Here is a 72089-nt window from a genome sequence, read left to right on the forward strand (position 1 = left end):
ATTCTAGAAAGCATGGCAGCAGGAGAATCTAGAAAGACAGTGAATTGGTGCCTCCTGCCTTTCCTAGACATACAGCTCCTCCTGAGCTTTATCTCACTCCTCTCAGCCTAGCATCCACTCGGGCAGTGAACTGGCAAAACTGCACACACACGTTGCACACATTGCACATCAGTGCGGTATGTCCACCCTCTGGGCCAAATGGGAGCCTGGGAGGCAGAGGCAGCAGAAGGTAGTTCCAGTGCAAGGATCTGAAGCAGCCAGATTCTGGGAATAGCTTGATCCCCTGAGATCCCTAAACCTCTGTAGGGAAAGTTGACAAAGTTGACATTGGCCAGTCTCACCAGGCCCAGAGAAGCTGATGAGGAGCTGTGAGGGTGGACTGAAGGCTCACCCTGAGGCTGGGAAAGCCATAGAGAGCCTCCCTCCTCCTCCACCCTGCCTCATGCCATGATAGGGAGTTGATGACTTCTCACTGCAGCCCAGCCGGTTTTCAGGGCCAGATCACCACACCTTCTGTTTCTCAGACAATCTCACCCTACCCTCAATCCCAGTTAAGGTATCCCAGCCACTGAACTCCAGTGATCAGCAAAGAAAAATAGCCAGATGCTAAGGGGGCTCGACAATTAGAGAGAGGAAAAAAAAGCAAGGATTAACAGGTCCCTCATGAAATAAAGCTGACTGGAACAGGCAGAGGGCAACGTATTAAAAAAATGAAAAAGTAAATTATCAAAAGAGTACTTAAAGGGATTCAAATTCAGCACATAACAAAAGACTTCCTAGAAAACATCCATTAATTTTTTTTTTAAGTCAGCAGATGAATTTAAGGAAACGATGATCACTGATGATACTCAAATTCAATGGCCTGGAAGATCAAAAGGATAAAATAAGTAAATTCTCAAGAAAAAAAATACAAAGGTCTAGTAATCTTGAGGAAACAGATAAGAATTAGACCCAGGAAACCAGCACTAGAAGAAAAAGAAAAGAAAAAAAGTGAAGAGATGGAGAAGCAGCAAAAGCTAAAAAGAAAAAAAAAAAAAAAAACCATTTTAGGTTGAAAATGCCTAACAAACTTCAGGCAATATTATTGAAAGAAGAGAGACATTTATCCATACTTTGGCAAAACTTCAAACTTCAAGCACAAAGAGAAAATCTTGAAAAGCTCTGGGTTGAAAGGACAATTATTTTCGAAGAAAAAGATAATTCTACAAACTTGGAAAATCCTCATCCTAATGCTAGTAAAACAGAAATACAAAGAAAATAATTACATATTTCTATCAGAAATATAAGAAAATGGTAAATTTATGTGAAATTTTATGCAGCCAATAAAAACAATCATTAAAATGATTCTATAGTTACATGGAAAAGCAGAGATGTAAGGAAAAACAACACATTATAAAGTAAAATAGCAAATTATAGACTGTTATACAGTATAATTAAAACTATTTTTAAATGGTCATGAAAAAGAATAAACAAAGATGACAGTAGTTGGGTTAGAGTCGTTAGAGGAATAAGCAAGATAACTATAGTTGGGTTAGTGTTGCTAATGGAATTATAGGTTTTATTCCCTGTTTCATACGTTCTGAAATGTAATATTTTAGTAATAATTTTTTGAGTTAATGCTTTATATAAAGTTCAGCTTTTGTAAACAAAAAAAGGAGTTATATTTTTAATAAGTAACATGAAGAAGTCACAGCTATAATCTGTAAATGCTGAAGGAAAGTTCACACATAGCACATGCCTTGCAGCTAAGCCAGATGATCCAAGGCTCTAGGATCAATATGCCAAGATCAAAATCAAATTTTAAGCTTGATATTGCTTGGGGGAAGGGTTTGCCCTAAGACTTAGATGGTTAAATTATCTATTAGAAGAAATAAGAGAAGTCTCAATTTCCTTATTTGCCTGTACGTTTACACTGATTCAAACCAAAGTTTTAGGGTAAAATCTTGTCTCTTTGAAGACATTTCCTCCGGTTCATCCATACTTATTAGGCTCCTCAGTCTATAGAGTGGGAGAAATAAACACAGCCCCTGACAGTTGAGAGCCGGCTGGCACTAGCAGTTAGATCTTGGTATTGCTATTATAGAAAACAACGCTAGACAAGGCCATTCTATCACTGTAATAAAGTGAGACAGAAATACATTCACCCCACAGTCATGTCTGAGCACAGACAAAAATAAGGCCACTGTGAAAACTACCAAAATAACCAAATATTTATCTCAGCTTATGAGAGAGACTATAGTTTCTTAATAATCACAGCTTTAATCACCCTTTATTCTTCCTGCCTTCTTGATAAAAATTCAGATACCCAATCAGAATTGGCCCAGTTCCTGATAGCACCGTATCCGGAGCAACACATGCTTCCTTGAACTCTCTCCAAAATCATCTAACACCAGCTCAAATATCATAATGTAAACCTCTCACACCTTCTCTCTGTGCCTTCCACCCATGTGTCCCCTTGATATGCAGTCTCCCTCAGTGCAACAAGCCAAGAAAAACCCAACTCAGTTTGACTTCAGGTGCATTCCTGGTGGTCTTTGGCTTTAGAGCACTGTCAAATGGAATCACATCTTCACTCCTGGCTCTTTTTCTTATCTTTCTTTTGAGACAGAGTTTCGCTCTTTAGCCCAGGCTAGAGTACAATGGCGTGATCTCAGCTTACCACAAGCTCCGTCCCCCAAGTTCAAGTGATTCTCTTGCTTCAGCCTCCCAAGTAGCTGGGATTACAGGCATGAACCACCATGCCCAGCTACTTTTTGTATTATTAGTAGAGACAGGGTTTCGCCATGTTGATCAGGCTGGTTTTGAACTCCTGACCTCAGGGGATCCACCCGCCTTGGCTTCCCAAAGTGCTGGGATTACAGGCATGAGCCACCGCGGCCGGCCTATTCCTGGCTTTTGTTGCCTTTAGTATAAGCAATCAAAACTTACTTGGCAACCCAGAATTCTGTTTGTAGGCTCTTGCCATTGCTAAATTCATTGCTCATTTAAAAGAAGCAATGATAAACTGCCTGCAGCGTATGCAATCCCTTTCTTCCTCTAAGACCTTGAAAATCTAAGCCCTTGGATTAACTGAGGACTTACTATAGCCTAACTGAACTAAACTTTGGTATAATGCTGTGAGAGCATTCAAAAAACCTCATCGCTTGGCCACTGTGAAGATGCTGAAAATGCCATTCATTACATAAAGCAGTTTTAGAACTCTCAGGAGAAATGTACTTCTTTCAATAATATCAGGAACAGTTTTACTTCTGAGCAATCAGTTTGTTTCCATTTTATATACAGTGTGAATTGTATAACTGTAAAGTTTCCATTTTTAAGTTGGGTTCTTGAAAAGTGAGCCAAATCTGTAGCAAGATGAGCCTGCTCTCCAATGTTTGTTTCATTCCTGGCTCTCTTTAGTATTTCTCTGTCGTTGTTTTCCTTTCTCCCCACTGCCAAATTTATGTTATCTTGCTTCATTTTATGTACCTGTGTAAGCCTAAATATACCTTTAAAAAAAAAATTGGAAAGTCTATGAAGAAAGAAAACTCAAGCCTGAAGTGGTGTGGTACCAATTAGAAAGCAGGGTACCTGTCTAGAAGGTGGTGAGAATAGTGGAGAAGCAATCGAAATCTAGGCTTTGGGGGCTGGGTGGATAAGGGACCACATCAGGACACTGGAGGAGCGGAACTTAGCAGTGTATAGGGGAGGTGCAGTGAGCAAGACAAGAAGGAACCTTGTCTGATGGTCATGTAAAGTTCATGCCAGAGAGATAAGCCTTGGAATGCACAAGAGGAGAGGAAGATTGGAGAGAACCTAGAAAACAAGGAGCAGGAGTCTAGGCTTGATGTAGGTCATATCTGTGCTTTCTGTGTGTCTAACAAACACAATTGCCCTTGACCCCACATTCAGGAGTCAGCAATGCAGGTGGCAGAAAGGATCCCATATTAGTATAATATGGGGTACCACATATTATAACGAAGTACCACAGACTAGCTGGCTTACACAGCAGAAATTTATTTCTTCACAGTTCTGCAGGCTAAAAATTCAGAATCAAGGTACCAGCAGAGTTGGTTTCTTTTCAGGTCTCTCTCCTTTGTTTGTAGATGGCCGTCTTCTCCCTATGTTTACATATGGTCTTCCTTCTCTGTGTGTCTGTGTCCTAATCTCTTCTTATAAGGACACCAGTCATAGATTGGATTTGAGTTCACCCAAATGACCTCATTTACCTTAATGACTTCTTTAAAGGCTCTCTCCAAATATAGTCACAGTCTGAGGTATTAGGGGTTAGGACTTCAGCACATGAATTTTGAAGGTACACAGTTCATCCCATGACAGGGACCTGTAGTAGTTTCTGGAGAGGGCACAAAGCAGATGGCAGCTAATATCCAACGAGAGTCCACATGGAAAATGTAATTTGTTTCTGTGAGATGCAGCACCTCCTGATGGAAGGAAGTTGGGAGAAACGAGCATTTTGAAGAAGCACTATCCACTTATTTTGCTCCCCCTGAAAATCAGCTAGGGCTCATCTTTTCCAAACACCTCCAATCAACAGCAGCAAGGGAGAAGGGTGAACTTTGGGCATAATGAAGATGACAAAAGAATTTTACTGGCAATGACTATGATGAAAACTGTGAACAATTTATGATTTTATCCTCAGTACAATGAGTGATAAAGGACAGGCACACAGTGACTCACAATAGCCATGTCAATTCCATCGTCACTAAGGCAGAGGTAAGAACACACACAGTGGGACTGGGAATAGTATTCTGACCTTACCTTCACTCTTTTCCATAGGCGTCACACTATCTGGCTGGCATGTCCAATTCCCTCCTCTCTGTTCTAATTACTTATCCCAAGAAGTTCATAGACTTTGCTAACATACCATCTCAATATCTTTAACTGGGAATGCATCAGTTGAATTCTATAAAAGCAGGCTTTGCTTATTTTCAATATTCCCTGTTAAAAAAAAAATAAAATTGCTGGCTGTTTCTGACATGTTCCCAGTTAAACTTATGCTATCCTGTATGCCGCTGAGCCTCTCTTCCTCTCTAACCTGAGTTTCAGATTGGTTGCAGCATCTGTGTGTGCTTCATAGAAACAGAATTCTCTCCAAGGAAAAAAACCATCATTTCCGGTAAAATCACCAAACTCCTGCCTGCTATGTCAATGGAAGGAAATGTTACATCCTTTATAACAGGATGAATTACTTCCTGTTGTGGGTCCAATGAAAAATGAATCGTTGGTTAGGAAGAAACACAGGGCCCATGACATTTTCAGTGCTACCTATTATCTTCTTTCCAATAATAACTCCTGATAATAGTCACTTCAATATTGAGTTTGCTAGATTAGCAAGTAAATTCCCTTCTTGCCTTTACTGCAATCCTTTCAAGTTGACTTTTGCTTTTCTGTGCTACCCCATCCATACAACATTTCACGAGTTGACTGCTATCCCTGAAGTTTATACCCGCTGCAAGTTTAGTTGACTGAGGTTGCCCCCAATTATTATTCTAAATGGATCTCTTTTTTCATAAGATAAAAACATTATTTGAATAATAGTGGTTGTCAGATCCAACTTGAGAAGGCTTAAGCTTGAGAAGGAGAAAATAATTGGAAGCTGTTGAGTAAAAGGTTGAAAGTAAGACAATTCTGGTTGTGGCATTCAAGGCAGATGAGTTTAAGAAAGGACTGAGGAGAGGAGGATGGGTTGGGGGGCATTCACAGCAACCCAATCCTGAGGTGACACTTCAAGGGCTTGAATTCCCCAAAGCTATGAGAAATGAAGGACCCTAGAAACAAGGAATCTTAGAGAGTGGCCACAGTAAAAGGAGAAAAGAAAATAGGTCAGCCAAAAGGACAAGAAAATGGCCACTGAGAAAGATGGCATCACCAAAGTTTTGAGGCAGAAAACTTTTAAGACCTTATAATCCAAACTGCTTTAATGTTATTTAATTTTATTTATTTTTGAGGTGGAGTCTCGTTCTGTCACTCAGGCTGCAGTGCAATGGTGCAATCTCAGCTCACTGCAACCTCTGCCTCCCAGGCACAAGCGATTCTCCTGCCTCAGCCTCCCAAGTAGCTGGGATTACAAGTGTGACTCATCACTCCCAGCTAATTTTTGTATTTTAGTAGAGATGGGGTTTCACCATATTGGTCAGGCTGGCCTCAAACTCCTGACCTCAAGTGACCTGCCCTCCTCGGCCTCCCAAAGCGCTGGGATTACAGGCATGAGCCACCACACCTAGCCCAAAATTGCTTTAATTTTAAATGCGAATTCATGCTTCAGAGTTGAATTCAATGTTACAAAATCTTTGGTCCCGAACTCCACACCCCCCTGCTAGGAGGGACATCGGAATACACTAGCAAGGTCATGGAGGATAAGATAGTCTCCACAGAAGCTATTTGCCTCCAAATATCTTTCTTTGAACAACTCTGTAACTCGATTAGCTTTCAGGCCTATCCCCATTTTGATACTGATGGGGTGAACAGCTGTGATGTATGTTGTCATTGAAACTGCTCAGCATTACCACCTGCCTCCCTCCACTGAGTTGGTGGCACTGATTTAGTGACACTGCCCTTGTTGGTGGGAACAAACAACTGCCAGAAGTCTGAGGAAATAAAAGTCCATAACTTTGCCCATCCAGAGGAGAATGGGTAAAGCCAGGACACATACTAAAGTATTTTCCCCCGACATTCTCCCTTCATCCCTTACTAAGAAATAAATATCTGGCTTCTGGCTTGACCTTTTTTTTTAGAGCCCACTATGTAAGGTCAGATTGGGCAATGAGTGTTGAAAGATGAAAGGAGGCTGGCGAACAGGCAGACTGAGGAAGCCCACACGGCCTGCCTTAAATTCTAGTCCTGTCACTTTCCAGCTGCACCTCGGGCCATTATTTAACTTCTCCGAGATTGAGTTTCCTCATCCGTATACACACACACACACACACACACACACACACACACACACAAGATGATAATGCTTCCTTTGCAAGTTATAAAGAAAAATATATAATTTTGACAACATAGGAAATGCTTTAGAAACAGCAGCTTCTACTGCCATTAAGAGAAAACATATTTCTTGACCATATTCTTTGTGCCAGGCAATGGCCAAGCACTGTTGACATAAATTTCCTCATATAATCCCCATATCTGCTTTATGCAATAGATACTATTAACCTGGTTCAGACAGGTACAACTATTAGCCCAAAAGTAATTGGCTCGTATGGGCTGGCCTCAGCTGTCACCCCTAGACCTGTTTTTCTCCAAGGTTTCTTCTAGCAGATGACAAGTTTGTCCATCTTTCAAAGGCCCAGGCTGGGACATTTTTCAAGGAGCACTGTGATTTCCCTAGACTTGTATGACTTTGCTGTGAACTTGGGTCGTGTAAAGTTGTTACTTTGGAGATAGTTTGGTCACTACACTTACTCAGCTGTACCTCAAAGGGAACTGGATGTGTGTTTTCATCAGGTTCACTTATCCTCACTCTCTGACAAGTGAAATGCTACTTTCAAGTTGTTTTGTTGAGAACTCTGAGAGCTCTTTGCCCTTGAATCAGGGCAGAATGGGCACCAGTATTTTAAGCTACACATTGGTCCATAGATAGATAGGTAGATAGATAATTAGTCAGGCTTGTCCAGATAAAAAGGATCAAGTGTGTGTGTGTATGTGTGTGTGCACACACATATACATAGGAATATCTATTATGAGGAATTGGCTTATGTGGTTTTGACGACCAAGTCCCATGATCTGCTGTTGCAAGCTGGAGACTCAGGAAAGCCAGTGGTGTCATATTCTAGTTGAGTCCAAAGGCCTGAGAACCCAGAAGCTGATAAGTAAATCCCAATCCAAGGGCAAGAGAAGACCGACGTGACAGCTCAAACAGGCACACAGGAAGAAAGAGAGACACATTCCTCCTTCCTCTACTATTCAAGCCCTCAATGGATTGGATGATACCCACCCACACTAGGGAGGGCAATTTACTCAGTTCACTGATTCAAATGCTCACCTCACCTGGAAACACCCTCACAGATACACCCAGGAACAATGTTTATTCTAGGCTCCCCTGGTGCAGTCAAGTTGACAGATAATACTAACCATCACAATAGATATAGAGATAGATGTATGCATCGATAAGGATATGTGTGTGCGTGTGTGTATACACATATATGTATATATGTGTGTAATCACTGGAACCCTTTATGTTGCACATACACGTGTGTGTGCATGTGTGTATCTGTGTGTCTGTGTCTTTGTTTGCTAGTTAAGATTTTTCTTTTTGAAGGCTGGGTGCTGTGGCTTACTGTAATTCTAGCACTTTGGGAGGCTGAGGTGGGCGGATTACTTGGGTTCAGGAGTTTGAGACCAGCCTGGGCATCATGGCGAAACCCCATCTCTACCAAAAATACGAAAATTAGCTGGGCGTGGTGGTGCATGCCTGTGGTCCCAGCTACTTGGGAGGCTGAGGTGAGGTGGAAGGATCACTTGAGCCTGCGAGGCAGAGGTTGCAGTGAGCTGAGATTGCACCATTGCACTCCAGCCTGGGTGACGAGTGAAACCCTATCTGGAAGAAAAAAAAAAAAAAAAAAAGATTTTTCTGTTTCAGCACCAGACTCATAAGCTACACTTTGGGATCCTTTCCCAAGTCAGAAGGTTCCCTGGCCCCTCATAATTTCTTTGCACCACTATTAATATACCCTTGTAATTGCCATCAGAAATGTCTTCCTGAGTTCTGTATTCTGAAGCCAACTATTCATTTTCCTCTATGAAGCTATCTAGCTTTTCTGACCAAAATACAGCTGAGACCTTGCCTCCTCTGTTTGAAATGGAAAAAGAAATTGCAATTAGTGTACTAGATTTACAAAAATAAATTTTAAGCCTAAAGAAGTCAAGTTTGGAACTTTGGCTTCTGGTGTTAGAGCCCTCATTCACATCACCACATTCTGCTGCTTCCCAGTAATGCCAGCTAAGTATCATTAGAAACAACAATGATCAGAAAGTAGAATAGAGGCTACCAAGGCGGGTGGGGAGGGAGTAATGGGAAATTATTGTCTAATGAGTCTAGAGTTTCTGTTTAGGATAATTAAAAATTTTTGAAATAGTAGTAATGATTATACTACATCATAGATGTATCTAATGCCACTGAATTGTACAGTTAAAAATGATTAAATGTTATGTTTTTCATTGTTGTTGTTCAAAAGGTTCAAGCAATTCTCCTGCCTCAGTCCCCCGAGTAGCTGGGATTACCAGCACATACCACCACGCCAGCTAATTTTTGTATTTTTAATAGAGACGGAGTTTCACTATGTTGGCCAGGCTGGTCTCCAACTCCTGACCTCAAGCGATCCACCTGCCTCGGCCTCCCAAAGTGCTGGGATTACAGGCATGAGCCACCGCACATGGCCAAATGTTATATGTTATGCTTACATTATGTGTATTTTACCACAATAAAAAATACACCAAAAAAATAGTAATTACTACTTGTTTTGCAATTCATTTAACTTATTAAAGCATTGGTTTCTCCATCAGTAAAAAGGGTGACAATAACACGTACGCTCGAAAATTGTTGTGATAATTAAACTCTAATACATCAAAAGCACCTCGCTTGGTACTTTGGGGTGGTTATACAGCCTATATCACCCCTTCATCTGATGGCTTCCATTTCCTCAACCCACCAGCCAGGGGTGGGCTTTCAGCAGCTGTGTTTTAATTTGCCTAATATGGCCTGTATAACTGTACTGTTTGGCACAGAGCCCATTGTGGTGCTCAGCCTATGTTCATTAACTTTCCTTTGCCCAATGCTAATACAAGTTGAGTACCCCAAATTCAAAAATCAAAACTCCGAAATGTTCCAAAATTTGAAACTGTTTGAGCACTGACATGATGCTCCAAGGAAATACTCATTTCAGATTTGGGATTTGCAGATTTGGGATGCTCAACTTGTAGTATAATGCAAATATTCCAAAATCTGAAAAAAATTCAAAACTCAAAATACTTCTGCTCCTAAGCATTTCAGTTAGGGGATACTCAACCTGTATCTCCATTTATTTATACTTACTGGGCTTGGCTAGCAGAGTTGGGAAATGTGTTTGCTAATGGGAAGCTTCTCTGTTATTTAAAAGTGGTAGCACACTATCTGAAAATCCCTAACACTTAATAGGTGCATAATGAATGTTTGTTCAACTAAATTGGATTGAATAGATGATAGACCACAAGGGAACCAGAGAAAAATGAGGATGTATTACTCAGAGACAGTTCTTGATGCATGTATCAGGGACTCTCAATCCATAGGGGATATAAACAGTATTTGTTGTTGATGAGGCAACTATGTTTGTGGTACACTTGATTACATTCCAGATTTAGGCTATTTTTTAAAAGCTTTTTTATGTGCAGTTTTACTACCTTGAACAACTGGAGCCAATGGAAAATTGGTGTTTGGGGGATCATCTGTAATGAAGAAAATTGCAGTAATAGGTACAAAAAGCAGATTCAAAGGCCACAAGTTACTTAATCCCCAGTTTAGGTGATGTAAATTAAAATCTGAAAAATGGAAATAGGCATTGATTGGGCTCACCTTTTATTTCTAAGGTTGCATAGAGTCTATTATAGGAATGATCATTATAATTATGTAATTTAACTAACACTGCTTTTAAATTCAGAGCAAGGAACATAAAACTTTATTCCATAAATTACAACTTCTAGAGAGAGAAAATAATTTCATTTTATATTTTCATAGGTTAAGTGAAGAAGACGGGGTTGAGTGAAAGCAGAAAAGGGAATAATAAGGCAAGAGAGAAAGACAAGAGAAAAACCAGGCAACGGTAGGTCAGATAGAGGTCCAAGGAAAAGAAGAAACCCACATAAGGAGACATAAATAGAAAAAGAAAGAAGTGCATAGTAGACATAGAAGGACAACCCAAAACTCTCAGTTGGTTCTGAGGTAAGTGAATGAAACAGATTGGACTTCCAGCAAACCAGGAAATGTGGGAGCGATCATCTGATTGACCTAGCTTGGGTTAGATGTCTTCACATGGCCCAATCAGCTATAGTCATACAGGCCATATTAGGCAAATTAAAACACAGCTGCTGAAAGCCCACCCTTGGCTGTTGGGTTGAGGGGATGGAAGCCATCAGATGAAGGGGTGATAATAGGCTGTATAACCACCCCCAAAATACCAAATATGTCCCATCCTTCCCTGAAACCTTTTAGTTCCCTTCTGGTGAACCAGTCCAATGGTTCTCATACTATAGCCAACGCAAAGTTACCTCAAGGGTATTAAGACACAGTTTCCTGGGTCCCAGGATTTTTTTTTTTTTTTTTTTGAGACAGGCTGGGGTGCAGTGGTGCAATCACGGCTCACTGCAGCCTTGACCTGCTTGGCTCAAGCGATCCTCCTGCCTCAGAAGTGAGCAAGAAAGACAGAAACCCACAGAAACATGGAGAACCACTGAGAGACTAATAATGAAGGAGTCAGGCCTACTCTTCCCAACGATTATGCTACCACTTCTGACACTTGGCTGGGAAGAGAGATGAGAATGAGACAGAACAAGCAGGCCAGAGGTCCTTGAGCAATGAAGTGGGTCCTAGCCCATCAGTGAGAAATAAATGAGAGAGAGATGACACTTTCAATCATTAACCTTTCCACATATATAGCAAATATGGTCCAAGAATTATTCCAGAGTCAGTTCAACTCACAGCAACTTTCTCTCCTTTGGGAGAAATTAGGAAGAGGTTTGAGAGAACGGCAGATAGAACCTTGAAACAAAATTTTTGTTAGTACTCCCCAAACACCATGCTACATGTGTTACATGAAGTGAAAAGTGACCTGATGGCATGTAATGATGCTAAAGAGACAGTAAAAATTAGGTATGGAAGTCTATTTGATAAGGTTAAAAACCCTGGGCTATATCCTGTAGGTCAGTGCTGCTTGCTGTTGTGGTCCATGAGGATGCAAATTCTCTAGCCCCATCCTGGACTGCTAACTTAGAATTTCAGATTTGAGACTGGGTGTGGTGGTTCACGGCTGTAATCCCAGCACTTTGGGAGTCCAAGGAGGGAAGATTGAGCCCAGGAGTTCAAGGCCAGCCTGGGCAACATAGCAAGATCCCAACTTTACAAAAATTAAAAACAAATTAGCCAGATATAGTGGCACATGTCTGTAGTCCTAGCAACATGGGAGGCTGAGACAGGAGGATTGCTTGAGCCCAGGAATTCAAGGTTGCCATGAACTATGATTACACACTGGACTCCAGCCTGTTGACAGCATGAGACTCCATTTCTAAATTTAAAAAAAAAAAAAAAGGAATGAAAGAAAGAGAAAAAAATATTTTGCTTTTTTTAATTTTTAATTTTATTTTATTTTTTATTCTTGTTCTCCTTTGTCACCAGGTGAATGTATCCACATCATTGCGGAGGTAAGATTTCAGTATTTCTGGGCACCCTGGGCTTTATACTATCATACTACCGTCAAAAACTCACCTTATTTTTGACAGAGGCCATTTCATATGGGGAAAAACCTGGGCCCAATAATCCACTCCCAACCCTGCCACTTCATGGCCCTTGTCTTCCATTCTCACATGCCAAATGAGAATTTCAAACACTGACCTCATAGGACTGTCGTAAGGCTTAAATGAGAAAATAGCTTCGAAAAGTGCTTTTGGCAATTATGAGACTTCAGCCCTCTTTGCTAAGCTTCTATTCTTATCAAAGAAGGCTAAGCCTGGGTCTCAGTGTTCAGCACAAAACTTGCTAGCTGGGTGCTCTTTCTTGGTGGAGCGCTTATTCTTATCTTGATGACCCTCTCCCAATGAAATGCTGTTGAATTTGGAACCCGGCAATTCTCAGCTCCTGTTCAGATTGCTTTCTTCCATGTAGCAATAGTCATTTGTTGTATCTTCAACCACCAACATGAAATAGGAAAAACTGATCTGTGACTACTTAGCTCAAAATTTATTAACTAAACATCCCTGCCTTCTGGAATCTTATATGGCAAGTGGAATCCACCCATGATGACATCATGTTACCAACTATATAATGAGACCTTCCTACAGTTGACCCACTGATATTAAATAAATACTGGGGTGGACCAGTGGGGATACCACTAATACATCCTCCTGGATTCATAGCCATTTTGCAAAGCATATTTCAACAATCTCCTTTGTTGCCTTCTACAGCTCCCAAGCCGCTACATTATGCATTGTCACGTAGTACTTTACGAAGTTATATGCACCAATATGTATCCCGGAGTCTTTTTTACAGAGCAACATTGAGGCACATCAGCTCAACTAAATAGATTCTCCTATCAAGACTGACTCGTCTCACAGTAGCTGCCACTTTACACTCCAGGACAAACTGAGAAGGTGGAAGCTGGCTTCAGATCGGATGGAAACTATCTTTTGTTATGTACAAGACACTCATATCCTTGTCTTATCATAACTTCAAAACAACCAAGCAATTTGGGCATTGTTAAATCCTTTTATCAGATGAGGAAACTAAAGACAGAGAGGTTAAGCCACTTGTACTTGGCCACACAGTTAATGTCAGAAACCAGAATCCAAATGCACAGGTTTTGCTGGTTAAGAAGTAATCTGTCAAAACAGCAACAAAGTGAGACCTCCACCTTTACAAAAAAATATAAAAAATTAGCCAGGTGTAGGGTACACCCGCCTGTGGTCCAAGCTACTCAGGATGCTGAGGTGAGAGCATCATTTGAGCCTGGGACGTTGAGGCTGGGGTGGGCCATGATCGTGCCACTGCACTCCAATCTGAATGACAGAGCAAGACTCTGTCTCACAAAAAAGTAACCTGCCAAAACAGGTATGTGGTCACATCTTTTATTTTATGTTTAATCGCATCACAGTCAACACACTTACTTGCATTCCTAAGTCACAAGTGTGGCTATGTTCCCTATCTTTCATCAGCTCTTAGGAAACACAATATATTCCAAGCCTTCACTAACAACTTTCCTCATGTTCCATGACCCCCAAAGATCTTGAAGATAAAACACGTCAAAGGTTATTCTCTTTCTTTCTTGGCACTGGGCAGGGACCTTGTTCAGGCGCAGCCTAACCCAGCAGTACTTGCCACCCATAGCACAAAAAAAGCAGATGAACAGAGAACTGAGCACTGAGATTTTATCATGGAAACATGATGTTCTCATGTTGTTCTCAAACATCAATCATAGAGCTATACCTGGGGGGCATGAATTGAAAGGATAAGTCAAATAACCTCCTCAAATCTTTCACGTCTGCTCTCATGAAATGGTTGACAAAGAATGACATCGATTAAAGTGATTTAAAACTGGCGTGCTGCAATTGTCCTATAAACTATTCTGAAAACTGGTTTTCATGAAAATGGAGAGAAGGTAATGGAAAATGGAGGCGAACAGGACCTGGGACAGAAGCATTCCAAAAACCTGGTTAGTCCCCAAAACTCATCAGTCTGATTACCATATGCTTCAGTTCATCCCCATCTTCAAGCCATGAGTCCCATATTTAGCAGTGAGTTAGCATCCTCCCGGGAGCTTTTAAAAATGCAGATGATCAGATCCAAAGAATAAGGCTCCTTGAGGAGTGGGTCTAGGAATTGGTATTTAACTTTCACTTATAATTAGTTTATTCCAATGCAGCCAGTCACTCCAGGAACCAACTCTCTTAACAGACAATGGCACATGAGGCAATTTATGATAAGGAAAAAAAAAAAAAAAAAAAAAAAACAGTCCTCTGCAATTTAAATCGGAGTTCCTTGCAGTCTGAAATGCTTCTGGATGGTCAGAAGGCTGGTCTTCCGCAGAGGAGCAGAGTGAGCTCCTTAGTACGCTTCACCTCTTCCACCAAGTCCCACAAGCCCCTTGTTTATCTTTGACATCTTTTCTGTGTAAGGAAATGCTAATCGTTTTGTAGTGTAACATTCCCATCTGTATTCTGGACCATGGAGGAGGCAACACCCTGCTGCCAGACAAAACTTTCACTTTGCCATGAAGACACTTGCATACAAAGAAGAGGGTTCCCTGAGCTGCTCGAAGCTTCTCTTTTTGTTCACATGTGGGTGCCACAGCTGAGGCTCAAACTCAACAATAAAAGATCAACAATAAAAGAAGGACAGAGAGCAATTTAATTCACGTCTAATTCCCAAAGCTAAGTTGTTGCTTAAGTAAGCAGAGGCTTCTGGCTGGCTCCTCTTTGTGAAATCGTCATATCAAATAATGTGTGCAGAGCACTTTATTTTCCAAATCGTTTTTCTTTTCATTACTATCTCATCTAAGCATCAGAATAACCCAGAGAAGTAGGTATTATGTCCTCCACTTAACCTGAAGAGACTGAGGCTTGGACAAGTTAAATGACCTACCCAAGGTCACACAGAAAGGAAATGAAAAAGACAGATTTAGAGCCAGGTCTTTTGACTTCCAAGTCTTCTCATGCAATTGTCCTGCATTTCTAAGGACCTAACAAATATTGCTGAATGAATAAATGAACTGGTAGATGGATAGATGGATTATCTTTTATGAAACAAACACAGTGGTAAAAATTCAAATTAACTTTAATATACACTATTGGATATAATCAAGGAAGATGTCAAAACTTAAATAAAACCTCTGGAAATGAACTACCAAACAGAAACCCCAAGTGTGAATTTGCTAGCTGGTCTTATCACGTTAAGACTCTGAAACCACATAGCCTGAGTTTGAATCCCAGATCTACTACTTACTAGCTTTGCCACCAAGAGCAAGTTACTTAACTGTGTTCACACTCAGTTTCTTTGTCCACAAAAGGCAAGTAATAATAATAAATGTTCTAACTTACAGAGTTGATTGAGGATTGTAAAAATTAAACATATTTAATGGATTTAGAATTGTGCCTGGCACACAATAAGATATCATACATTTCTTTGACATTCATGAAAATCGTTCCTCATATATAACCCACTCTCAATTGTCTATGTGTGGATTATTCACTTGGTTTTAGGTTTTAGTTGGGCTGGTTTGGTACTCTTCACATACGAAGATCTATTACCTCAACAGTTAACTGCCCTTGGGAAAAGAGAAGGAACTTACAATTGCAGAGCAACTACCACGTGCCAGGCACCAGGCCAGATACTTTTTATACACCATCTTACTTAATTCTCATACCACCACCACCAAGCAGCTATTATCATCCCCATTTTACAGATGAAAAAAATCTAAGGCTCAGATTTAAATAAACCCTATCTGGTAAGTGATAAAGGGAAGATTATATTAAGCCTTTCTCTCCCCTGATCTCTTGCTCTTTCAGACTGTCTCTTGTTCAATATGGATATGAATATGATCCTTACTAAATTCAAACTATATTAGCTGCATGCGTTGGTGTGCACCTGTAGTCCCAGCTACTGAGAGGCTGAGGTGGGACGACTGCTTGAGCCCAGGAGTTCAAGGCTTCAGTGAGCTATGATGATGTCACTATACTCCAGCCTGAGTGACAGAGAGAGAAACCCCAACTCTAAAAAAAAAAAATACAAATAAATAAAATTCAAACTACAACTACATGCCTTCCACACTAATCATGCAATATATCACACCTAGCTCCAGCCCCAGGGGCAAATCCTGATGACCTGTAGGAACCACTTCTTGGGAGATCAAAGGGCACAGGAAGATCAACCACTCTGTTGAGCCACCATCAAACCAATGCTTTCCCTCAGCAGCAAAAGTGTGTCCTGTGTGCAACATCCAAAGTACTGGAATAATGACGTGTACCTTAGAAGGTAGTTGTGCTGACTGTAATTAATTGCTCTCACCACACAGCAAGCACCCAGTAGCTACCGGCTATAAAAGGCAGTTCAGGACAATGTTTAAGAGCATTAACTCGGGGCTGGTGGCTCACACAATGAACTTGTGGTGGCTCATGCCTGTAATCCTGACACTTTGGAAGGGTAAGACAGGAGGATCACTTGAGTCTAGGAGTTCAAGAACAGCCTGGGCAAAATGGCAGGACCCCATCTCTATGAAAAGAAAAAAAATTAGCCAAGTTTGGTAGTATGCACCTGTAATCCCATCCACCCAGGAGGCTGAGACAGGAGGATAGTTTGAGCCAGAAAGTCAAGGCTGCAATGAGTCAAGTTCATGCCACTGCACTCCAGCCTGGGCAACAGAGATCCTGTCTAAAAATAAATAAGTAAGTAAGTAAGTAAGTAAATAAGTAAGTATGAACTTGGAAGCCAGATTGTCTGTATTCAAATCCTGACTATGTCACTTAGTAGTAGGGAGACCCTGGACAAGTTATTTAGTTTTTCTGTGCCACAGTTGCTCAACTATAATTGAGGATAACAATAGTATACCTGAAAGGGTGTTGTAAGGATTAAATGAACTAATATAAATGAAGCCATAGAACAGTGCCTGGGGAAAAGTAACTGCTATATGACTGTTGGTTTTTATTATTAATATTAAGAAAATGTAGAGCTGAAGAAAAATGGGTTGGTGAAATGTGGAAAAGTAGGCATCTACATATATTATTGGTTGGATTTTACATCCATGACATGTTTCAGAGGGTGATTTGAAAATATCCAGCAATATTTTATTAATAAATGTGTGTGCACCTTCTGATTTGTCAGTTCCATACAGAAATATAAACTGTAGTTTATGTAGTTATGTAGCAGTATGAGTGTGTGTGTGTGTGTATGTGCTGAGAGACGCAACCAGGAGTTAGAAATAACTCCCTTAACCTAATACGGATATCCATCGGAAACCTATAAAATAGTATTCTTAAACTGAAAAATATTAGAAAATCCCCTTAAAATCAAGAACAGAACAAGGATACCCACTATCATTTCTTCTAGTCGATATTATACCAAAGACTAAGCCATCTGCATGGAGAAGAAAAATAAATAAGGATTGGAGAGAAAGACTCAAAGTTGTCATTAAGTACATATAAGATGATTATCTACATAAAACTCAATAGAATCTATTGAAATGTATTATTACTCAAATTGAGAAGAGAGCTAAATAAGGTAGCTAGGTAGGAGAATAATGTAAAAACTTTAATTTCATTTATATATAACAGAAAACATAATTTTTAAAAAGATATATTAATTATATACTAGTCTGTAAAAAATTATCCCAAAATTTAGTAACTTAAAACAACAAACATCTCACAGAGATCAAGCAAGCCTCAGTTCTCTCCATGTGGACCTCTCTGGAGGGCTGCTTGATTATCCTCGTGACATAGCACTGCCTTCTTGCACAAAGGGTGATCTGAGAAAGAGAAAGAAGAAAGCCAAAACCACAGTACATTTTGTGAGTCATTTTTAAATTACTTCTGCTTTGTTTCATTCCTTAGCAGAGGCAAGTCACTAAGTTTATCCCACATCTAACAGGAGGAGAATTAAGCCCTTTTTTTTTTTTTTTTTTTTTTTTTCCCTGCCAGGGACTGAAAGAAGGAAGCACCACCTTTTAAAAGGAAGAATTTCAAAGAATGTGTGAACATATTTAAAAACCATCAGGAATGTCATATCCAAAACCAGAAAAATTTTAAGTTACTTAGAAATAAATCTAATGAAAGATGTTTAAAACCTTAAAGAGAAAAATTTTTAAACTTTAGTGAAAGACATTAAAGAAGACCTAAATAAATGCAGAGACACATGATAAGTAGTCTTAATAGCAATTCTTCCAAATTAATATAATAATTCAATTTAATTCTAATCTGAGGCCCCAACAGTTTTTAAAAAAATTGTTTGGGACTTGAAAAGTAGATTCTGGGCTGAGTGCAGTGGCTCACACCTGTAATCCCAGCACTTTGGGAGGCTGAGGAGGACAGATTACTTGAGGCCAGGAATTTGAGACCAGCCTGGCCAACTACTGGTCTCTACTAAAAATACAAAAACTAGCCAGGTGTGGTGGTATGCACCTGCAGTCCCAGCTACTGGGGAGACTGAGGTGGGAGGATGACTTGAGCCCAGGAGGCGGAGGTTGCAGTGAGCAGGGATTGCGCCACTGCACTCCAGCCTGTATGACAGAGCAAGACTCTGTCTCAAAAAGTAGAAAATAGATTCTGAAGCTTTTATGGAAATAATTCAAAGGTCCAAGAATAGAAAACAAACTCTTGAATGAGAAACAGTACAAGATTGAAGAACATGTCCCACAGATACCAAGACTTCTTATAAAGCTTGGTATCAATGGCTGTTAAAACAGTGTGGGATTGCTTCAGCAATAGACAAACCAAGTAATGGCAAGGAGAGGACCAGACACAGATCAACTACAGAAATTTGATATATGCTAGAAATAATATCGTAAATTACTTGGGGATGAGTATACTATTTAATAAATACTACTCAGACAACTGGTTATCCATGGAAGTAAAAAGTAAAATTGTATCCATATCTCAGGCCATCTCTTCAGATCAATGGATTCTAGATAAATTTTAAACTTAAATGTAATGGAAAATTATAAAAGTTCCCAAAGAAAATAAAAGGATATGTCTTTGTGACCTTATGGGAGGGCTTCCTAAGCAGATACAAAAAGTGCTAGCCATAAAAATGATTGATACATTTAACTACATATTACTCAATATTGTCCTAAAGTTATGAGCAAATTCAAAAGACTAGAAAATAAAATAATCTACATAAACATTTTAAAGGTAGAGATAAAACTCTAGATTGATGTGATTTTATTTCCAGAAGCCCTAAAAACTCTAGTTAAAAAAGAAAAATGTCTAGAATTAATAAGAAATTCGATAAGATGGCTAAATGCAAGATAAATATACAATGATAAATAACTTTTCTTAATGCTATCAGTAAAACCTAAGAAATGGAAATGGGCAGCTGGGTGCGGTGGCTCACACCTGTAATCCCAACACTTTGGGAGACCGAGGCAGGTGGATCACTTGAGGTCAGGAGTTTGAGACCAGCCTGGCCAACAATGTGAAACCCCACCTCTACTAAAAATACAAAAACTAGCCAAGCATGGTGGCAAGTGCCTATAATCCCAGCTGCTTGGGAGGCTGAGGCAGGAGAAACGCTTGAACTCGGGAGGTGGAGGTTGCAGTGAGCTGAGATCTTGCCACTGCACTCCAGTCTGGGCAACAGAGTGAGACCCTGTCTCAAAAGAAAAGAAATGGAAATGGGAGATGTTTCATTTACAAAGACAAAGGGAGTAAAATATTTCAGGAGAAATTTAACAAGGTAGGCTTAGGACTTTTATAAATAAGTCTGTCAAATCTTGCCAAAAGTCATAAAATAAGATCTGACCAAATGGAAAGACAAACTATTCTGGAAAGTTTCTCTACATTCATATTTGAGTAAAAATTTTAAACAGGGGAATGGCCTTGTTCTATTTGCAGAATAATTCAGAATGAATGTGAGCTGGCATCTGCATTCAGCCATTCTACAAATATTTACCACTTACTAAGTGCCAGCCTCTGGACTATACATAAATTATAATCTAGAGTTGGTCTGTGTTCCCAAAAACCTGATAATTGAGTAGTAATGGAAGATACGGTTTAAAAAATCACAAAACATAAGGGTTGATGGAAGAGACCTTATATGTTACCTATGCTCATGCCAATATTTCACAGATGTAGAAACTGAGCCCAGAAAGAACATGTGTTTTATTGAAGTTCACATAGCTAGTAGCTGAGCTGGGACTACAACTCAGTTCTTGTGACTTCCACAGCATATCATTCTGCCTCTCAATTACAATATGAAGAGTTTAAACTATTCTTCTCAGCATAGTCTAATCTAGTACTTAAAGAGATTTTACCGCACAATTAGGACACACGAGTAGTGGGATCAGGCTCGAGAAATAAACTAAGCATTGTCATGGTGCACATACTCTATTAATATTTTGTTAGATAACAAATAAGGTGCATACAAACAAGAGACTACCAGACAGCTATTAAAAAGATGATGGAAAACTAAACATAGATCTACACATGGAAAAATGACTGCTACATATCATTGAGTGAATAAAGGTTGTAGAATGTTACATTTATCCATATTCCATAGAAGTAAAATTTATATAAATACATGTGTGTTATCAGGGAATACTATGCAGCCATAAAAAATGAGTTCACGTCCTTTGTAGGGACATGGATGAGCTGGAAACCATCATCCTTAGCAAACTAACACAGGAACAGAAAACCAAACACCACATGTTCTTACTCATAAGTGGGAGTTGAACAGTGAGAACACATGGACACAGGGAGGGGAACATCATACACTGTGGCCTGTCAGGGAGTCAGGAGGACAAGGGAGAGAGAGCATTAGAACAAATACCTAATGCATGAGGGGCTTAAAACCTAGATGACGGGTTGATAGGTGCAGCAAACCACCATGGCACATGTATACCTATGTAACAAACCCACATGTCCAGCACATGTATCCCAGAACTTAAAGAAAAAAATGTGTTAGACATAATATATATGTGTGTGTGTGTGTGTGTGTGTGTACATACACATGTATATGGATAGAGAGAGACAGCAAGACACAGAGATCGCTGGATGAATGTTCCTGATGATGTGAACAGTATATAGTTATTTTGAGTTGTAAGATTTGAGGTGGAATTTATTTTTTCTTTGTACATTTCTCTACTATTAATTTTTTCTTATATTTATCAGGTATCTTTATTAAAGCAACAAAATTTAAAACACAGGCTGACCTGAATAACCCCAGGTATCAGAAGCATGACCAACCAGTGGGTTGAAACAAATGTTCATATTAGGATGTAGATTGGATATAGAAATTACAGCAGAACTTAATCATCCAGAAAAAGAAATAAGGGAAAGAATTTGTATTTAGGACCAAATGCACCTTTCTAAAGTTTACAAATATTCTGGGATTTGTCTGTATGTAAGTATGCACCACAATACAAGAGATTCAGAGTTTATATTTACACACAAGGTGGCAGTTAGTCTTCGCTGGCATATCAACACCCAGTCCCAAACATCTAGAGCCCCAACCATACTATAAAACAATACTATGAATACTGGAAAGTATAGTAATCACCTTCCCAAACTCCCTTGTAACTCAGATCTAGCCAATCAGATATAAGTAAAAGTTGCTGGGTGGGGCTTCCTTAAACAATATCCTTTTAAAAGGGGCCTCTTACTCCTTTTTTTAAAATTATTAGTTTGTTGTTGTGTTTGTTTTTTGCGGTTTTAGAGACAGGGGCTCTCTGTGTCACCTAGGCCACAGTGCAGTGGTACAGTGATAACTCACTGCAGCCTCAAACTACTGGGCTCAAGTGATCCTCTCGTCTCAGCCTCCGAAAGTGCTGGGATTATAGGCCTGGGCCACCATGACTGCCCTCTTTTTTTTTTTAACAGCCTGAAATATAGACTTAATTTCTGGAGGTTCAAAAGTCATCTTGCAATCATGAGGACCAAAGATATGTATTAAAGATGGCAGGATCCTGGATCCTTGATGACATCCTTAGCACCTCCACCAGCCCTGGACTGCCAATCTTTGGGCATCTTGTCATAGGAGAGAAATAATGCCTACATGTTGAAGCTGTATTTAGTATTCTTTCAGTTACAGGCAGCCTAACATAATTCTAAAAGGTAGATGCAATAAAACCTCCTTAAATTGACTTTACCTGGTCATAGTTTGCGCTGTTCTAACACAAGCAGGAGCTACAATTGACGGTTGCCAAATTAATTTTAGAAGAAATCAAGAGTGAAATTATGGGGACAAGGAAAATCATTAACTTTCTCAAAAAAAAAAAAAAAAAAAAGCTATTTATTAATCGCAAGCCCTGTAGTAGTACCCAGCACAGAGTTACATACTAATAGTTGCTATGTCAATTATAATAATTTTTATTTATTCCATAAACTCTTTCAGGCAATTACTTGCTAATCTATTTCCAGTTTGATCTTCAGTCCAAAACACTGACTTTTCTCATGGAATTCTCTGAAATCAGCTGCACTGCTTGAAAATTTAATCCACATCAACATAAAAACAATATGACAACAAATTATTTAAATATATTATTTATGCTTTTCAGTGTGTGTAACTCACACACACATTCATCACTTAAGGTCTAACTCTTCTGTTCTGACTTTATGAATAGCCCCTGCAATGCAAAGATCTATTTTAGAAAGCTATGTGGAAAGTATTTATCTACACTATGTAATTTTTCCATGACCGATAACTGTTGACCTGTACAAAAACAAACAAACAAACAAACAAACAAAAAAAACAGCTTTTGGAGTAAAACTGCATAGAAAATTTGTATAATATAATTGAGTCATCATTAATCATTTGCAATCCTTTTCCTTCATCACATTTATTAATCCTTAAAAGATTCAGAGAATGATTCTGTTCCAATGTTCTACACATACCATCTGTTCAAGCACATTCCTTATATTCTTACTAGGTTTTCACAGATGCCACTTTTGAAATCGGCAAATCTCCTCAGGAGCATCATCTGGCTCCTGTCACCCCTACTCCAGGGAGCCCTCATCATTGCAGTAATTCCAACGTCAGAGCAGATGTTCCATAATCTCCGGCATATTTCCCTTCCTTGGTAGAGCTTTTGAATGCAAATTTGGAGGTGAAAAAAAGTCCTTTGAGTGAAAGCATTATCTGCAAATGCTTTCTCTCTGCATCAAATACAGCACTCAGGCATCTTATTTCTGCTCTTCCGGAGGCATGGTCAGAGAGAACCTCACTGCTCATAGCAGAGGAAGCAGAAACACACCAAGACCCAGAGACCAAGAGAGAACACAAGGAAACTGAAGGAGGTTAGATGCAAAGCAGTGTCAAATTATACAAGACTAAACTTTTAAAGGTCAATGGGGCTGTGCCCCAACAGAAAATAAGCAAAGTTCTGGGTTGGACAGAAGATAACATATTGTTTAGGAAAGGTATGTGACATTCAATTGAGACTATGTAGGCAACAGAAAATGGGGAGCAGAAATCTTCCACAAAATTAGATCTGTGAAGGCAATTAGTTTGGATAACTGATCTCAGCTCTTTTTTAAATGCCAGGATCTGATATTTAAATTACTCAAAAACATTCCCCCTAAATCTATAACTTGCTTGTTCTGCATAGATACAACTTCAAAGTGGAAAATGCATTCAAGAAAGCAGAAACAATATCAAGTTAGAAGAAACGGGCACTAACCTGGAGTTAGAAAGGATTCTAGAGTAGAGTGAGTTAGGTGCTACTAACTTACCTATCTGTGAGATTTGGGCCTAGTCGCCTGACCTATCTGACACCTCAGTTTCCTTATTCCTAAAGTGAGCAGTGGAACTAGGTAACCCTGGGTCACTGCCAGCTTGAAAATAGCACAACGCTGTGCAGGCAGTACAAACACGTACACCTCTTTCATGTTGAATTAGCCTGCATCCACTTCCAAGATGGCAAAACAGATGGCAAGATCTGTTGCATCAGCTGGGGCAAAAAGAACAAAAAGAACCATGTTGAAAGACAGTCCATATATGTTTAGGAGGAGCAATAAATAAAGACAAGTAATAAAAGTCAAGATTTTCTAAGTGAGGGGCATATCAATAGGGGCTTCATGTTCAGTTACCACAGTCCAGAGAAGAGAAAGGTGCCCAGAGAGGCAGATACATGTGTCCCAGATCCAGATCCAGCAGGCTGAAAACCCACATCTTTAAGTCTCAGGTTCTTTATCTTTTGAAAAGAGAATTAAAGTGGATGGGTGTGCTTTGGGAAAATGGATGCACCCTCCAGATTTAAGCTTGATTACATGACATTGATAAAAAGAATGCTTAGTTACAGGCTCCTCTTCTCCCATCATTTACTCTTCCTTTTTCTAAACTCACAGACAACTTTAATTTAGTCAGCAAGAATTTCAACCGAATAGGACACTCTGCAATCAATTGCTGCTCCCATTCGTTCCACATCTCACCTATGGTGAGACAGGCAAATGTAAAGAGGAGTTGAAAAAATAATTCAATTACTAGAAGAAATTTACCAGACTTAACAGAGGCTTTGGGTGGGGGGAGGGGTGGTGGGAAAGACCTACTCTTTTTTCCTTTATTGAGAGTGGGGAGATTGTTGTGCTTTTTAGAATAATTTATTTTTGTTTGACTATCAATTATCCAGCTATTTATTTCAACTTCCCATTTTACAATTACAATCTTAGTCATTTACTTTCAAAGGCCCTAAAGGAAATGCAATTTCCCAAGTAAATGCCAAAGTTCCCTTCTGTCTCCCTCTCTCCCTCTGCCTTTCAGAACTAGGTCTGAGTAAATTTGCAAAGTTGTTTGTTTTCAGTACTCTTGCTATTCCTACCATTTGCCTTAGTTCGACTCTTTTAATATTACTCTCCCCAAGCCATCCTGAATCCATACCGCAATGCCCCCATCCCAAGCCTGCTCTCTACTTGCTCATGCTTCTCAATCCTGTCCCATCATCCTATTCATTTTATCAAAATTCTTTCCTCCCTGTCACATTCCTTTTTAGTCTCAGAAGTAGCAGGCCAGGTTATGCTGGCAAATTCAGTTGATTAAGAAGTTTAAGAACCCTGTGTATTTAAAAGAGATGAATCTGGACGCAGTTGATAGCTTAACACTGCCCTGTCCAACATGGTAGCCACTAGCCACATGTGACTGTTCAAATTTAAATATAAATTAATTAAGGCAGGTGCGGGCGCTCATGCCTGTAGTCCCAGCATTCTGGGAGGCCAAAGCGGGTAGATCGCTACAGCTCAAGAGTTTAGATCAGCCTGGACAACATGGTGAAATCTAATCTCTACAAAAACAAAAACATTAGCCAGGCGTGGTGGCCGCACCTATAGTCCTGGCTCCTTGGGAGGGTGAGGTGGGAAGATGGCTTGAGTTCAGCAGGTGGAGGTTGCAGTGAGTTAAGATCGTGCCCTGCATTCCAGCATGGGTGACAGAGCCAGATCCTGTCTCTCTCTCTCTCTAAATTAATTGTATTAATATACATATTGATTTAATTAATATGTATTAATTAAAATTAAATCGAATTTAAAATTCCATTCCTCTGTGGCACTTGCCATGTTTGAAGCCATAAGAACATTACCATCCACATAGAAAATTCTATCAGTCAATGCTGCCTTCACATAAAGGAATTAATGTTAATGATGGACTAAGAATGTAACCATTATTTCTGTGCTAAGAAACTCTACAGGTAATAAAAATGAACTTATTTGTGTGTTATAGGTGTAGAGTCAGGAATTGAGGTATAGGAGGTGGCTAGATGAGGGAGAGATGACTGTCTTTTGAGGAGTACTTTTTATATGCCAAGGTTTGGGAATAGACCAGGGAAAAATAAAGTAGAGAAGTATTCTCTTTTTATATTAGCAGATGTTCCAATAACCCATTTTATAGATGCAAAAACAGAGCCTAAAAGAGGCTAAGTAATTTGCCCAAACTTTGTAACTAGAATACAAAATCAAGTCTGTTTGCATTCCAGTGTTCTTTTACTGTACTATGCTGCCTGTAAATCTCTGTCAACAAGGAAAATCTCTATAAATCCCAGCCACTGTTCCCCAAAGTTATTTGTTGTCTTTCCTTCAAAGTGGGGACTGGGGCTATGTCAATGCAGAGTAATATTCTTTAACTTTTTATGTTAAGATAATGGTAGATCCACATGCTTGTAAGAAGGTTGTAAGAAGTCATATGGTAAGTTTTTGCATATCTTTTTAATACTTTTTTTTTAACTCTGCTACCATACTAGACCCCCTTCTTAGTGCTGGGACCACAGAGACAAGATCATCCTTTCCCTTAAAGACTTCAGAGGAGATGAGGAACATATAAATAAATCATTAATGTAGAGTTAGTTAAAGCAAAAATATAATGCAACTTCCACCTATCAATTAACAAATAATAATAATAATAATAATAATAATGACATTCTGGCCAAGCTATTGTAAAACAGACAGTTGTATCTGTTTTCTCATCTGTAAAATAGGATTAATAATAGCAGCTATACTATAGGATTGGTGTAAACATTAACATAACAGTATCTGGACATTCTATTTACTATTTAATATTGTATCAATTGTTGGCATTCTGGTTTCTATTTTTAAATTTTTCTACAATGCACTTATGTAACTTTTAGAGAAAAAAGATGAATCACTCTTAGTTAAAACAAGTGTCTCATGTCGTAAGCTAGTGGTATATCCTATCTTAAAAGAATACACTGAGATGGCACAGCTGATTCACCTTGGAGAAACACAGCAATGTCAGAGAAGAATCACGGAAAGAGAAAGACAATGTCTGAGCTGACTTTTGGAAGCCAAAGATTTAAGAAGAAGGTTGGAAGAGAATTCAAGACAAATTTGATAATTCAGGATTATCAGGCAAAGACTTAGAATCTTAGTAATTTAAAGGCAAGAAGGGGACATGAAGGTCATCCAGTCCTACTTTCCACCCTGTGCAGGTCTCCCTTGCAGTCCGCTCGACTGATTCTTAAATGCATTCAGAAAGAGGGTGCTTTCCCATGGAATACTATGTAGCCATAAAAAGGAATAAGACTATGTTCTTTGCAGGGATATGGTTGAAGTTGAAAACCATCATCCTCAGCAAACTAAGACAGGAATAGGAAACCAAACATCACATGTTCTCACTCATAATTGGGAGCTGAATAATGAGAACACATAGACACAGGGAGGGGAACGACACACACCATGGTCAGTCGGAATGAGGGGTGAGGGGAGGGAGAGCATTAGGACAAATAACTAATGCATGCGGGGCTTAAAACTTAGATGACAGGTTGATAGGTGCAGCAAAGCACCATGGTGCATGTATACCTATGTAATAATCCTACATGCTCTGCACTTGTATCCTGGAACTTAAAGTAAAATAAAATTTATAAAAAAGAAAGAAGGTGCTTTCCACATTATGAATCAACCATTGTTGGGGACAGTTTTATTAGAAACTGTGTCTACATATGTGTATACTCATCTAATGTTACACTTACATGCGTATACATCAGGGCAAAATCCAAGCAACTACTCATACCAGGGGTGTAACAGTCACTTAAGTGTGGTCTACCAAGGTAATATTCCTCAATCTACTGTATGAATGTGGTGTCTGTGCTTAGCTTCTAGATGCCATACAAACATTACTATCTCCATAGTTTTTAAGTGCAAAAGCCTTGAGAGTGTTGCAAGTTTGGATAAGTAGTAGTATATGGGTTGGGTGCGGTGGCTCACGCCTGTAATTCCAGCATTTTGGGAGACCAAGGTGGGTGGATCATCTGAGGTCAGGAGTTCGGGACCAGCCCGGCCAACATGGTAAAACCCCATCTCTACTAAAAATACAAACATTAGCTGGGCATGCTGGTGAGTGCCTGTAATCACAGCTACTTGGGAAGCTGAGGCAGAAGAATTGCTTGAACCCAGGAGGCAGAGGTTGCAGTGAGCCAAGATCATGCCACTGCACTCCAGCCTGGGCAACACAGTGAGACTCTGTCTCAAAAAAAAAAAAAAAAAAAAAAAGTAGTATATTATTTCAATTGAAAAAGAAGAAGATAAAAATATGAAAATGGTGATATTTTTACTTTTTTTTTTTTTTTTTTTTTGAGACAGAGTACAGCAGCGTGATCTCAGCTCACTGCAACCTGTCTCCCAGGTTCAAGCAATTCTTCTGTGTCAGCCTTCTGAGTAGCTGGGATTACAGGCACCCGCCAGCACACCCAGCCTGGCTAACTTTTGTATTTTTAGTAGCGATAGGGTTTCATCGTATTGTCAGGCTGGTCTCAAACTCCTTACCTCAAGTGATCCACCTACCTGGGCCTCCCAAAGTGCTAGGATTACAGGCATGAGCCACCGCACCCAGCCTTTACTTTTCATAATAGTATAATTGGTTCTGAAGAGAAAAGGTGAATTTATACAACATGCAAAATCTATTATGGCAGTACTCAGCACAATATAAAGAAAAGATAGACTTAGAAAGCAGGTAAGTGTGTGGCTAGCAAAACAACATCAATATTGTATACCAAAAAGGGAATGCTAGAAATACATTTAGGAACTTAAAGGCTAAGCCTGGTAAGAAGCTTTACCATAAGCTTGTAGGTCTGAGGCCTATTGCAGGCTAAACAACATCGATGAATTCTATGCTAGCAGATGCAGACCTCGTAATGTTACCCATCTCAACAACTTTGAAGCATAGTTAAAACTCAACTAAGTGACAAAGACAGTACCACAAATCAGTGAGGAAATAATGGATTATGCAATTAATGTGTTGAAACATCTGGATAAAAGCTTGGAAAATAAAGTTAGGCCCCTACTTCACTCTTTACATCAAAATTAATTTCTGATGTTAAAAACAATAAAAAGAAAATTTTAATTACAGAGAGCTGAAGCCTTTTCTAATAATACACAACACCCAGAAGTCATAAAATAAAGATTTTTACATGGGAAAAATATCAAAGGAAAAACTGAAAAAAAATTTGCAATCCATATCACAAGTAAAGGGTCTTTTTTCATAATATATTAAGCTCTCCTACAAATCAATAAGAAAAATGTAAACAATTCAATGGAAAATATAGGCAAAGTAGATGAACAGTTCCCAGAAAAAGAAATAGCTTTTAATCACATGAAAAAGTGTTCAATCACATTTTTAAGAAATACAAATTAACCCACACATCATTTTCACTTATGAAATTGTAAAGTTCAAAAAGTGTGATAAGACATTTTCAACCATTGATGGTGAAGTGTAAATTGGTAAAACTTTTATGGAGAGAAATTTGGCACTACTAATCAAAATTACAAATGTACAATGTTTGACCTAGTAATCTCACCTCTCAGAATTTATCCTTCATGTATCTTGAACATGTATAAAGTGTTATACATAAAAGGTATTTGTTGCATAATTGTCTATAAAAGCAAAGGTAGAAACATCCTGAATGTCTGTTATTAGGAAATTGCTCAGTGGCTATTTTTAAAATAAGGTAGATTTTTGTGTTCAAATATGAAAACATCTTTTATACGGTCAACTGGAAAAGGCAAAGTATATAGCATTCTATGATTTCTATTAATAATGAAGAGGTATTGACATGATGGATGCTTGTATATGTTTAGAATATTTCTGGAAAGATAGCCAAAAGGTAGTAATAGTGGTTGCTTCCTTGAGGTACACCTGATGGCTTGAAATTATGGTTGGGAAAGACATAAACTTTCTACTGTAATATGGCTTTCTACCTTAAAAAATTTTTTTACCATGAATTTGTATTAGCTATGCAAAATACATTGAATCAAAAAACCTATTCCCTGCTCAAAGCAAATCCCTCCCGCTTCTCTGCTCCCCAGTATTTTTTACTGCATCTTTTGTTATCCTTGCATGTTTATATCCCCAGGAGTTCTTTGAGTGCTACAACTGTGTGTCCATTGTGTTTGCATATCCAGCATTTGCACGGTGCCTTAATCACGAAAAGGGACTTTTTTTAAGTGATGTTTTGAAGGATGAAGAAGACCGTTTTTTTGAGTGGAAGTCAGGCTCCCTTTAAATATGACCGAATACAGTTGAGCAGGGTTGCGAGGCCCTAAAGCATCTTCCTACTACTCCTGGAATTCAAGGTAGAATTCTTGAAACATCCCTATTCTTTAAGAGAAAGGGATGAGACAAAAAGGAAAGAGAGAGAATCTGAAGCTGACTTAAAGATCTGACTGGACTTCAGAGCAGTGTCCCAGGGAGAAACCATTTGGAAAAAAAAAATGTGATCACGTGAATGGACAAGAAGGAGATGGCTTTAGATCTTATATGCTCTAAACAAAGAGTTATGCTGAGAGGGAAACTGACTTGTCATGAAGTCAGCTTTGCTCTGTTGCTATTTGTCATCCCTGCTAATGGTGAGTTTACCTAGAGCAGAGGCCACCGTCTGAACCACGAAGCTGAAGACACAGGCATCTGTATTCTAAAGCTAATTCAGTTGATTTCATCTCAGCACACATACATTGAGCACTTCCTAAGAGCAAGGTTGACTGACATTTTTATTAGCAATAATCGCTGCCTTCTTCTGATTCTTTAGAGATTTAAGACCACATAATCGTCCTCTACGTCACAGGGTCAAGGGAGTGGGGGGAGGAAATGGGCTAAGAGGTTCTAAATCCCTCCTAACACTTGCTTCTTCCCAATCAGCAAGATTAGAGCAGTCAACAGCTGACTGCGTTCAGACCCTGCAGGCTGGGCTGGCCTGTCCAGGACCTGAGGAGGGGCAGCTCCGGTGGCAATGTCTGGGCCCCTAGGTGTGCTGGTCCAGGCTGGCCTCTCTAAGACAGTGCAGGCCACGTGATCCATCCTCCTAGAGGCAGTGAGCAGGTTAGGGCCCCTACGACAGCCAGGAGGAAAAAGCAAGGAGTCCACTTTCCGCAGCCATGCTGAAACAGAGCGAGAGGAGACGGTCCTGGAGCTACAAGCCCTGGAACACCACGGAGAATGAGGGCAGCCAACCCCGCAGGAGCATTTGCTCCCTGGGGGCCCGTTCTGGCTCCCAGGCCAGCATCCAAGGCTGGATAGAGGGCAACTATAACTACTACATCGAGGAAGACGAAGATGGGGAGGAGGAAGACCAGTGTAAGGATGACCTGGCAGAGGAGGACCAGCGGGCAGAGGAGCTCACCACCGCCAAGCCTGAAGGCCCCAGCGACCTTCCGGCCCTGTTGTCCACGCTGAATGTGAATGTGGGCGGCCACAGCTACCAACTGGACTACTGCGAGCTGGTCAGCTTCCCCAAGACGCGCCTAGGTCGTCTGGCCACCTCCACCAGCCGCAGCCGCCAGCTAAGCCTGTGCGACGACTACGAGGAGCAGACGGACGAATACTTCTTCGACCGCGACCCGGCCGTCTTCCAGCTGGTCTACAATTTCTACTTGTCCGGGGTGCTGCTGGTGCTCGACGAGCTGTGTCCACGCTGCTTCCTGGAGGAGCTGGGCTACTGGGGTGTGCGGCTCAAGTACACGCCGCGCTGCTGCCGCATTTGCTTCGAGGAGCGGCGCGACGAGCTGAGCGAACAGCTCAAGATCCAGCGTGAGTTGCGCGCCCAGGCGCAGGTGGAGGAGGCAGAGGAGCTCTTCCGCGACATGCGCTTCTACGGGCCGCAGCGGCGCCGCCTCTGGAACCTCATGGAGAAGCCATTCTCCTCGGTGGCCGCCAAGGCCATCGGGGTGGCCTCCAGCATCTTCGTGCTCGTCTCCGTGGTAGCGCTGGTGCTCAACACCGTCGAGGAGATGCAGCAGCACTCGGAGCAGGACGAGGGCGGCCCAGACCTGCGGTCCATCCTGGAGCACGTGGAGATGCTGTGCATAGGCTTCTTCACACTGGAGTACCTGCTGCGCCTCGCCTCCACACCCGACCTGAGGCGCTTCGCGCGCAGCGCCCTCAACCTGGTGGACCTGGTGGCCATCCTGCCGCTCTACCTTCAGCTGCTGCTCGAGTGCTTCACCGGCGAGAACCACCAACGCGGCCAGACGGTGGGCAGCGTGGGTAAGGTGGGTCAGGTGTTGCGCGTCATGCGCCTCATGCGCATCTTCCGCATCCTGAAGCTGGCGCGCCACTCCACCGGGCTGCGCGCCTTCGGCTTCACGCTGCGCCAGTGCTACCAGCAGGTGGGCTGCCTGCTGCTCTTCATCGCCATGGGCATCTTCACTTTCTCCGCAGCCGTCTACTCTGTGGAGCACGATGTGCCCAGCACCAACTTCACCACCATCCCCCACTCCTGGTGGTGGGCCGCGGTGAGTACCTTGGCTCTGGGCTTTCCCATCCAGCGAGCTGCTCCTCCCTTCCCTGGTTGTCAGCCACCAGGCTCTGGCTTCTGATCCTCTTCTTCCTCCTCACCCCCAATTGCTGCATACAGTTAACAAAACGGCAGTGGATGTCAAAGTGTTGGAAAGACCATCTCAGAGTTGCAGTAAGTAACTGAATTTGACTTAGTCGTAGAAATCTCCAAATCTACATTTAGTCTTTAAACCTTTGAAAGACAGATTTTAAGAAGATTCGTCATTGTTACTGTTATTTACCATTTATTGAACATCCACTGTCCTAAATGGTTTACAAAGCTTACCTCATTTTGGCATCACAGCCTTGTGAGATGGTTATGACCACCATTTTTGTTTAAGGGGACAAGCAGAAATGGCTTCAGTTTTTGAAAGAAACTGTAGATTTATGCAGAGAAGAAGGTGAGACTTGGCTGAACCATGTCGATCCTAACTGAAACCCCACCGCCTCTGGTTCCAGTTAAATCTGAGTGTGGAAAGAAGCATCTCAAACTGAAACTTGCTCTAACTTCCCTAAAGTTCTTTCAGGACCCAGTATTATTGCCCCATCTTAGTTAGTGAAATTGAAGTACAGAGAGTTTGAGTGTGGACACACAACTAGAGGTGGCAAAGCCAGAACTGAAACTCAGGCCTGTCCAACCGCAAAATCCATGCCTTTCCCACACCCAAGCACTGTCTCTTTCAAGTTTTAGTTCTTTTGCATGCATTGCTGAATTTGTACAGTTAGTATAATAGTTATTTTTTGTCATTGTTTTCTTTGGCTTTTGCCTTTTTATAACTTGTCCTATTTACTCAAATATCTGTATTTTGAGCTATGGCAGCTGAATCCCTGGAAATAAATGTTAATCAGGTCTTCTGAGATCAATGAATAAGTTGGCATATATGAAGGAAAGAATTGAATGTATAGTTTCCTTTTTAAAAGTAGATTGTAATACCTTTAAAGACATTAAGCAAATATAGCCAGTTTTCCTGTGTCAGAAGGTAGATATTTTCAATATTAACATTGTATATGTCATAACCCACAGTCTGGTATGCACTTCTGAGACACACAAGCCCAAGGCCACTGACAGTGCAATGTAGCTTGACATAAGATTTAGAAAACCTGATTCTAGGCCTGGCGCGGTGGCTCACACCTGTAATCCCAGCACTTTGGGAGGCCGAGGGGGGCGGATCACCCCATCAAGAGTTCCAGACCAGCCTGACCAACATGGAGAAACCCCATCTCTACTAAAAATACAAAAAAATTAGCCGGGTGTAGTGGGGCATGGCTGTAATCCCAGCTACTTCAGAGGCTGAGGCAGGAGAATCGCTTGAACCTGGGAGGCGGAGGTTGCAGTGAGCTGAGATTGCGCCATTGCACTCCAGCCTGGGCAACAGGAGCGAAACTCCGTCTTAAAACACATACACACACACACACACACACACACACACGGAAAACCTGATTCTAGTCCCAGATCTGCCAATAATTAACCATGACCCTGAATAATTAACTGTGAAACCTCAATCCCTCACTTGCTGTTCTGCTTTGTCACCTCTAAAAGGGGAGGTTGGAAATGTAAAAGTATGCAGTTCAGTGAGTCTTCCTTCCCTTGAAAGCAGGGAGCTCATATGTATAGAGGATATGTGAGCTTTCTTCAGTGGCAGGATGACACGAGGCTCTTCTGAATGAGCTAGCCAAATTCTGCTTCTCTGATCATATTCCAAGTGATGAAAGGTCATCCCCATAGTAGATAAACCATGTGTACAGATGAGGCTCATGGTCGATGATTTGTCCCCAGCAAATGACATTTACTTTGGAGGTGACTAAAGCAGGAAAGCAGAAGAGTAAATCCACACGCTGATGATATGATACAGCACCTGAGAGTCAAATTTCTATTCATCTAAACATCTTTACAGGCTAGTGCATGTAGGCACTGTACCTAGTACCCTCTCTGATACTGCAGTTGTAACCCACAAAAGGTTTTTCAACCTTTTGTATATTAACAAATACTTTGATAAAAGTTACGTTACTTTCAAAGGGATATGGCTAGAGAAAAAATTTTAATTAAAATAAAATAAAGAATAATGTTACTCACGTTGTATTTTTACCAGTAAATTTTCTTTGAACTGAATACCGATTGATCTCACTTAAATTTCTGATCTGTTTAATGTACAATGAAGTCTAAACCTTTTGAATTATCCCTTACGTTAAGTGGCATTATTTAACTCAAAATCAATGTTTTTTATAAGTTTTACAAAAATTGAATCACCAGTTTTTATCAATAATAAATGTTACCAACTATTGCTCTTATCTGTATGAATTTCCTTTTGAAGCTATTATCTCTATCAGCCACTATTTTCACAGGCCAAATTCTGCACTTTCCAACCATCCCATTTATGAACCTTACCATTTACCAATGGTCTTTGTTCATTTTATTCTGAAAATTATTTATACCAGTAAAATTTGTTATACATTAGATAAAAGACTGATCATTTGTATTTATTTCCAAACTAATCTATGAAAAACAATGGGAGCAATTGCCCTTGAATACTCTAAGACCACTCTGTTCCCCAGGACTGCTATGTTATTAATCCAGTTCTTCTCTACACTTATAACTATACTGCATAATACAGACTAAAGGTTCATATTCTCAGTAGAGCAAAGAGAAAAGAACACTTTGAAATGATGTGGACAAAATGTTTTGTTTCCAATATGTAGATGCAAAGTGAAAAGAAACAAAATACTAGGACCAATTTGTCATGTAACCCACAAAAATTCACCTCATTCATTCATTGAACAATAAGTTTTTGAGCACCTCCAATGTGCCCAGTAGTATTCTAAACACTAGGGATACAGGGTAGGAGAAGAAAAAACAATGAAGTTTTTTTTCTCTTGCGGAGCTTACATTCTAATGGAGAATGACAGATAATAAATAATTTCAGGTATTGGTATAGCTTGTGTGGGATAACAGGATTGAGAGTGGTTAAGGCGGTAGAGTCTGTCTTTAGTGGGATAGTCAGAGAAGCCCTATTGGAGAAGATGACATTGAGATAAAGTTTGAAAGATGAAGAGACTCATCCAAATGCACCTGACTAAACAGATATGACAATCTGAGAAGACAATTCCTAAAAGTAATTGATCTAGTGGTTTCTAAGCATTTTATTGATCATGCATCTTATTTTTAAAAATTTGGGACACATACCCATGATAAATGTGTATTTATTTATAAACAAATTAGAAGTTATTTATTGCTATAATAACGATGCATCACAAACCATCCTGAAACTCAATGGCTTAAAACATCAAGCATTTATTTAGCTCATGAATGTAAAAGTCAGCATTTACTTTGATTTCAACTAGAAGGTTCTTCTCTTTCATGAGGCTATCGTTACTCATTCACATGCCTGATGGTCAGCTGGCATGAAGAGAGAGACTAGTCCACTAGCAGACCTCTGCATTCCTCTAGCAGACCCCAGCAGCCACAAGTCCATGGCTGTGGCAAAGAATAAGGGAGAGAATGCAAGCCCCATCACGCAAACACTTCATAAGCTTCTGTTCATGGCATTTGCTCAGTCCATTGGCCAGAGTAAGTCACATGGCCAAGCTGCAAGTCAAAGAGCAGGGCAGCTTAGCCCACCCACTATAGGAAGGCACTGCAAAGTTATATGGCAAACAGCTTGGATACAGAAAGATGTAAAGAATTAGTTCCAATAATGCAATCTTTCTCCTGCAGTAATATATAACTGCTCAAATATATTATACATATCAGAAAACATATACTCACAAATTGAAACTTTAAAGATGAGATAAAGAAAAATAGAACTGGCATTTTATTTCACCATTCTGGGGCTGTATCCTTTGTGAAATATTCATCCCACATTACAGAGAGTTTCTCTTATCCATTGTTTTATGTATTTTTCGTACTTTCAGACAACGCCAAATCTGACTTGCTTTTAATAACCTTTCTTCTCTCTATGCCAAGGATCCTGCAAAACTTTCTCTGTAACTCAAGTCAGGGATTTAAGAAAAATACAGTAATTTTCATTATTGTGAATTCTCCTGCAGCTGCAAAACAAATCCCTCCTGGACACTTATGTCTACAAATGTTCATGTATCAGGATGTAAGATAGACCTGTCTTTTTCATCTGTCAAATGGAAGTTATTTGCGAGCACTAATGTAATAGGAAACATATGTAAACTGCTAGCCTGTAGTAAGTCTGCAATAAATAGAAGCTACCATACCTGACTAGTTGATAGTCTTTATCACATGGAAGCAATAACCTTTGCTTCCACATTCATTTGGGAAGAAAATAAAACAGAAATGATTCTTTTTCTACTGAGGAAAAGAAAGAGCCTATAAAACATACAAAAAGGTCAGCTGTTCCCTCACGGGAGAACTTCTGAGAGTCCAGATAAACAGGCCCACGCCTAAAGCAGCTCCAGCCATCTTGGGGCTCTCTGGATCGCCTGGGGGTAGGAAATGCAAGGCACAGCTAAACAAGAACAATGGGCTCTATGATGAAGCTGTAATCATTGGCCTCCTCTGTGGGTAGGGTTTTTTCTTTTTCTTTTTTTTTTAGCCTCAACATATTACCACATTTTTTTTTTCTTTTTTTTGCGGGGGAGGGGGGGGCGAGGGGTGTGGTAGGGGGCGGGTATGTTTTTAAGTAGAAAAGAATAAGTAGATTTTGAATGAACCATTTTCCTTCTGAGTTTTCCAGGGCAAGTTAAAGCTGTAGAAACCAAATAGGAAACTATGGCATGAACTCATTCCTTCAAAAACTAACTTCTCAAAAAGAAAATTTATCTCTAGTTGAGGCACCAGATAATTTTGTCCCAGAGACCTTGTTCCCATCTTTGTTTTCCTAAAGTATGCTTTCATTACCTTGCCAATAGGTGGCACTTACAAGATCACTGAAATTGTTTTATTTTTGTTCATTGATTGCTTTGAGGAAACCCATCTGAAAAATAAATTAGGTTGCAGTCAGGAAAACGGATACCAAGGTGAATATTTCAAACAGGGAATTTAATACAGGGAAATAGACAGTTGTTAGAAGACTAGAAGAAAAAAAAAAAAAAAAAGACTGGAAAAGCAGAAAGAGAAAACTGAGATAATCCAGAGATTGGTAACTGCAGGGAATAGCTATTGGCCCTAGAACTGGGAGAATAAATGGGAAAAGGTATTGCTACCAGAAGCTGAGTCCAGAGGAAGGGCCTCTGTGTAGCTGTTGCAGGGACTCCTAAATTGGCACAATGAGGCTGATGCCAGGAATGCCAAAAAATGCCTGAACCATAGCTATTGGCTGCAATTGGAGGAATGACAGCAGAAACCAGAGGCAGGATTAGAGACCCTTATGTCCTCGTACCATCTTCCAGTCTCTTATAGGCAGAATATAATTAGAAGACAGTGGGCAAGAGAATCTGGGAAATGTAGTTTGCAGACTCCCAGTTCTGGAATTGTAGAATAAAATACAGAAGGGTATCAGGCTTGGGACTAAGAGACAACATATAAATATCTGGCACAGAAAGTAGTAGAGTTCTAGCTCCTTCAGAAATAGCACAGGAGCTATAGACAGGGTAAAGGCTCTTAGGCATTGTTACTACTTTTGATCTTATGGAGTCCCAATTTTGGAGTGGTCTCCTTTTATGTGTTTAAAGTATGTTCCTTATGTTAGCCAATATGACATGAGTGGAACATGACAGAATTGTTGAGGGCAGGGAGAAATGCAAGGAAGCTGAGGATGTGGAGAGCATCATTATTGTGCACCTTTCTGTGGATAGATTAATAGATCTCAAACTTACATTTGTGGTTTTGCTTTAGCTGTGCACACCTACCCCTTACTGTACCATTTACAAACATGTCAGAACTGTAATATACAGATGAGGGTGGTTGTTCTCTTGAAGGTAGTCACCCATGGCCTTGTTCTAACAGTGCTTCCACTGATCAAGACATTCTTTGAATTCCATGAGGAATTACCTTCAGAGTTTGTGACACATCCACTTGCTTCTTTGTAATGTTGCTAAATCTTTATCTTTTTAAGGCTAGATTCAATATTTTAAAATAGTTAAGACACTTTATCGTTTAAGATTGACACTTAGAGTAAACCATCAAGGTGAATATGACTGCTTGCTGCCACTGAATCCACTGTGCAGATTATAATTCAAAAGGGGAATTCCAAACATACTTGTAACAATAGCATGAGTAAGCACAGCCTTTGAAGCTGAATCCTTTGAAGGACAACATGTATTGAGGCTTATAATAATTTTATCCAAAAAAGGTCCATCTTCACCACCTCTAATTCCTTTGGAAAACAGAGTGTTATTTTGAAAAATAAGTTTTATTCCCTAGGATCATAAATTCCTGAATGCATGTACTAGTGGGTGCCAAGATTTATTCTATTCCTTGTTCATTATGAGGGAAACAAACTTGCCTTGTTAAATGAGAAATCCAAGTATTCTGAAGTTTTAGAGAAAAATTTGATGCTTATCCTCATAATATTTGGCAGGCCAGGATTTGCTGTTAAGTGAGTAAACTGCCAGGGGAAGGTCACGTTCTGGCTTTGGGACCCAAAGCTAAGGACAATATGTACGTTTACAGCAGAATGGTTAGGTTTCCAGTTTGCAGAGAGTTGCTGAGCTAGCCAGGTTTCTTCAGGATATTAAGATGGATCGTGGAAATTTTGGTCACATTTCCAAACCCAACTCCTGCTAATGTGACAACTCATTCTGTGAGGTCACTTGGGTCAGTCTGGGGCCTTCAGCTTTTAATTCCCATCTAGGGAGAAACGGCTTGGCCTATGGAATGTGGAGAAAATGTTCCCCAAAGCCAAGGAATCCTGAGTTCCTCCTGGAGCCAAGGGGCAAGAAACAGATCACTTGTTGAGTCAAATTATTCACAAAATAGACAACACATAAATTAACTGTACATTTTGAACAAATTATTGGGGACCGGTCACACATATACTCCTAGCAGAAGAGATCTTTTCTCTAAAAATAGAGATTGAAGATATACAAAAATATTTGGACCATATTATGCACATCAAATATTTATTCTTTACGCCAATTCTCTTTGCTTTTGACTTTTCACTCAAAGTTCAGCCAAAAAAAGAAAAAAAAAGAAGTTTGGCTTAAGGGTAAAGCAAAGCCAGTGTGCAGAATGTTCAAAAGTTGAAAATAAGCAGTTTGTCTTAATTATTTTCTTCCTCCGTGTCTTCCTGCCCTCTCCCATCCCTGCCATCCTGAACCCTTAAGTGACTTGTTTCCTCCAAGGCCTCTGCATTGGGCTTCTGTGGATGTCTCATGTTCTAAACCAGGGGTCCCCAATCTTGGGACTGTGGACTGGCACTTGTCTGTGGCCTGTTAAGAACCTGGCCACACAGCAGGAGATGAGTGGAGGGCCATCAATCATTATCGCCTGAGTTCTGCCTCCAGTCAGATCAGCCACAGCATTAGGAGTGGGAACCCTATTGTGAACTGCACATGCGAGGGATCTAGGTTGCTTGCTCTTTATGAGAATCTAATACCTGACAACCTGCGATGGAACAGTTTCATCCCAAAACCATCCCCTCCCCCAACCCCGTCCATGGGAAAAATTGTCTTCCACAAAACCAGTCCCTGGTGCCAAAAAGGTTGGGGACCGCTGTTCTAAACTATCTCTTCCTGCCATTCACTCCTAAATCCAAACTCCCTTTAGGCCTCCTCAAGGGAAAGTTGACTAAACTTTCATCCACACGTGTGAGTGATGGTGTTAGTGACAAATGAAAGTTACTGTTCAGCTCACACACCCGGAGAGAGATTGGCCTAGGGTTCTTTTACTTTTGGGGTGGTCAATGACAAGAAACACACACCCACTCAGGCAACCAAGAGGACTTTGAGATTAACGGACAATCTCACTTTATCACTGCCTCACATCACCCCTTGGTCCAGAAGTTGGGAAAAGGAGATTCTCTACTGGAACCAGAGGGCAGAGTCAGGGAGGAGCTTGTTTCCACAGCCTGTGGGTCTGATAAGCATAGCATGTATAGAGTTTCTGGTATAGAGTGTACTCAATAAATGTTGGTCTTTGCCTCTCCTCAGTGGGGGCCAGCTTCAGGATGGGGGACCCTGGGATGATATATATACTAATATTATTGCTTACACACCCTATGCCAGGCACTCCTTCAATTCCTATAACAACTGTGTGAGGTAGATGCCACACAGGTCAAAAGTAGAAACTGAGGCCAAGAGAAGTTAGGTGATCTGCCCAACTTATTCAGCGGGGAAGTGGATTCAGACCCACAAGTCTAGTGTAGTCCCTGTTTCCTTCAGCTTGTCTACACCATATTACCTCTCTTGGATGCTTGCTTGTATTCTGACCCTGCAAAAAAGGCTGCACGACCTCTCACCAGAGACAGGGCATTGAGTGAGAGGAGGTGCATCATCAGCCCCAGAAAGGAGGGATGCCCTTCCTTTCTTCATGGGCTGGATGGAACTGTGGTTCTTATCAGTGCCCCCAGTTTTGTCCAGCTGGCTCACTTCTCCATTTCATTCTAATCAATCAACTGCACTATTCTAGGTTCGAACTAACCCTTACATCATCAAAACAAAAATATTTACACTACTAAGCTAACGGCCACCTCAGCATGGATCCACAAGATGAGCATATGCTTTACTGCCGTCTGCTGGAAAATTATGGCAACAACTACCCAAATACACAAAGCAAAGAGTGCCCCCTGGAGTTGTGCAATGCAAAAATGTTTACAACTGTGAGCAACAGCTCCGCTTAAAAGGCTTCTAGTAATTTAGCCAATACTCTGGGGATCAGAGGGAGTACATGAGGCATAAAAAACAGTCCCCAAGGAATTTTCCCAGGGTTTTCTCTGGTAACTGATAACTAGTCCCATGGGTATCTGCATTTTAAAACAGAAGCTTGTTAACCTAAATAAATCTCCAATTAGTGGGATTTAAATCAGTATGACAAGAGTAATGGGAAGTATTTCATGCAGGGGTGAACATATTTTTGGTGAGCCATGTCTTACAAAAGTCCCTTTACAAAATAATGAGAGTGTTTCTCCAGACATCTGCAATTAAAGCACCTTCATATGAAGTCTCTCATTTGAACTACAGAACAACTCTGGGAAGTGTTATAATTGTCTTCATTTTAAAGATGAGAGGAAGACAATGGAGGAGTTTCATGCCCTTTGTATGCCTGGTACTGTGTTCAGTGCATTATATTCATTTTCTTATTTAGCCAGCACAAGAATCCTGAGAGTTAGATGGTTGTCTCCTGTTTTAAATGGAAACAAAAAGAGAGGGAGAGAGAGAGACACAGTGAGTCTGAAGGTTTTGCCCGAGGTCACTTAGCTGGAAAGGGTCAGAGTCAGGACTTAAACCCAGGTCTGACTGTTCTAAGCCCAAGATTTTTCCAATACATATGGTGTACAGGCAAACCCAGGGATCCCCTGTCCTGAAGCTGGTCCCAGCTGAGTTAGGGAGGCAAAGATCATTTACTGAGCACGTTCTACACCAGGAATTTAACATACTATTTTAAATGCTCTTTACAACAACCCTTTCAAATAGGCATTACCTCCTCCCGTATCTTACATTCAAACATGCATGAGTTGTAGTCATGATTTCAGCCAAAGTCTTTCAGCTCCATCCATAGCTTCTGTTTTTTCATGACACAGGTCCTACAGGGAGTCTTCCTGGTACCTCCTAAAGCAGGCTCCATGGGAAGCCATTACACTTCCCATGTGCGCCCACAGGGAGGACACTTCTCTGCCTGCTCCTCTCCCTTTCTTCTCCTCCCCGATCCTAGTGCTAACAATTCCATCCTGCTTTCCTTCCTCTACAGGTGAGCATCTCCACTGTGGGCTATGGAGACATGTACCCAGAGACCCACCTGGGCAGGTTTTTTGCCTTCCTCTGCATTGCTTTCGGGATCATTCTCAACGGGATGCCCATTTCCATCCTCTACAACAAGTTTTCTGATTACTACAGCAAGCTGAAGGCTTATGAGTATACCGCCATACGTAGGGAGAGAGGAGAGGTGAACTTCATGCAGAGAGCCAGAAAGAAGATAGCTGAGTGTTTGGTTGGAAGCAACCCACAGCCCACCCCAAGACAAGAGAATTAATATTTTATAGGACATGTGGCTGGTAGATTCCATGAACTTCAAGGCTTCATTGCTCTCTTTTTAAAAAATAATTATGATTGACAGCAAAAGGAAATGTGAAGCAGACATACATAAAGGCCATTTAGTTCACAAAGTTCTGCCTCTAGAAATGCTCATTTTGGCCCAAACTCAGTATGTCTCACAGTTCTCTTTCCCTGTGTTGTGTGAAACATCTGACCTTCTCAATGACATTGATATTGAAAACTTGAGAGGAGCAATAGCTTAGATTTCTCTTGTAGCTTTTCATGGCATCTAGCTCAATAAACATATTTGGACTCGAGTTGACTTGAGAAATTTTTTTTACTTTAATTATTATTATTATTTTTTTAAAATTCTTAACTTTCCAGAGAAAGGGAGTGTTACAGCAGGAATTATACAAGCTTTGGAGTTAGACAAACCTTAGAATCCCAGAGCTACCAGCTGTATGGTTTAGGGCAAGTGCCTCTAACACTCTAAGCCTCAGTTTCTTCAACTGTAAAATGTAGGTAATACTTACCTTGCCAGCCTGAGCAACATAGTGAGACCCTGCCTCTACAAAAACTTACTAAAAATTATCTGGCTGTGCTGGCCCACACCTGTAGTCCCAGCTACTTGGAAGACTGAGGTGAGATCACTTGAGCCCAGGAGTTTGAGGTTAGAGTAAGCTATAATCACATCACTGCACTCCAGCCTGGATGACAGAGTAAGACCCTGTCTCAAACAAACAAACAGACAAATAAATAAATAAATAAAATCACCTACCTTGTAAATGAGTCTGGGGATAATAGATGTGTGTAAATGCTCAATAAACGATAGCTATTAAAATGGTTTAAGTGGATGTTATCTAATGAAATCTCTAGACCATTGGTTCTCAAAGGCAAATTCATTCCCCAGAAGCTATCTGATGTCTAGAGATGGTTTTGATTGCCAATACTGTGAGGGGCAATAAGGGGGACTTTTGGCATCTAGGAAGTAGGGGCTGAGGATGTTGCTAAACATCCTACAAGGCAAAGGACAGCCCCCATAACAAAGAATTATCTGACCTAAAATGTCAGTAATGTCAAACTGGAGAAACTCTTGTCTAGATTTAATATGGGAACCCCTAGACTGGACTTGTGAAACATGCCTAAATGTACTAATCCTCCTCCTTTAAAAGGAACCCCCATATTGTCCTCATCAACTCAGGCCTCCTTTTTCTCTCTCTTTCCCATGAAAGGAAGAAAAAAAAATATCCTACCTTCTGAACAACTGCTGTGGGCAAAAGTGTAGCCCTCCACTGCCACTGCTGGTGGATTAGAGAACCAGTGCCCACAGGAAATTGGTCCTTACTCTCCCTGTAACCTTTTCCTCTTAATTTCTTTCTCCTTCCTTAGGACTACTGGAAATGGAAGTGTTGAGAATTAAAGGCTCCTTGGAACTGAGCACACAAAGATTGCCCTGTAACTGGAGCTTGCCATGCAGACCTTCAAATTTGTCTCAGGGCATGGCTGGACCTATACTTGTGTCATAAGTATAAATTGCTGATTCAAGCAACAGAGAGAAAAAAAAAATAAGAATAGTTGCTTACAATGACAGGCAATTTGGGCTTTATACGTAGCATATTACTTTAATATATCCCTAAATAAGGTATTGGATTACTTTTTAATTTAGGAAGAAATGGAAGCCTGGAGAAGTTAAGTAATTCCACTACGTTCACACAGCCAGTAAACAGTGGGACTGAGGTTCAAGCCCAGGTCTGTCTGATCCCCAAGGCTCTTGATGGAGGGCTAAACTTGTGTCCTCAGCATCACCTGGAGGGCTTGTTAAAGCCGAGCACACTGGGCCCTGTCCCTGGGGTATGAATCAGTAGGCTTGGGATGGAGCTCAAGGATTTGCATTTCTGACAAGTTCCAGGTGATGCTGATGCTGCTTGTGCAAGGGAACACATGTTGAGAGCCAGGGGTCTAAATCACTTTGCTCTGCCCTCCCATAAGCAGCTATGATTATGAAAGTAGGCTATGGCTGGCAAACTCGATTTAGATTCCCCTCCCCCTTACTCCCAAATGTTATTATCATCAGCAATGACCTGGCCTCTGAAGGCTGAACAGAAGCCCTACTGTCCTAAGGTTGCCAGATAAAATACAGGATGGCTAGGGTGTCTTAATCTGTTTGTGCTGCTGTAACAGAATACTACAGGCTGGGTAATTTACAAAGAAGACACACTTATTGCTCACAGTTCTGGTGTCTGGGAAGCCCAAAATCAAGGCATGTGCAGGTTCGGTTGTCTGATGAGAGCTGCTTTCTGTTTCCAAGATGGTTCCCTATTGCTGCATCCTCCTGAGGGGAGGAGGACTACTCCATCCTCACGTGGTAGAAGAGGAAGTATACCAAACACTACATGAATCCCTTTTTATAAGGCCCTTACGTCCTTTCAGGAGGGAGGATCTCTCATGGCTTAATCAACTCTTAAAGGACCCACCTCTGAAAAGTATCACATTGGTAACAGCTGAATTTTGGAGGAGATACATCCCAACCGTGGCACCAGTTACATTTCAAGATAAATAATTTTTAGTAGAAGCATTTTCCAAATATTGCATGGTGTATACTTTTACTAAAAAACTATTTATTTAAAATTCAAATTTAAGGTGTCCTGTACTTTCATTTGCAAAATCTGGCGATCCTGTACTATTGCTTTTGAGAGATAGTTTCCTCTTATGGATGAAAATTACCCCCAAGTCCTAAAAACCCCACCCAAACAACAGGCCTCTTAGCCAAGGAAGACTTCTCTCACCTCTTGCCAAATATAAAAGAGAGAAATTTCTAATTAGTTTATTTGCCAGACACAATCATGCAAACAAAGTTACAGCGTGTAAGAAGTCTGGAGCACAGCTTATATAACCACCTGACACCCTCACTGCAGCAGCCGCCTCTTCCTGTCCACCTCCAGCCTTCCTGCTCCTTCTGTGGTCTCCAAGGGGAGGGGTTTACTGATGAAATGCATCTGCTGGGGCTGTTAGGAAGGGCCAATGTTCATCACCCCCATCCCTGCTTGAAGCCCAGAGAGAATGGTCCATCTTCCCAGAAGAAGAGACTGCCTGAGAGAAAGGAGTAGGGACTTGTGGAGGAAGGGTTGGGAGAGGTCTTGATGACAAAGATGGACTTCTCCAGGTCCCTGGGAGGGAATCTAGGAAATGACAGTGGCCCACTCCTCCCAATCTCACTGGCCACATCTGCTCAGACAGCTGTGCACTGCCTTCCAGCAAGTAAGACTGACAGATCGAAGGAAGTTAAAACAAAAATAATGTTTCATAAGCCTCACTGTGTACCAGGCACAAAACCAACATTATGTCACTTAATCCTTCAACACTCCTATGGCATAGGTTTCAAGGTGGTCATTTACAAAGGCTTAGCCTCCTTTAACTTGACACGGTCTTTGGGTCTGGGTTTGAAACCTGGCTCTGCCATTGACTAAGAGGTTAAGCCATATGAAGTTTCCATTTGCATTTTAAAATATCTGAACAGTGGTAATTTCACATGGCATAACTGAATAGTTGTGTGACCACAATTTCCCTCAGCCTCAGTTTCTGCTTCTTTTAAATGGAGATAACAATGTCTTTCTCAGGGTGGTGGTGGTAATTAAATGATATGATAGATCTCTTAATGTACTATTTGGCACATGTTTAGTGCTAAATGAATTTAGGTCACTATTATCACCATCATCATCACTATTTTGCTAGCTGCATAGGAAAACTATACAAGTCCAGACAGAGTCACCTGTCATTGAAGAGAGGAGTCTGTGGGTGAAGACAGCTTTTGAATCCTGTTGCCAGCGCCCTAGCCCAACCAGGGGTATGCACAAGGATCTAGATGAGTCTGTCCAATAGAACTTTCTGTAATGATGGAAATTTTATTATGCACTGTCTGATGCAGTAGCCATCAGCCATGCGTGGCTGGCGAGCACAAGAAATGCGGCTAACATAACTCTGGAACTAAATTTTTTATTTACTTTTTAATTAATTTTATTTTAGATTCAAATGTCCACGTGTGGTTGGAGGCTACCAAATTGGACAACGCAGATGTACAGTGCAATGTAGCCTCTTCTTCTGCCCTCATGGTGGGATCTCAGGAGGAGTGTCTGGCTTTTTGAGGAGGAGTAGAACCAAGAAAAGAACAAGAAAACATGACAGTACCCCTGTCCTGGCCTAGCAGCTGGAATGGGTTACCAGGCCAACAGGTACAGTACTGGAAATAGATATCATTGATCTGATTGGTAGACTAGGATGGCCTCCTTTGTTAAAGAGAAAAGAAAAGAAAATCGTCCAAAGTATAAGCAACAACAAAAAAGAGCTCTGAAAAGACCATCTCCATTATTCAAATGGGTCCCAACGTTCATCCCAAGGGGCTTTGGGGCTGCTTCACTTGTGCCTGCCTAAGGCCATACACATTATCTTCTTAATCTTCTAACACAAACTGGGCCAAAAACACTTACCCTGTTTCACACCTTAGCTTCAAAAAATAAGTGGACATGTTCACAATAAACGTTTCTTAAATTTAAGGGAAAACATTAGTCATCACCTGCCTCCAAAGATTCCAGGTTCAATAAAATAGTTTGCATTTTGTTGAGCTCCCAGTTCCCTCCTCCCAGGCTGATGTCCTTGTTCCCCAGTTGAGGGGAATGTGGTGCCTACACTCCAGCATTCCTTTCCCTCCCTGGTCTCCTCTGATATGATGCTTTTAAAACTCATGTGAATATTTTATTCTATCTTCTATGTCTATTCTTGTGTGCTGGGTCTTCTCCATCTGTCCTCCCACAGCCATTATTTACCCTTTTCTGCCCTGCAGCATGACCAAGTGGTCTTGGAGAGAATGTTCTGGGTGTCTACTCCTCACCCTCTCCCTAACCACTGTCTAGTCTAAGCAGCAGTTGAGTTCCTACAGTTGTGGCTCAGTTGAGTAGCCTTGTTTAACCACAGCATTCACAGGTCCTAGAAATACCTTTCCCTCCTGTTCCTTCAGGCCTGTGAGTAGTAATGGCCTCCCACTGCTGCTAACTCTTGAATATCTTACCTAACCTTGTTGGGGTTCTCTTCATCCTGATCATACCTGTGTGTGTAAATGGAACCTTTATTAAAAATCTCTTCAATTAAACTCCTTGAGTGTGCCATATATTTCCTGCTGGAACCTTAATACATCTTGTATATTTAAAGAAAAATATGGCCGGGCGCGGTGGCTCAAGCCTGTAATCCCAGCACTGTGGGAGGCCGAGACGGGCGGATCACGAGGTCAGGAGATCGAGACCATCCTGGCTAATACGGTGAAACCCCGTCTCTACTAAAAAAAAAATACAAAAAAAACTAGCCGGGCGCGGTGGCGGGCGCCTGTAGTCCCAGCTACTCCGGAGGCTGAGGCAGGAGAATGGCGTGAACCCGGGAGGCGGAGCTTGCAGTGAGCTGAGATCCGGCCACTGCACTCCAGCCTGGGCGGCTGAGCGAGACTCTGTCTCCAAAAAAAAAAAAAAAAAGAAAAATATATTGTACATATTCCCCACCTAGCCACCAAATAGATGACGCATGTTTGTCTGACAGTCACCACCCCAGACTGAGAAAGACAATCTTCAGATCTATCAACAAAGAGGCATGTCTGTGGGCACGGTGGCTCATGCCTATAATCCCAGCACTTTGAGAGACCAAGGTGGGCGGATCACTTGAGGTCAGGAGTTGGAGACCAGCCTAGCCAACATGGTGAAACCCTCTCTCTACTAAAAATACAAAAAAATTAGCTCAGCGTGGTGACACATGCCTGTAATCCCAGCTACTTAGGAGACTGAGGCAGGAGAATTGCTTGAACCCGGGAGGCAGAGGTTGCAGTGAGCTGAGATCGCACCACTGCACTCCAACCTGGGTGACAGAGTGAGACTAGGTCAAAAAAAAAAAAAAAAAAAAAAAAGCCATATCCAACTCACAGATGATTGGTAGGGTGTGATAACTGGCATACCTCAGTGCCAATAAATGATTCATCTCTCCTGTCAAAGTCTTCCAGCTCCACCATCTTTAGGAGAACTTTTCTGTGACTAAAGCTGTTGAGTTCCCTTACACAACCCCATGCCAAATATACAAATGGATTTTTGTGAATTTATGATGGAACTGTGTACATAAAATCGGTTCAAATATATGCACCTAGAAACAGCAGTTTTGGTGCCCTCTGAGGATGTCAAGAAATCATCTCAACCAGGCTCTTACACTTTGATTCAGGTAAGGTTTATTTACCTTGTTTGGCAGGTGGTATAACTGAGACCCAGAGAAGCTAAGAGAAATGCCCAGAGATGGATCTGTTTCCCATGCTCCCACCCCCTCCCTATGTCCATAGCAGATATTGTTAATCAATCACATGACTCATTCCCGTTGGAAGGCCTTGTTGCAGTTCTCTAGCAACCAACGCAAATCTCCCAGAGTTGACACTCAAGACCTGTTTGTCATCCTAGCACATGCTTGAGTGTTAAAAATGGGGGAAAAAAAACCTAGAAATCACTCTCTATAGTCTCCTAGTGCACTGTTCTTTTTGAAGAATTTCCCTGTAAATTCAGAAAACCTGGGCAGACTATGCTCATGTTATCCTTAATACCTAGTATGTTTTGTTAAGTGAGCCTCTTTGTCTCCTTTTTATTTATTTATTTATTTTGAGACAGGGTCTCACTCTGTCTCCCAGGCTGGAGTGCAGTGGCGCGATCATGGCTCACCTCAGCCTCGACCTCCCAGGCTCAGGTGATCATCCCACTCAGCCTCCCTAGTACCTGGGACCACAGGTGCCCACCACCACACCTGGCTAATTTTTGTACTTTAAAATTTTTTTTTATTTTTTAATATTTTGTTGAGACAGGGTTTTGCATGTTGCCCAGGCTGGTCTCCAACTTCTGGGCTCAAGTGATCTGCCCACCTCAGCCTCCCAAAGCAAGAGGACTACATGCATGAGCCACCATGCCTGGCCAAGTAAGCCTCTTCAAGTCTCAGTCTCCACATTATAACATGGAGATTATTAAGATTCCCTTATTGGGAGGGTTAACTGATACATCAATGCAAAATACCTGGCACAATATCTATTATATAATGGATGCCCTGTTCATGGTAGCTCTTATTATTCATATTTTATCAACAGAATGTCCACCATCCACAGTGTGCCCTTCTATGGTGGTCATCAGGGTCCCCAGCCATTAGGCTGTTCACAAGTATTTTATTAATTTTCCTGAAACAGGTGCATTCTAATTGCATTTCTCCACCACATTCAAGTTATGTGTGACCAAATGGCTTGCTTTGGCCAAAAAAATAAGAGCAAGAGATATTACTTCTGAGTAGAAGCGTTTAATTGCTGCTTCTCTCCTCCAGTCTTCCTTTTCTATGTTTTTGTAACTGTGGAAACCCATGTCAAAATGGAGCATCCGTCAGCCAAAGGCTGAGTATGTTGATGAGCAGAACCCTAGGCTGACCCCTGTTGGACATGTCATGTAAGTGAGAAATACACCTCTGTTGGGTAAAGTCACTGAGATTTTGCAATTGTTTCTAATCCACCTTGATGAATGCCTCTTTTTGCATCAAGTTTCCATTGTAACGGAGAGATAACCTGAAACATTCATGTGTCTTGAATATTCATGTTCCCCAAAGTAATTTTCTCACTCTTCTACATGGTACTTGATAATAAGGCTGCTTAAAATGTATCCAATGCCCATTACATGCCAAGCATTTTTTCTGAGCACTTCATGTAAGCTAATGTATATATTTTAGTACCATGTCTGGCACATAGTAAATGTCCAAACTTATTCTAATCATTACCACCATCATTGTCATCATTACTACGTGTCATCTCCAGTCCTTATGACAGCCCAGTGAGGTAGGCACTATTATTATCTCCACTAGACAGAAGAGGAAGCCAAGGCACAAAGTCATTAAGTAATATGCTCAAGATTTCAGAGGCAGAAAATAATGCAGCAAGGATTTGGGCCCAAGTATGTCTGAAACCAAAGTTCTTGTCTTTTCCATACTGCTCCATATACTGCCCATTAAGGACTGCCAAATTCCATGTAATAGACTTTCCTGAGACCATTTCTGCTTTCCACTGATGTGGCAGGTGCCCCAACCTCAGAATTGTCGCCCTCGTTTTACCACTTGGAGCTGTTGTAGACTAATTCATTGAGGGAGAGAAAAATTGGATTCCCTCAGGCTAATCCCTTCATGGAAATTAAAGCCTGGCATTCAGAAAGAGGATTTATATTTTTCTGCCAGCTTCAAGATACACTACCAAAGGGATTTCCCCCTCCTTCCTTCATTTTCTTCAAAATCTCTAGGCTTGTCTGTCACTTATTTCTGTTTCATAAGTAGCATGAGACGAGGGGCCAATGACAAGTTTTTCCTTCCCTGCTCATCCTCCTAGAGCTACAGAGTCCACACAGGGAGGTAGAGAGAGAGAGAGAACCCAAACACGGACAGACCTACCAACCAACCTCCACTCACCACATCTGCCTCCAGGCCATTTATTTCATTAAAGCACAGGATGCTCAAGAGAACTCAGGGAGGGGGACAATTTCATTTTTCCTACACTTTGGAAATTAAAATTATTTCCAAAAAGTAATGTGCTTTGTTCTTCAAGAAAGCTAAGGAGAGGAGAAAAGAGGTCAAAGGAGTAAGAGGTAAAAAAAATGAGAGGCAGAAAGGGAGTGAGGGAGAGAGAGAGAGAGAATAGAAAGACATATAGCAGTGGCTCACACCTGTAATCCCAGCACTTTGGGAGGCCAACAACGCAGGAGGATTGCTTGAGACCAGGAATTTTAGACCAGCCTGGGCGACATAGTGAGACCCTGTCTCTACAAAAATTTTTCAAAAATTAGCCAGATGTGGTGGCATGCACCTGTGGTCCTAGCTACTCAGGAGGCTGAGGCGGGAGGATTGCTTGAGTCCAGGAGATGGAGGTTGCATTGAGCTTGACTGAGCCACTATACTTCAGCCTGGGTAACAGAGTGAGATCCTGTCTAAAAAAAAAAAAATAGATAAAGATATATATATGTGTGTGCATGTATGTGTGCATACATATGTATATGTGTATGTATGTATGTGTGTGAATGTGTGTGTGTATGCAGGGAATAGAAAGAACAGAGTAGCAATGAGATTGGCTCTGTGTCTTCATTATATCAGCAACCATTTGATTTTTTAAAATTTTAATTGGTATTACTTTGTCAATCACCCACATTTGGTGTGTTTTATGGAATCCCTTCCTTGTACTCCCACTCACACCCCTAGAAAATCCTCTAACTCAATGGTTCTCACGAGTCTAGTTTATATCTGTGGTTCATCTTGAAATGACATGGGGTAGTGGGAAGGAGAGACTTTCTAGTTCAACTAACCTGGGTTCAAAATACAGCCCTAGCCCACCCATTGTTTTCATTCAACTAATACTTATTGATAACCATATGTGTGCCAAGCACTGTTCTAGGCACTGAGTTACAGTGAACAAAATTGCCTGCCTTCATAAAGCTTCCATTATAGAGGAATAAATAGAAAGAGGAATATATAACGTTTTACTGATAAGTACCATGGAGGAAAATAAATCATAGGAGGAGGATAAGGAGTAAAAATACTGGAATGAGGCACGATGTTCAATAAAATGATTGGGGTGGGCCTCACTGTGAAGGATGACACTGGAGCAAAGCCTTGCAGGAAGGTGAGGACTGAACGCCGCAGGTATCCTGGGGAAGAGCAAACACCAAGTGCAAATGTCCCGGAGTAGGAGCACTCCCAGCATGTGAGGAGGCCACTGAAGGAATGAGGAACAGCAAAGAGGAAGGTGTGACAGATTGTAGGTCATGGTGCAGTTGAAGAGTTACTGAAGTTCAGACACTACAGGGAGTGAGCTGGAAAGAAAGATATCAAAAAATGGGATGTATGAAATTGACTTTATGGAATGATTGCCATTCCCATGCATAATCTACAGTAATGGCAGTGAGTGTCTGAAGTAGGATAGAAGAAAAAACTATAGATGGTGAGAAGGTGAAGGGTATTGGAAGTCTCGCTGATGTAGGTATTAAAGTACCTGAGAATTAGAGAAGAATGGTGTTGGAGTATAATCGCCCATTGGATTCATTTGGCCCACTGCCCAGATAGAGCTGATTTATCAAGGTGGGGGGGACTGCTATAGAGAAAGTTTCATACATGTAGAGCCAGCTAAACAGAAGACCAGAGTTGTATTATTACTCAAATTGCCTCCTTAAACATTCAGAGGCTAAGGTCTTTTAAGGATAGTTTGGCAGGCAAAGGGCCAGGGAATGGGCGTTCCTGATTGATTGGAGATATAATCATAGGGGTGTGGAAAATGGTCCTCATGTGCTGAGTCTACTTCTGGGTGGGGGTGGAGCCATCTGGTCATCAGAAATGCAAAAGCCTAAAAAGACATCTTAAAAGGCCAATCTTAGGTTCTACAATAATGTTATTTATATGAGTAACTGGGGAAGTGGCAAATCTTGTACCCCCAGAACAATGGCTGGTTATTGGTTAACTATGCTTACATTTTAGCAGAATTCACACCCCTCTCATCCTCCTAACCTGATGGCCTTTCACTAGTTTTACAAAGGCAGTTTAGTTGTGGGAAGGGCTATTATCATTTAAAGTATAAACTAAGTTTCTCCCAAAGTTAGCTTGGCTCACACTCAGGAATGACCAAGGACAGCTTGGAGGTTAAAGGAAAGATGGAATTGGTTAGATTAGATCTATTTCACTGTCATAATTGTCGCACTGTTATAATTTTTGCAAAGGTGGTTTCAGGAGAGAGTGACAATGAGCCAGGTCCTACTCTTCAAGGAATTAGAGGGAGGGTCTGGAGAGCGGTAGTTGATTGTGGTAAGGAGTGGGAGGGGATCTGTGACTTGCAGTTCAAGCTTGGTTTGGAGCAGTCAGTGAAGGAGGAGGCAGATGGTCTGAATGCAGCAATAAGGAGCTAGGAGGACACCTACCTTATACCAGGCCCTGCAGGCAAGGGTCACTGGATAGAAGGCACCCACCACCTGAGGACTACAGGGAAACAGGGTTTGCAAGAGAGAACCAGGTATCAGTTAGGTCAATCTAATTGGGAGCACCTGGAGCTTAGGTTTCCTCTTGGCCCTGGAGGAAGGAAGACCTCACAAGGGTATTCTGAACTCTACTTAGCTCCTGCCACATCTAACTCTTAGTCCTTGGGCAAGTTACTTGACCTTACTGAGCCAGTTTTATAATCCATAAAGTGACTCAATGAGACCTATCTCACAGGACTGTGGTGAGGTTTAAAACTGGACAACATCCAGAAAGCATCTATAAAAAGATACAGTCCAGCAGATGGTAGGTGCTCACCACTGTCAGCCCTACAGCCTATGGCTCAGGTTACACAGGTCTGAGTTCAAATTCTGATTCTGCCCCTTATTATTACTGTGTGACCTGGGGCTAGTTACCTAACTTCTCTGAGTCTTAGTTTTCTTCCATAAAAGATTGGAAGACTTATACCAGGCACAAAGGATGCTTGTAAGGAATAAATGGAAGAATAACATAATGAGCTATTGAGTTTTGCCACCTTCTTCTTGCTAGAAGAAACTCCAAAGCATAAAAAAGTAGTTTTCTCCTTCCTAGCCCTAGCGATTTTTAAAGAGAATCAGCAGGCTTCTGTAGTCTGGGCTGTCTTGTCCCGGGAAAAGTAAGCAGCTTCTCTGAGAAGTTTCATAACTGCTACTGAGGTCTAGAATATGTTAAGCGATTAGGCAAGATCATGCTGAACTGGAAAGTAACAGAGACTAGAGTTAGGAGTTGACATTGGACTACGGGTAGCCCAAACCTAGGAAAAGACAGGTGAATTCCCTAAGATGGGGGAAAAAAAGAGGCTTGGGTTATGCAAAAAAGTGGCAGAGAGGTATGTGGCATTCTAAGGCAGACTTGGGGATGTGCTGGGCTGCTAGTGGGATAGTGCATTCCAAGTCTTCTCTTTCAGTCCCATCACATTGATGGGTGTTTCTGCAGCCTGGAAGTCAAGGGCACCACAGTGTATGTAGAGCAAACATGTTGCAATTTTTATCCCTGTCTTGTTCTTGGCTCAGAGCATAGCAGGCCACCTGCTCAAGACACAGTCAGATAACTATTGTGTCAAGGTTACCCTCCACACAGGTGTCCCTGGAGGTCACCTCACTCTTCAGTACAGGGGGCTGGCAGCTGCTTGGGGTGCAGCTGCCTTGCCAGACACTTTAGGTGGCTAGGATGAAGTCACCTGAATTCAGTGCCTTCTGCTTCTGTTTGCTCTCAATCCAGCTTCCAAATTTCAGACTCTTTCTACTCACTCCTTGGTGACTTAAGGCCAATCATTCAGGTAAAAATTTGCCTAGGGCTTGTCTTCTGTTAAATGGAAATAATTTCTATTTCATAGGATTTTTGTGACTCATGAACAACAGTAACTCTGCAAATGGGTGTGGCAATTAGGTGCTAAAGAAATGGCAGCCATAATGATAGTAGAACTAGTAGTACTAGTATTACTACCAAGACAACCGATACAGTGACCAGAGGCTTGGCCAGCTTTTCACGTCTCAAAGGTAGGCAGCAAAAATAGGAGAAAGCACACTGGCCCAGCAGTCCTGAAAACATAGTTCTGTTCACGGCTTTGCCACAGACTGCCCTGCTGACATTGGTCAACCCCTCAAGCCTCTGCCTTTGTTTCTGTATATGTCAAGTAGAGATGATCCCTTCCACTTTAGAAAAAAAAGTTGCAGCTGGAAAAGACACTGGTGGGCTGGGAGAGATCCCCAAACTCCAGAGGACTTCAACCCCAGCCAGTGTCCAGGCTCTTGACACTGTCGCGAGAAGGAATTCAAGGATGAGTCAGAAAATAGTGAAAGCATGGAGATATACTGTGAAGCAAAACATACACACTCAAGAAGGGGGAGTGTGGGCCTACTCAAGAGTCACACGCAGGGGGTTTGGGGCTGCTACCCTTATGGGTTTCTTTAACCAAGGGGTGGAACATTCATGAAAATTCCTGGAAAAAGGTGGACATTTCTCAGAACGGCAGTACCATCCATTTTTATACCAAATATGGATCTTCCTGGAACTTCCATGGCACTGGTGGGTTTCATGTTTTCATGTGCATATAATGAGATCCTAGGAGAAACCCAGGTAAAATCCAGCTCCATGTTGGGTCTAGTTAGTCTTAGCCAGCTTGGTCCACATGCTGGTTTTTCAAGGTCTTAGTCCCTGGCTTCTGTAGCTATTTAAATTTTCCTTTTGCTGGTCATATGAAACTGCTGCCTGGAATTTTCCATTCTACTGCAACTATACTATATTATTCCTGTCTCAGAAGGGTCCTGTGAGAATATCTGGTCCAACCTTCTCTCCTCTGAACCCCATTTTATAGAGGGAAAAAAATTGAGGCCAAGAAGGTAAAGCAGCCTACATGATTAATGCAATGAACACTGTTTCCAAAACCATAAAGGCTTCATTTAATTTTGTTTTGTTTTGTTTACTGACATGGGTTGGGAAGATTGTGGGGTAGGGGCAAAGAATCTATAAATGTGAGATTCTTTTCCCTTGAAAGGCTTTTGATATACTAGGAAAACAAGGTAAATTCATGCCAGAAAAAAGTTTTTAAAAATGAGATAAGATATGCGAATTTATCTGAAAAATGTAAAATTATAGACAAATTATGGTAGTGTAGAGGCCAACAGAAAACTTTCCCTTTGCCCTCTGGAGGTTCGCTGAAAAATAAACTGACAAAAGGCAGATTAATAGGAGAAATGGCACACAAATTTATTAATATGCATGTGTGAGAACCACAGAGTGATTGCCCCCATGCCCCAGTGGGGTATAGAATCTTACACACCATCTTGGGATTACAGAAGAATGGGGGCTCAGAGTATAGACAAAAACAGATGATGGTGGTAATCGGGTTATGGTGGAAAGACAGGTTGTGGGAGACAAACGTGACTAGCAAAAGTGGTCTTGTTATGTGGATGAAACCTCACATTTAGTAGCCTGCAGGGAGAACAAATAGTAAATATTTCTTACAGATCTTTAAGGGTGTCAGGCTCTCTGTTAATCTTTTCTAGATAAGGACAAGAGAAAGCTTCAGGGAAAGCCTGGCTGCCTCAATGCAGATTCTCTACAGATGTAAATCTCCCCCACAAAAGATACTTTGCAGGGCCACTACTGTGTGCAGGCTCTCTAAGCTGCCATCTCAAAATATGTCAAAGAAGTATATTTCAGGGTGAAACATTTTGGTTTACTTCAGTAGCCAGCCTGCAAGATGGCTCCCAGTGACTCCACCCTTCGGTATTCACCCCCTTGTGTGGGCTCCTCCCACATTGTACCAGGACTGGTCTGTGTGACCAATAAAAGATGGCAAAAGTGATAGTCGGTCACATCTGAGATTAGATAATAAAAGACTGCAGCTTCTTCTGTCTTGGGCTGTCTCTCAAATTGCTTGCTCTAGATGAGGCCAGCCGCCATGTCATGAGGACAGGACATTCAGGAAGCCTATGGAGAGACCCGTGTGATGAGGTATGCAGTCCATAGCCTGTGAGGAGTTGAGTCCTACTAACTACCCCATGAATGAACTTGGAAGCAGATCCTCCAGACTCGGGTGATCACAAGCCTGGCTGACAGCTTGATGGCAACTATAGGAGATATCCTAAGCTAGAACCACTCAGTTAAATCTTGTCCGCATGCCTGCCCCACAGAAACTATGAGGTAATATATGTGCATTGTTATCAGCTGCTAAGTTTGGGGGTTGCTATGGAGCAGTAAATGACAAATACGTACATCATCATTCTTTATAGAGCACCTACTGTGTGCTGAGCCATGGTTCCCAAAGAATAGGTAACAAAGACTTCAGCAAAAACTCTGGCTAGGGATGATGACTGCATCGGGGGTTTGAACTCACAGGTCTGAGTTCAAATTCTCACTCTGCCCCTTACTATTATTGTGTGACCTGGGGCTAGTTATCTAGCTTCTCTGAGTCTTACTTTTCTTCTATAAAAGATTGGAAGACTTCCACCAGGCACAAAGGATGCTTGTAAGGAATAAATGGAAGAATAATGTCATGAGCTATTAAGTTTTGCCACCTTCCCTTGGGTTTGTCTCTTGGGAGCCAGTGGGTGGTACACACTAACCCTCAACTCTGTCAAAGTAAAGCCATGGTTTCTTTCCAAAAGCAAGATCACAAGGCTTATGTGTGCCTGCACAATGAGTGAGTGAGAGAGACTCATTTATATTAATTTCAGCATGGAATAGAGATCCAAGACATGGCTGCCTTCCACATGGGCCTTAGAAGGAGGCAGGTTCTAAAAGATTCCCAGCAGTAGGTGGGAATAAAACATCTCCTTTGGGCCAGGTGTGTTGGCTCACGCCTGTAATCCCAGGACTTTGGGAGGCCAAGGTGGGCGGATCACCTGAGGTCGGGAGTTTGAGACTAGCCTGACCAAAATGGAGAAACCCCATCTCTACTAAAAATACAAAAATTAGCCAGGCATGGTGGTGCATGCCTGTAATCCCAGCTACTCAGGAGGCTGAGGCAGGAGAATCGCTTGAATCCAGTAGATAGAAGCTGCGGCAAGCCAAGATTGTGGCATTTCACTCCAGTCTGAGCAACAAGAGTGAAACTCCGTCTCAAAAAAAAAAAAAAAAAATTCTCCCCTGGAAAAGGGCCTTTAGCTGCTCCCCTGGAGAACCTGGCTGCATCTGTGAACCTAGTAGGCAGTAGCTACATCATATGTAGTGTGGCATCAAGCAAGTCAGTTGGTTCATCCACAAAATGGAAATAAAATCGATTTTATTCTCTTAAAAGAATGTAGCAAAGGTCAGATGAAAAAATGTTTCACAAATTATAAAACATTGTGCAAATGTTGATTATAATGAAAATAAAGTGAGATCTTATATATAAAGTACCTAGAACAGGGCCCGGCTGGCGGTATAAAGTTAACAGACGGTACGGTGTATTTCTATTGATAGACTCACCTCCGGTAAAGTGAGAGAGAAGCAAAGTAAAGTGATGGCTGCAGAGATTTTCTGACTTCTGGACTGTGCCCAGGTGCCACTTCCTTCCTAGGAAGCCTCATCAATATGCTGAAGACCACCCCTCCTCCACTCCTCACTCCCACCCCCAATTACAGGCCTCTGCAGTCATGCTGAGCATAAGCAGGATTTGGATGACAAAGCAGGGGGTAGAGGCAACAGATCCAGGAGGATTTGACAGCTTCCTCTTTCTAAGATCTGAGGAGGCTGAGACAGCCCAAAGGCATAGGATGGAGTGATAGAGATAGGAAGACTAAAGGGGCAGGAAGAGAAATACAAAGGCCCCTTTTATCCCTCTGGCCAGGGCTTGGGTACTGATATCAATCTCCAGCTCTGGGATTAAAGGGGAAAGGCAATACACACCTGCAAACCAGTGCATTTCTCTTGCCTTTAAGGGACAAACTAGATCTTGAGGTCTGTAATGAATTGAAATGTGTCCCTATCCCTGAAGATGTTGAAGTTCTGACCCCGAGGGTCTGTAAATGTGCCCTTGTTTGGAAAGAGGGTTTTGGCAGGTGATCAAGTCACAATGAGGTCATTAGGGTGGGGCCTAATCTGATATGACTGTGTCCATATCAAATGAGACCGACACCCAGGAAGAATGCCATGTGAATATGACAGCAGAGATCAGCGTGATGCATATTTGATGATTACCTGCAAACCACTGGGAGCTAGGAGGGAGGCCTGGAACATATCCTTCCCTCGCTGCCTTCAGAAGGAACCAATCCTGCTGACATAGTGATCTTGGACTTCCAAATTCCAGAACTGGGAGATAAATTTCTGTTGTTTAAGCCATCCAGCTTGTGCTACTTAGTTACAGTGGTCCAAGCAAATGAATACAAGGTCACTGGATGTCATCAGCACAAAACTACAGGTTCAGATAGAAATAACATAGAACTCTGCATTGCCACTTACTAGCAGCATTATTTTGGGTCAGGAGCTGGCCTTAATGGGCGTTGGGTACTTTATCTGTCAAAAGGGAAATTCCTATAGAATTTATGGATAGTTGTTGAAAATCAAAGTAACAAATGCAAAGCTTCCCGTTACAATGCCTGGCTCCTAGCACCCACTCAACAATGGCAGTGGGGTTATCATTAGCAGACATAACATCTGAACTCAAATTCCTTTACCCTCTAAACCAGAGGTCCCCAGCCCCCAGACTGCGGACTGGTACTGGTCCATGGTTAGGAACTGGGCTACCCACCAGGAAGTGAGCAAGCCAGCGAAGCTTCATCTGTGTTTACAGCTGCTCCCCATCACTCACATTACTGCCTGAGTTCCTCCTTCTGTCAGATCAGCGGCGGCATTAGATTCTCATAGGAGCATGAACCCTTCTGTGAACTGCACATGTGAGGGATCTAGGTTGTGTGTTTCTTATGAGAATCTAACTAATACCTGATGATCTGTCGCTGTCACCCATCACCTCCAGATGGACCATCTAGTTGCAGGAAAACAAGCTCAGGGCTCCCACTGATTCTACATTATGGTGAATTGTATAATTGTTTCATTATATATTACAATGTAATAATAATAGAAATAAAGTGCACAATAAATGGAATGTGCTTGAATCATCCTGAAACCATCCCCCGCTACCCCCTGGTTCATGGAAAAATTGTCTTCCATGAAACCGGTCCTTGGTGCCAAGAAGGTTGGGGACCATGTTCTAAACCACTCCACCCTTCACAGAGAAACAGAAGGACCAACTTCCTTCCAGTCTGTGAGGACACCAAATGCTGTGAAGGGAGGGCTTTAGACTTGCATTAGACATCTATTGCTTCATAACAAATTCCACAAACTTAATAGCTTAAAACACCACCCATTTATTATCTCACAGTTCTGTAGCTCAGAAGCCCAAGGGGACCTAGCTGGGTTCTCGGCTTAGATTCTCACAGGCTGGGTTTTTACCTAGTGGCTCTGTGAGCAACTGCTTCCTAGTTCCTCAAGTTGTTGGCCAAATTCAGTTCTTTGGCCAAATTCAGTTCTTTGCAGAAGTAGGACTACAGTTATTGTCATTGCTGGCTGTGGGCCAGGGGTCAATCAGCTCCTCAATGCCACTCTCATGTCATTCCACATGGCTCCCTATCTGCAACAGAGGACTGCTGTCATGTCAAATTCCCCTCACACTTTGAGTCTGACTTCTTCTGCCACTAGCTGGAGAAACCTCTCTGCTCCCTTAATGGGTTCATGGGATTAGATTAAGCTCACCTGAATAATCTCCCTGTAAGTACTGAAGAAAAAATTATTAATAATACTTGTTAAAGACAGGAAGGCAGACTTTGTTCAGGAAGGGACTATGACTACTGAGACTGGCATACAGACTACTGCAATGGGGTTTTGCAGTAGGAAAGAGAGACTGCGCTCAACTCTAAATATAACAAGGAAAAGTGGGAATTTATAGCGAGGAGCAATGGATGGAAAGTTACCGAGAGGTAACATCAGCGGTAAGGAGGATAATGGCTGAACTGATCTAACAGGATTCTTGCTGAAAGCAGATCAGGGTAATCAGACATCATCTAGGGGATGGTGGAGGATAAGCAATTTGATCAGATACGGAGAGTGGGGGATTCTGGCTAAACTGACTTAGCAGGATTCTTGCTAAAATTGGGCTCTTGAAGGATATATGCCCAGGGATGGGACCTAATGGGGCTCAGAAGAACTTGACTGGAGCTTGGTCAAGAAGAGAACCTTTGACACATGTAACATAACAATCTCAGAAGTAGCACCAGAGGGCGAAGCTCATGGGGCCATCTTAAAATTCTGCCTAACGCACTGGGTTCCTAGTTCTGCTATTAATTGGATAGGTAACTGTAGACAAGATGTTTTTCCTTTCTAAACTACAAATTCTCTTTAACTCTAATATTCTATAACTCTTTCCACGATCAAATCACATTTTCTTAACTATCACTGGAAGTGTGTCCTGCTTGAGGGTTGCAAAGAAGTTTTTTAAAAAGGTTTCTCTCAAAGAAGCTTTGCAGTCTAAATGCAATATTGTTTAGGCTTCCATGCAAGTTTGATCATGTGGGAGTTTAAAAAATACTGATGTGTGAGCTGAGAATACAAGTTAGTAGACAAATTTCTACAGGGGCCAAAACACTGTGTTACAGACACATAGTTCTGTGGGCTGTGCCTGTCTGGCTCCAGACCTCAAGTCTAGGCTATGTGTCTTCAAGAGAAATGAATGGGATACATCTTTTTGTTGAAGTATTCCCATGTATGTATACATGTCTATGTTTGTGTGTAAGTGTATTGGGGTGGAGGTGGGTAGTGTGAAAATTGATCATACAAATTGAGTCATTCTTAACATACGCAACTAAAACAGAGTCAAGAAGCTATAGGGGAAAAGCACTCAGGACATACAACATTGCTCCAAAAATCTAATTCTCTAAAAGCCTAGCTGCTGAAACTACCCACTGTAACCTGAAACCCATTTTATCTAACAGTTGCTGAAACAATCTGCTGCAATTCTAAGATTAATTTTAACCACCACCATCACTCACCAATAACAACTTCCAAGCTCCCACCTTACTAGTGCCAATTAACTTTCTCAAAGAGCAATACATAATGTTTCTCTTTTTTATAAAACCTCCAACCTTCTTTGTTCTTCAGGCATATATCAAAGACCACCTCGTCTGTAGGTATGCCCTGAATTGCAATTCTTTCTTCCCAAATGTTAAATTTAGAGATTCATCTCTACATTTTAATTTTGATGTTGATGTTAGATATATAGATAGATGAAATTTCTCTAATAGTAAGAAAGTCCACAGTTGATGATTATATTCTTTGGCAAGGTCTTGGTGTACAGAGTTTATCCTGGAAAATTTTAAATCCATATAATTAAAATATATAGTACCAGGAAGAAATGTGAAAAACTTTGTAATGGGCAAAAATATTGGGTGTCCTTTCAATAGAATGCTTTTCAATGGTGATATGGTTTGGCTGTGTCCCCACCCAAATCTCATCTTGAATTGTAACTCCCACAATTCCCATGTGTTGTGGGAGGAACCTGGTGAGAGGTGATTGAATTGTGGGGGTGAGGCTTTCCTGTGCTGTTCTCATGATAGTGAATGAGTCTCATGAGATCTGATGGTTTTAAAAACAGGAGTTTCCCTGCACAAGCTCTCCTATCTGCCACCATGTGAGACGTACCTTTCCCTTTCTGCCATGATTGTGAGGCCTTCCCAGCCACATGGAACTTTAAGTTCACTAAAGACTTGTAAATTGCCCAGTCTTGGGTATGTCTTTGTTAGTAGCGTGAAAATGGACTAATACAAATAGAATGCTAAGTGTTCAGAGAAAATTTGCAGAGTTATTTGATTCTAAAGAGGTCTGCAGATTTCATTGTCCCTTACAATTCTGCAGTGATGTAGAAACAGAAGTTAACTTCTGGAAGTCTAATAGGATATAAATCATTGTATCTTCCTTCAAAGAAAGAGAAGGGTGCCAAGAGATGTAGAACTGCATAAACAAGGGAGTCAGAGTCATTGAGGAAGGGTGGAGGTGAGTCTAATTAGAATATGAGCGGGTAGGGTGGTCCTTTACGAGTAGCTTTTTCAAGAACACAGGGCTTAACGTTCAACACTGTCAATATTATGTAATAGAATGAAGCAATAAGGGGAAATTCCATCTTTTGTTTTAAAATTCCAATAAATCTGGAATGAATAAAGCATTATTCATCACGGTAGAAGCTAATCCTTACAGGGGAAAGTTCTTCTTTGACAGATGGTAAAGATTCAAAAATATCTACACCAGGATATTAAAATTTTTAAGGCATGAATTGACAACATTTCTTCATAAATGTGGAACTCCTTTGATATAAAATGTACCCAAAGTGTTAACTGGGTAGTATCTTTTATATTACATGACTTATCTACAGCAAAACAAAAATACTTGTAATTTTTTAGTTTTGAATTAATTGATATTTAATATTCTTAGAAAGGTCTTAGATTATTTGGCCAATGGTTTGCTTAATTCAAGGCATTTTACATTTTCTAAAATATTTTTAGTCTTCTCATATTTTCTAACACAGTTTCCATAATTAATAAAATGTTAACATCTCTCCTCAAAAATACTTGCATGTGGCCGGGCACGGTGGCTCACGCCTGTAATCCCAGCACTTTGGGAGACTGAGGCGGGCGGATCATGAGGTCAGGAGATTGAGCCCATCCTGGCTAACATGGTGAAATCCCGTCTCCACTAAAAAATACAAAAAAATTAGCCAGGCGTGGTGGCCGGCGCCTGTAGTCACAGCTACTTGGAAGGCTGAGGCAAGAGAATGGCACGAACTCGGGAGGCAGAGCTTGCAGTGAGCCGAGATCCTGCCACTGCACGCCAAGCCTGGGCGACAGAGTGAGACTCCATCTCAAAAAAAAAAAAAAAAATACTTGTATGTACATGTGTGTATGCAAGCAAAAATTCAAACAAAATTTTGAAACAGAATTTTCAAACAAAATTTTGAAAAATAATTCAAACAAGATTACCAGCTCAAATTATTTTAAGAAACTTTTTAGACAGCAAATATCTTTCCATTTTGTTATTTTATTTGTAAAATTACAATGCAGTTTTCTTTAAAACAAAAACTGTTCCGGTTGTAGTACTCGTTTCTGTATCTCTGCTTAATTTTGTAACAATAGTATGCCTTTATTTTAAACTTAAAAATTTATCCACATATAATTGTTTAACTAAAAAACTAGTCAAATTATATTATAATTAAAATACTATACATATCAAGTGAATTGCAGATATGGTCTGGCTCTGTGTCTCTACCCAAATCTCTTCTTTATGTGTAATCCCCACGTGTCAGAGGAGGGGCCTGATGGGAGGTGATTGAATCATGGAGGTGGACTTCCCCCTTGTTTCTCTCTTGATAGTGAGTTCTCACAAGATCTGGTTGTTTAAAACTGTGTGGCACTACCCCCTTTGCACTCTCTCTCTCTCTCTCTCTCTCTCCTGCTGCCACGCAAGACGTGCCTAATTCTTTCCCTTCCCCTTCCACCATGATTGTAAGTTTCTTGAGGCCTCCCCTGCCACACAGAATCATGGGTCAATTAAACCTCTTTTTTTTGTAAATTACCCAGGCTCAGGTAGTTCTATATAGCAGTGTAAAAATGGACTAATACAATTGCCAAGCACAATTTACATAGGTACCACTATAGCTCATGCTGTTGGTACAAAATTTTGACAAAAACGTTATAATACTATATTCAGTACACAGACAAAAATCAGTTGAACTAATGCAATCTGTTGACACTGACTAGATCAGCAAAGTGTCCATGTATAACACCAGAATAACAGGCAGGGTGCAGTGGCTCATGCCTATAATCCCAGCTCTTTGGGAGGCCAAGATGGGAGGATCACTTGAGCCTAGGAGTTCAAGACCAAACTCCTGGCAAACTAGTGATACTCCATCTCTATTTAATAAAATAAAATAAAATAAATAAAACAAAATAAAAACAGTATCAGAAAGTCAAGAGCGCCCAGCCCACACACTATAATGCAATAATAATATATTAAATTATGTAACTATTAAGGTGACATTTACTCCTATTAAAACCATATATTTGTGTCCAATGGGAAAATACTTAACACTGTTTCAGTTTTAAATTTTAAATTAAAATTAAATAAATTTTAAAAATTAGCCTCTTGGTCAGTCTTACCATATTTCAAATGCTCAGAAGCCATGTATGAAATAGTACAGTTTAGAAAGGGAAAGAAAGAGGTTTGGTGAGCTTCTGGGAGGTGTTGGAATTTGTGAATATAGAACAATCACAGGAGAGAATTTTAAAGCTTTGTTATACTCTATTATCCTACCTTTGCTAATACCACAAGAAAATCTACAATCTATGTCTTAGCATAGAAGTGAACAAAACTGAGACCCAACAATTTATACAATGAATCAAGAAAACCAAAAGTTGGTTCTTTGAAAGGATAAAAAAGAATGATAAACCACTAGCTAAGTTAACAAAGAAAAAGAGACAAGATCCAAATAAGCATAATCAGAAATGACAAAGGTGACATTATAACCGATCCCACAAAAATACAAAAGATCCTCAGAGAATATTGTGAATGCCTGTATGCACACAAACTAGAAAATCTAGAGGAAATAAATTCCTTGAAACAATCTACAAAGATTGAATTAGGAAGAAACTGAAACACTGAACAGACCAATATTGAGCAATATTGAGTTCCAAAATCAAATCAATATTTAAAAAAAAAACCTACCAACAACAGACTAGATGAATTCACAGACAAATTCTACTAGACATACAAAAAAGAGCTAGTATTAATTCTGCTAAAACTTTCAAAAAATTGAGGAGGAAGGATTCTTCCCTAGCATTACCCTGATATCAAACCCTGGTAAAGACACAACAACAACAAAAAGAAACTGCAGGCCAATATCCATGATGAACATGGATGCAAAAATCCTCAAATACTAGCAATGCAAATTTAACAGCACGTGAAGAAGCTAATTCACCATGATGAAGCAGGCTTCATTCCTATGATGCAAAGTTGGTTCAACATACACAAATCAATAAATGTGATTCATCGCAGGAACATAATTAAAAACAAAAACCATATGATTATCTCAATAGATACAGAAAAAGGTTCTGAAAAAATTCAACATCCCTTTATGTTAAAAACCCTCAAGAAACCAGGCATCAAAGGTATATATCTTATTATACCTCAAAATAATAAAAGCTATCTCCAACAAACCCAACATCATACTGAATGGGAAAAACCTGAAAGCATTCTCCTTGGAAACTGGAACAAGACACAGATGCCTACTCTTACCCCTCCTATTCAACATAATACTGGAAGTGCTAGCCAGGGCAATCAGGCACGAGGAGGAAATAAAAGGCAACCAAATAGGAAAAGAAGATGTCAAACTCTCCCCTCTTTGCAGATGATATTATTGTACACATAGAAAACCCTAAAGACTCTGCCAAAAGGCTTCTGGAACTAATAATTGACTTCAACAAAGTTTCAAGATACAAAATTAGTGTACAAAATTCAGTAGCATTTCTATCCACAAATAATGTTGAAGCTGAGAGCCAAATCAAGAACACAGTTTCATTTACAATAGCCACACACACAAAATATCTAGGAATACTTTTAACCAAGGAGGTAAAAAATCTCTGTAAGGAGAACCACAAAACATTGCTAAAAGGAATCACAGGTGACAAAAACAAATGGAAAAACATTCCATACTCATGGATAAAAAGAATCAATATCATTATCATTAAAATGGCCATACTGCCCAAACCAATCTATAGATTCATCACTATTCCTACCAAGGTACCAATACCATTTTTCATAGGATTGGAAAAAACCATTTTAAATTCATATGGAACAAAGAAAGCCAGAATAGCCAAAGCAATCCTAAGCAAAAAGAACAAAGCCAGAGGCAACATATTATCCTACTCCAAACTGTACTACAAGGCCGGAATAATCAAAACAGCATGGTACTGGTACAAAAACAGACACATAGACTAATGGAACATGATGCAGAACCTAGAAATAAAGCCCCACACCTACAGCCATCTATTCTTTGACAAAGGTGACAAAAATAAGCGATGGGAAAAGAACTCTATTTAATAAATGGTGCTGGGATAACTGGCTAGCCATATGAACAAGAATGAAACTGAATGCCTACTTTTCATCATGTAAAACATTAACTCAAGGTAGATTAAAAGATTCAAATGTAAGACCTCAAAACTGTAAGAATCCTGGAAGAAAACTTTGCATACACCAATCTGCATATTGACCTTGGGAAAGAATTTGTGGCTAAATCCTCAAAAGCAATTGCAACAAAAATGAAAATTGATCATTGGAACCTAATTAAACTAAAGAGCTTCTATACAGCAAAGGGTACTATTCACAGAGTCATCAAACAACCTACAGAATGGGAGAAAATATTTACAAAGTATGCGTCTGACAAAGGTCTAATATCCACAATCTATAAGGAACTTAGGCACATTAACAAGCAGAAAACAACCCTATTCAAACATGGGCAAAGGACATGAACAGACACTTCTCAAAAGGCATAAACACAGCCAATAAGCATGTGAAAAAATGTTCAACATTACAAATCATTAGAGAAATGCAAATCAAAACCATAATGAAATACCATCTCATACCAGTCAGAATGGCTACTATTAAAAAGTCAAGAAACAACAGATGTTGGCAAGGCTGTGGAGAAAAGGGAATACTTATACTCTGTTGGTGGGAATGTAAATTAGTTCAGCCACTATAGAAATCAGAAATCAGGAATCTCTCTTCCTGATTTATGGACAGCTGCCTTCTCATTGTGTCCTTACTTGGCCTTCTCTTTGTATGTGCAGATAGAAAAATGAGCTCCCTCCTGTCACCCTATAAGGACACTAATCTTATCAGATTCGGGCCCTACCTTATAATCTCTCTTAACTTTAATTACTTCCATACTCCAAATATAGCCACAATGGGGGTTGGGATTTCAACATATGAATTTCAGGGGAACACAAACATTCAGTCTGTAAGAGTTACTATGCAGACCAACAAGGACAAGCGTGACATTTTACTCACTGACCACATACAATTTTAGGAATTTTATTTTATTTATTTATTTTTTTTAAAGAATTTTGGCCAGGCATGGTGGCTCATGCCTATAATCCCAGCACTTGGGGAGGCTGAGGCGGGTAAATCATGAGGTCACGAGTTCAAGACCATGCTGGCCAATTTAGTGAAACACCATCTCTACTAAAAATACAAAAATTAGCCAGACATGATGGCACGTGCCTGTCATCACAGCTACTTGGGAGGCTGAGGCTGGAGAGTCACTTGAACCCAGGAGGCAGAAGTTGCAGTGAGCCAAGATTGTGCCACTGCACTCCAGCCTGGGTGACAAGAGCAAGACTCCATCTCAAAAAAAAAAAAGAGTTTTGCTGTCCAGAGAGTCACAGAAAAGTGAACCCAATGAGAATCCACAGCCGGTCCAGAGTTTTATAATAAATTACTTATCTTTTCAGCATTAGCGGATATGTAACTAGATGTGGCTTTCCTTCAATCACCGCATTATCTAGCTAATTTGAAGTATGAGAGTCGTAAATTGGAACATACTGTCAACCTAAAAGGAAGAAGCTGAGCCAAAACTAAAACTAATATAAGTAGAGAGTTTATTTGCACTAAGCCTGAGGACTGCAACCCAGGAGCATAGATTCGAGTTGCCCTGAATATACAATCGAATTAGCAGCAGTTACAAGTGAATTTTTAAAGGCAAAAAAGAGGGAGGGGACAGGGAGTGGACTAATACAAAGTTGTTTGTCAGGAATTGTCACTGGTTTATGGAAATAACATTGATTCATGATTGGCTACACATTGTTAAGCTATAAGGTGTGGCTTATAGTCTCAGGTGAGGAATTGTTAGGTTAATTTATAGTTACTTGTGGCAGTAGCAGGCAATTTCAAGAGGTAAATATACAACTCAACAGTGTATGTGTTGTAAATATACAACTCAACAGTATGTGTTTGCTGTCTCATTTAAATGTCTCTCTGGGCCTGATAATTTAAAAGAATAAAGATTCTTTTCTCAATGCCAGTACATTTAGTTTATTCCTCTCCTCTTTCTCATCCTAAAAGTGGCCCCTGAGCTCACAGAAGGTTTATATCATATTATGACATCATAGAAGACCAGAATATGTCATCCCAAATATGCCTCCTTGGCATAAGGGTTATTTGGAGCTAATTATTTTGAGAAATAGCAGACACAGGAGAAGCTCTGAAAAGAGCAAAACCTAGCTTTTTGTAAGGAAATTTATCTTTATAAATGGAATATCCATGTATAATAGTGTCTCCCTCTTTGTACCAAGAAGAGAGGATGACTAAATCTCAAAAGCCTTTTCTTAATGGAAAAGACACTGACTTAAATCTGCATAACAGATCTTACTCTCATTTATCATACGGCTCCTGGTCACATTCCCATAACTTGCCTCCCCTGCATCCTTCTTCCTTTGATTTGGCTGAAGATGGTATTTAAGGTTGAATTCTAAGCCACCTATTTGGGTTACTCCCTGGATTTCTCCCATGTGTATGTGAGATATACATGTTAACAAATTTTTTTTTTTTCTCTTGCTAATCTATCTTTGTTATGGTGGTCTCCAGCTGAGAACTTAAAAGGAAAGAGGATAAAGGAAATAAAAATATTTTACCCCCAAATATATTTATTTCGAGATGGCATATTTTGAGATGGCTGCCACAGTGACAGCAGACAAGCAGTTCTGCAAAGCTGTCTTTGGCAGAGACAGAATCTCAATTAATGCAGCCAGCCTTCCCTTGTCCAGATCCAGGAGGGATTAACTGAAAGTCTGACACCTTAAAAGACCTGAAATGAACGTTTACCATCTGTTCTCTCTGAGGACTGCTACCTGTGAGGTTTCACGTGTATAACAAGACACCTTTGCTAGCCAAACCTCTCTTCTCCCGCTTTCATAACCTGTCTTACCACCAGAAGCTAATTCACCACAATAACCTGTTTTTTGGCCATGCTTTGAACTTGCATTCTTCCTGTAACATAGCCTCAAGATGGTATATAAATTTCTGTACCTCACTTGAGGGTTGGGTCTTCATTCTGAAGCCTCCTGTGTATACACAGTATAGCAATTTGTATGTCTTTTCTCCTGTTAATCAATCTGCCTCATGTGAGTGATTTTCAGCAGAACTTCAGAGGACCCTTATACGAGAAAATTATGTTTTCCTCCCTTGTAACATGGTGGAGTAGGGGGCAGGATGGGCATCTGGCCCACGGCTGTTTCTCTGCTAGCATCCTCTGCTGAAGTAACTCATCCCATCTATTCTTTGCCCCTTAACTCATAACCGAAGGAATTCACTAGTCAGGTTCTGCTGTCCTTGGAGATCCTGTCTCTGGTTGATGTAGGTTGCTCTGTGCTTTCTTCATGCTCACCACAAAGCCTCTTGGGCAGTCCACATTCATTTTGGTTACTATCTCATGCTTTTGTGGCATTTCCAGAGACTAAACCTGGGAACTTAGACCCCTTTTGCCTAAAAATACCACTTTCTTCATTCTGCCTTCATCAGCACCCCCATACCTGGGGTTCCATATGCAGTCTCTCTCAAATATACACGAGAAATAGAGACACAACTGTTTTCTGTCCTCAGAGCTCATCAGTTACCCGAGGCATTGTATTAATTTTGCAATCATCCGACAGATTCTTCCTGCCCACTGCACAGACAAAACCCGGTCACTGAGACAGTGGTATTACAGTAAAGAGTTTAGTTAATGCAAAGCTCGCTACATAGGACATGGAATTATCACTCAAATTAGTCTCCCCAAAGGCTCAGAGGTTAGAGTTTTTCCAAGGATAAGCTGGTGGGCAGGGAGCTAGGAAATGGGTGCTGCTGTCTGGCTGGGGATGAAATCATAGGTGTGTGAAAAACAGACTCAGTGTGCTGAGTCTGCCTCTGGTTTGGGTGGCAGCAGGGGCACAGGACTGGATGAATCAAGTCATGGGTCTGGGTGGGGTCAGTCAGTTGTCACAATGTAAAGTCCAAAAAACGTCTCAAAAGACCAATCTTAGGTTCTGCAATAGCGATGTTACCTATAGGAGCAATTAGGGAAGTCACAAATCTTGTGACCTCTGGCCACATGACTTCTGACTCATAAGGAATTTTGGAAACTATGCTTATATTTTAGCTGAATTCAGACCCCTTCCTTAATCCTAATCTGGTGGCCTTTTAGTAGTTTTCTGTCCCTTAACAAGGAGGGAGTTAGTTTTAGGGAGGGAGTATTATCATCCTTGCTTTCAAGTTAAACTATAAATTTCTCCTATGGCTAGCGTGGCCTATGCCCAGGAATGAGCAAAGATAGCCAGTCTGTGAGGTTAGAAGATGAAGTCAGCCATGCTGGATTTCTCTCACTGTCATAATCCTTGCAAAGGCAGTGTCCCTTTCAACCCAGTCAGATAAAAAGACTACTGATCTTCTCAAAAACCTACAGCAGTTACCCTCACTCTTCACCTCTCAAGCCATCCTGTACCATTACAGATGAGAAAGAGTTTCTATTGTAAAGGAAAAAACAGTAACCCTGTTGACCTAAAAGGAAGAGACTATGGCATAAAATATAATTTAAAGAGATTACTTGAGCCAAAGTGAGGACAGCTGCTCGAAAGACTCAGATCCAAGTAATCTTTGCTATGAACTCTATTTGGCCTCTGTTACAAGCAGGTTTTCAAAGGCAAAAAAAAAGGGCAAGACAAATAAGATACAAAGTTGTTTACAGAAATAACATCAATTAGTGATTGGCTAT

The 72089-nt window shown here is 40.9% G+C and overlaps 1 protein-coding gene across 1 annotated transcript; it reads left to right on the forward strand.

Moving 5' to 3' along the window:
- Nucleotides 1-31022: 31022 nt before the first annotated feature.
- Nucleotides 31023-43062, forward strand: LOC105491815 (potassium voltage-gated channel modifier subfamily V member 2). Its single transcript, XM_011758496.3, has 2 exons — nucleotides 31023-32607; nucleotides 42462-43062. The coding sequence occupies exons 1-2, from the start codon at nucleotides 31252-31254 to the stop codon at nucleotides 42741-42743; spliced, it is 1638 nt and encodes a 545-aa protein (XP_011756798.1). The 5' UTR covers nucleotides 31023-31251; the 3' UTR covers nucleotides 42744-43062.
- Nucleotides 43063-72089: the final 29027 nt, after the last annotated feature.

This window comes from Macaca nemestrina, chromosome 14 (genome assembly GCF_043159975.1).
Source record: "Macaca nemestrina isolate mMacNem1 chromosome 14, mMacNem.hap1, whole genome shotgun sequence".
In the NCBI taxonomy this organism is placed as follows: domain Eukaryota; kingdom Metazoa; phylum Chordata; class Mammalia; order Primates; family Cercopithecidae; genus Macaca; species Macaca nemestrina.

Bases quoted from the DNA above. Each gene is read 5' to 3' on its own strand.
- LOC105491815 (XM_011758496.3), top strand. From the start codon at position 31,252: ATGCTGAAACAGAGCGAGAGGAGACGGTCCTGGAGCTACAAGCCCTGG. The intron at 32,608-42,461 runs GTGAGTACCTTG...CTTCCTCTACAG, and splicing joins ACTCCTGGTGGTGGGCCGCG to GTGAGCATCTCCACTGTGGG.